General features: G+C 43.9%; 1 protein-coding gene, 1 long non-coding RNA gene and 1 pseudogene across 2 annotated transcripts; all 3 read left to right on the top strand.

The window, feature by feature from the left end:
- The first annotated feature begins 11,087 nt into the window (after positions 1 to 11,087).
- LOC139764007 (uncharacterized) lies at positions 11,088 to 15,279 on the top strand. Its single transcript, XR_011716293.1, has 3 exons — positions 11,088 to 11,129; positions 11,338 to 11,396; positions 15,029 to 15,279. It is a non-coding gene; the product is annotated as an uncharacterized lncRNA (long non-coding RNA).
- Positions 15,280 to 20,854: 5,575 nt separating this feature from the next.
- LOC139764107 (innexin inx1-like) lies at positions 20,855 to 34,511 on the top strand. The gene is made up of 7 exons (XM_071690601.1): positions 20,855 to 20,941; positions 23,435 to 23,498; positions 24,255 to 24,465; positions 26,970 to 27,197; positions 27,925 to 28,152; positions 30,731 to 30,912; positions 33,478 to 34,511. Exons 2-7 carry the CDS (start codon positions 23,452 to 23,454, stop codon positions 33,656 to 33,658), a joined length of 1,077 nt encoding a protein of 358 aa, XP_071546702.1. The 5' UTR covers positions 20,855 to 20,941; positions 23,435 to 23,451; the 3' UTR covers positions 33,659 to 34,511.
- Positions 34,512 to 39,299: 4,788 nt separating this feature from the next.
- On the top strand, positions 39,300 to 61,778 carry LOC139764106 (probable serine hydrolase; annotated as a pseudogene).
- Positions 61,779 to 72,089: the final 10,311 nt, after the last annotated feature.

Genomic DNA, 72,089 nt, shown 5'->3' with positions numbered 1-72,089 from the left:
CAAGTCACCAGAGACCAAAGAAAAACTAAGTCATCAGACACCCAGGAAAAACTAAGTCATCAGACACCCAGGAAAAACTAAGTCACCAGAGACCCAGGAAAAACCAAGTCACCAGAGACAGAGGAAAACCTAAGTCACCAGAGACCCGGGAAAAACCAAGTCACCAGAGACGCAGGAAAAACTAAGTCATCAGACACCCAGGAAAAACTAAGTCACAAGAGACCCAGGAAAAACTAAGTCACAAGAGACCCAGGAAAAACTAAGTCACAAGAGACCCAGGAAAAACTAAGTCACCAGAGACCCAGGAAAAACCAAGTCACCAGAGACCCAGGAAAAACTAAGTCACCAGAGACCCAGGAAAAACCAAGTCACCAGAGACCCAGGAAAAACCTAAGTCACCAGAGACCCAGGAAAAACCAAGTCACCAGAGACCCGGGAATACACTGTATGGTTATACGACAGTGACGTGGGTGAAGGCTTTGACGTAGTGTGTGGGACGAGCGACCTAGAGTTAAGCTGGAAAGAGGCAGGCATGTCAGGAGTGCCGAGGCCCTGCCACTGGCAGCTGTGTCCTTACTTCTGACCTGGAAGGTTGTCCACCTGGTTCTTCCCTCCCTGGATGGTAGTAACCTCAGTTCTCCCTAATAGGAAAGTTGCCTCCCTAGCTCTTCCGGCCTGGAAGGTTGTTCCCCTTGCCTCTCCCTCCCTGGAAGGTTCTTCCCTTGCCTCTCCCTCCTTGGAAGGTTGTTCCCCTGGCTCTCCCTCCCTGGAAGGTTGTTCCCCTGGCCCTCCCTCCCTGGAAGGTTGTTCCCCTTGCCTCTCCCTCCCTGGAAGGTTGTTCCCCTTGCTCTCCCTCCCTGGAAGGTTGTTCCCCTGGCTCCTCCTCCCTGGAAGGTTGTTCCCCTGGCTCTCCCTCCCTGGAAGGTTGTTCCCCTGGCTCTCCCTCCCTGGAAGGTTGTTCCCTTGCCTCTCCCTCCCTGGAAGGTTGTTCCCCTGGCTCTCCCTCCCTGGAAGGTTGTTCCCCTGGCTCTCCCTCCCTGGAAGGTTGTTCCCCTGGCTCTCCCTCCCTGGAAGGTTGTTCCCCTGGCTCTCCCTCCCTGGAAGGTTGTTCCCTTGCCTCTCCCTCCCTGGAAGGTTGTTCCCCTGGCTCTCCCTCCCTGGAAGGTTGTTCCCCTGGCTCTCCCTCCCTGGAAGGTTGTTCCCCTGGCTCTCCCTCCCTGGAAGGTTGTTCCCCTGGCTCTCCCTCCCTGGAAGGTTGTTCCCTTGCCTCTCCCTCCCTGGAAGGTTGTTCCCCTTGCCTCTCCCTCCCTGGAAGGTTCTTCCCTTGCCTCTCCCTCCTTGGAAGGTTGTTCCCCTGACCCTCCCTCTCTGGAAGGTTGTTCCCCTGACCCCTCTCTCCCTGGAAGGTTGTTCCCCTGGCTCTCCCTCCCTGGAAGGTTGTTCCCCTGGCTCTCCCTCCCTGGAAGGTTGTTCCCCTTGCCTCTCCCTCCCTGGAAGGTTGTTCCCCTGGCTCTCCCTCCATGGAAGGTTGTTCCCCTGGCTCTCCCTCCATGGAAGGTCTTCCCATCTGGTTCTCCCGGCCTGAGAGATCTTCTTTCGGCCTGGAAGGTTATCTCACTTGTTCTCTCAGCTGGAAGGTGGCATCCCTGGTTCTCTTAAACATTGGCCTGGAGGGCTGTCTCCCAGCCTGTATGGTTGTTCTCCTTGTTCTCTCGACCTGGAAGGTTGTCTTCCTGGTTCTCCGACTGAGAGGGTTGTCTCCCGACCTGGAAGATTGGCCCCCCGACCTGGAAGATTGGCCTCCCGACCTGGAAGGTTGTCTTCCTGGTTCTCCGACTGAGAGGGTTGTCTCCCGACCTGGAAGATTGGCCCCCCGACCTGGAAGGTTGTCTCCCTGGTTCTCCGACTGAGAGGGTTGTCTCCCGACCTGGAAGATTGGCCTCCCGACCTGGAAGGTTGTCTTCCTGGTTCTCCGACTGAGAGGGTTGTCTCCCGACCTGGAAGATTGGCCTCCCGACCTGGAAGATTGGCCCCCCGACCTGGAAGGTCGTCTCCCTGGTTCTCCGACTGAGAGGGTTGTCTCCCGACCTGGAAGATTGGCCTCCCGACCTGGAAGGTTGTCTCCCTGGTTCTGCAGGACTGGAAGGTTGCCTTGCCGTGGTTCTCATGATCCTGGACCTTAACTCTTTCGATGTTAAGTGTACCACTTCCCTCAGGTTGCCTCCTGGGGAAACATCTTCCTTAACTAATTAGTTGACGGGGTTTGGCTAGTGCCTGCGTTGAGTGAGTCACCAGTGTGGAAATGTCTCTATGGTCCTGCCGTGCTGAGAGATCCCACCCCAGGCTCAGCCCGGACCACCGTCCACTTTAGACCAGTTCCATTCGTCTTGCCTCCGCTGGAGAACAGTGTCAGCTGGAGCAGCACCTTCCAAAAATAATCCTCACAGTAAATCTTATCTATATATAATTCCCTCAAGGCTGCCAGCGCACCGACCCCTCTCCCATGGCAACCAGCCCTCTCACATGGCCACCAGCCCTCTCCCATGGCCACCAGCCCTCTCCCATGGCCACCAGCCCTCTCCCATGGCCATCAATCCTCTCCCATGGCCTTCAGCCCTCTCTCACGGCCATCAGTCCTCTCCCATGGCCACCAGTCTTCTCCCACGGCCACCAGCCCTCTCCCATGGCCACCAGCCCTCTCCCATGGCCATCAATCCTCTCCCATGGCCATCAGTCCTCTCCCACGGCCATCACTCCTCTCCCATGGCCATCAATCCTCTCCCATGGCCTTCAGCCCTCTCTCACGGCCATCAGTCCTCTCCCATGGCCACCAGTCTTCTCCCACGGCCACCAGCCCTCTCCCATGGCCATCAATCCTCTCCCATGGCCATCAGTCCTCTCCCACGGCCATCACTCCTCTCCCATGGCCACCAGCTCTCTCCAATGGCCACCAGTCCTCTCCCATGGCCATCAGCCCTCTCCCACGGCCACCAGTCCTCTCCCATGGCCATCAGCCCTCTCCCACGGCCACCAGTCCTCTCCCATGGCCATCAGCCCTCTCCCACGGCCACCAGTCCTCTCCCATGGCCACCAGCCCTTTCCCATGGCCACCAGCTCTCTCCAATGGCCACCAGCCCTCTCCCATGGTCATCAGCCCTTTCCCATGGCCTTCAGCCCTCTCCCACGGCCACCAGTCCTCTCCCACCGCCACCAGTCTTTCCGCCACCACTTCTAAACCACGGCTCTACCCTCCACCAGCCCTTAAGGGTCAGCTCTAGGGTCGTACCATCACACTGAAGGGTCGTATGATCGTGCTCTATGGGGCAGCTCTAGGGTCGTACCATCACACTGAAGGGCCGTATGATCGTGCTCTATGGGACAGCTCTAGGGTCGTACCATCACACTGAAGGGCCGTATGATCGTGCTCTACGGGGCAGCTCTAGGGGTCTGAGGCGTATGATCGTGCTTGGACAGCTCTAGGGTCGTACCTTGAAGGGCCGTATGATCGTGCTTCTATGGGACAGCTCTAGGGTCGTACCATCACACTGACGAAGGTCGTATGATCGTGCTCTATGGGACAGCTCTAGGTCGTACCATCACATGAAGGGTCGTATGATCGTGCTCTATGGGCAGCTCTAGGGTCGTACCATCACACTGAAGGGCCGTATGATCGTGCTCTATGGGACAGCTCTAGGGTCGTACCATCACACTGAAGGGTCGTATGATCGTGCTCTATTAGTCAGCTCTAGGGTCGTACCATCACACTGAAGGGCCGTATGATCGTGCTCTATGGGGCAGCTCTAGGGTCGTACCATCACACTGAAGGGCCGTATGATCGTGCTCTATGGGCAGCTCTAGGGTCGTACCATCACACTGAAGGGCCGTATGATCGTGCTCTATGGGACAGCTCTAGGGTCGTACCATCACACTGAAGGGTCGTATGATCGTGCTCTATGGGGCAGCTCTAGGGTCGTACCATCACACTGAAGGGTCGTATGATCGTGCTCTATGGGACAGCTCTAGGGTCGTACCATCACAATGAAGGGTCGTATGATCGTTTTCTCGTGATTCATTAAGAGGGCATTTGGTAGTGGGGGAATACGAGAGTTGAAGCAAAACCAATTACCATTCGGAGCTCAGCTTTCCCTGGGTTTCTACGAACAATGAGGAATGCGTTCTTGGAAATGTGTGAAAACCAGAGGATCGAACTCCACGTGCCTTGCGCGTCGACTGTGGCTAAATCCTATAAACAATTCCCGTTTTCTCTCTTTTTTTATTCTCAATTCAACCACTTGTCTACCTTCCTGCATCTCTCTCTCTCTCTCTCTCTCTCTCTCTCTCTCTCTCTCTCTCTCTCTCTCTCTCTCTCTCTCTCTCTCTCTCTCTCTCTCTCTCTATTTCTCTTATCGGTTGAAATGAAAGCAAGGAACTGGGCATCAGAGTGGAGAGAGAGAGAGAGAGAGAGAGAGAGAGAGAGAGAGAGAGAGAGAGAGAGAGAGAGAGAGAGAGAGAGAGAGAAGGACCGGTGGTTGAGAGTGAGGAGCTGGGATACGGCAGATGAAAGTAAGAAAGAGGTGGTGAGAGTAAGCAATAAAGGGGCAGCTGGTGGTTGTGAAGACCTGGAGGAGTATAAGTAAAGAAGACGTTAAACAGGGACGGTACAGGAGTGACTTTCCGCCGCTTCTTGCAGAACTTAATGACAAAAAAAGCAATTTCAAGTTGGGATACTCTATTACGCGCGCGCGCAAACCCCCCCCCCCCCCCCCCACACACACACGAGATTAATGAAGCATGAAGTTGATAGACGTGCATGACCGAAGATTTTTAGACGGGAAGTCCATATTTCAGGAAAAAGAGGAAAGGTTGGAAAGGGACAAAATACCGACTTTAAAACTTCAAGATGCTTCCTTTCCATGCTTACTGAATTCGCTAACAAGGCTTAGCTTGCTGCCTTTATCCACCACTCTCGCAATATCAAACTTTTCTTTGATCTTTGCTGCTGTTGTGGCTTTCCTCCTCCTGTTCCCTCCATGATCGATCCTCGCCTTTTTCGACAAGGAGAGAGATCTGTTAGTCTCGCCATGTAGGATGACCCCACTGGTTATGCGCAGTCTCGCCATGGTTATGCACACCCCGAATGTAGCGTAATAGTACCTGCTGTGAATAGCAGGCTGAGCTGCTTCTTGCTCTTCACGACAATCACGGCACTGACAAGCAGTTTACCTCTAACAATTTTTGCCGCACTGTGATACCTTAGTGACTGGCTAGGTGGTACTATGTCAGTTTTACCGAGTCTTCCACATGTAGACATGCGATTCACCTTCTGTAAAAATGGTTGTCATGACTTCATCTCATACCATTGTGCCCCAATCATCTTCAATGCTTGTCATTTGATCAGCCATGGATCGAATTTGGTCTATAAGACAGTCGCGGTCCTGAACGCTCTTCACTTCCCTTATTAAACTTGGGCATCATCCACATTCGTATTCACGCAGGAATTGAGTCCCTTTTGAAAGCTCTTGTAAAAGATACTCCTCGAGAAGCTTCCACTGCCAAACCCGGAGTAACTCCCTAAACTCCAGAGCGATCGATTGGACCAGTTTCCAAGAAAAATCACTAATTGTTAGTAGCGATCCAGTCTGGAAGTCTCACTCACAAAAATAGGGCTGGTAATTTCAGGGGTTTGAGGCTAGCCTCAGACCATACATTCCTACCTTCCTGTCTTCACGGGATACATACGAAGAGAAACCGTGGTTTTCTGTACTGATTCATTCATCAATTTTAACGATAAAAAGCCACGGCAACGACTCTTCGTCTCACCGTCTGAGCAGATGGCTAACAAGCGTAACAAAAGCTAGGCAAGAACTTGACGAACTTACCAGAAGCAACACTCGGTTCTTGAAAGACTCAGTAAGTCAGGTTCAGCAAAGCTTGAACTGAGACACTTAAGTGTACAGTTAAGACCTTGATTTTCCATCCAGACAGAATGAGTCATTGTAAGCTGACGGAACCAATAGCCATAAAAATCTATAATAATTTCAATACTTATAACCCAACTAACAAGCGGGTTGCAAGTAGCAAGAGCGTCTTCAAACGCTCCCACAACCTTCGCTCCCTCCTCCACCCTGTGCCTCATTTCCGCTTCCATGGTTCCATACGACGCTAAATCCACTACCAGATATCTAAAACACCTCATTTCCTCCAGTTTTTCTCCGTTCGAACTTACCTTTTGTCTGTATTCCCTATATCAAAACGTATAATACTAATCATAGAATAGCGTCCCAAGAACTTAAAAACTGTAGCAACAGTAAATTGCCCTCTTCCTAAGCATTCCTACCTTACAGTTGACGATACGATCTTTGTATTCGTTTAAACCCGCCCTATGTGTATCTCCATGTATTCCCCAAATCAATCATAACGTGCAGTACCATCACCATCGTCCACCATGGAAGTCCTTTATTTCATAGAAATGATGTTTCCAAGCCTATCCTGCGTCCTCTTGCAGTGACGACCCACAGTATATCACATTGAGAGAGATAGAGCGTCTTGCCCTTATAGATAATTCCATATTTCATTCATAACACCATTAATGAATAATGACCTTTCTAGAATTCTATGACTGATTTTCAGCAAACTTTTCACAGTTTTATAGGAATGATGGCGTCAAAAGGAAATCAATCTGAAAATCAGTTCGAGCGATAAATCCGTCAGCCACAAGAGGCTAGCTATCGTAATGGCTAACCGCTGAACTAAATCTTATGCTGTACCCAAAGTTTAATCTAAAATTCTTGGTGAAAGTTAAGCATTTGTGAACCATAGTATATTTTAGATTACTTCTATGTAGTCTATATAACGCTCTAAATCCTATATGCATTTTACTTATTATCTTTCAGAATTCGGTACGTTACTTCATACTTAACCTTCCTTAGGACGAAGTTATAAAAGTCATAATATAACCACTTGCCTCACTTTAGATAAAAAAAAAATTCAAATAGGTTATTCAACCTTATGGTATGAAGAAAAAAAAAAGCGGCCCTGAATTATATATTGTCTGCTTCTAATTATAGTGCAGCCTCGAAGCTGCAAGGGCCCCATCAAAGGTGTCCTGGGGTTAAATGTAATTTATTGCGTTGACCCACGCAAGATTATTTCCTAGCCTGGCCCTCTAGCGACGAAACGCTGATGGAATACTTGTATAGACTTGCAAGTTTATTTTTCAAGTTTCGTTCTTTATTATTTAGATCTATAGAAAAATAGTATTGCGGCTAAAGAAACCAGCACGGAAAATTATATTGCTACTATGGAAAACATTTTTCCTTGATTTGCTTATCAAATGGTCATGTAATGTTAACATTCCAGGAACTGGTGGTGATCCCTCGATATGCATACGTTACCCTCCCGTATATCATCAGTGTCTTAAAAAAAATACGTCTCTGACAAATTTCCATTTTTCACAGCTGAGGACTTGAATCATCCGTCAGGGTTCGTAATCATATAGACCATGAAACATGGAGTGGTAACAACATGGGACTTAACAAGTGAACTACCTTAACGATTATTAATCGCCCTCCCCACTTGTATCTACGGTAGGCGACTGGTCGTGTAATCTGGCGATGTTTTTCACAGTTTCTTGGTATTGTGTGGCTTGTACCGAGTCACTTTGATATCACAAGGACACTATCGACTGAGCCGGGAACCAGACACCTGAGAAACCATTGCAGTTGATATCGTTAAATCTCGTTTGTACAATATCATGTGAATTTGCAGTCCCCTTCCTACAATAGTATAAGCGTGTATGTAGGCTCAGCTTCAAGAACATCTCGAATATCAGAAAGAATTAATTTGATCAATGATATATATATATATATATATATATATATATATATATATATATATATATATAATATATATATATATATATATATATATATATTATTTTTTTATTTTTTTATTATACTTTGTCGCTGTCTCCCGCGTTTGCGAGGTAGCGCAAGGAAACAGACGAAAGAAATGGCCCAACCCCCCCCCCCCCATACGCATGTATATACATACGTCCACACACGTAAATATACATACCTACACAGCTTTCCATGGTTTACCCCAGACGCTTCACATGCCTTGATTCAATCCACTGACAGCACGTCAACCCCGGTATACCACATCGCTCCAATTCACTCTATTCCTTGCCCTCCTTTCACCCTCCTGCATGTTCAGGCCCCGATCACACAAAATCTTTTTCACTCCATTTTTCCACCTCCAATTTGGTCTCCCTCTTCTCGTTCCCTCCACCTCCGACACATATATCCTCTTGGTCAATCTTTCCTCACTCATTCTCTCCATGTGCCCAAACCACTTCAGAACACCCTCTTCTGCTCTCTCAACCACGCTCTTTTTATTTCCACACATCTCTCTTACCCTTACGTTACTCACTCGATCAAACCACCTCACACCACACATTGTCCTCAAACATCTCATTTCCAGCACATCCATCCTCCTGCGCACAACTCTATCCATAGCCCACGCCTCGCAACCATACAACATTGTTGGAACCACTATTCCTTCAAACATACCCATTTTTGCTTTCCGAGATAATGTTCTCGACTTCCACACATTCTTCAAGGCCCCCAGAATTTTCGCCCCCTCCCCCACCCTATGATCCACTTCCGCTTCCATGGTTCCATCCGCTGCCAGATCCACTCCCAGATATCTAAAACACTTCACTTCCTCCAGTTTTTCTCCATTCAAACTCACCTCCCAATTGACTTGACCCTCAACCCTACTGTACCTAATAACCTTGCTCTTATTCACATTTACTCTTAACTTTCTTCTTCCACACACTTTACCAAACTCAGTCACCAGCTTCTGCAGTTTCTCACATGAATCAGCCACCAGCGCTGTATCATCAGCGAACAACAACTGATTCACTTCCCAAGCTCTCTCATCCCCAACAGACTTCATACTTGCCCCTCTTTCCAAAACTCTTGCATTTACCTCCCTAACAACCCCATCCATAAACAAATTAAACAACCATGGAGACATCACACACCCCTGCCGCAAACCTACATTCACTGAGAACCAATCACTTTCCTCTCTTCCTACACGTACACATGCCTTACATCCTCGATATATTTTGCTTTGTCGCTGTCTCCCGCGTTTGCGAGGTAGCGCAAGGAAACAGACGAAAGAAATGGCCCAACCCACCCCCATACACATGTATATACATACACGACCACACACGCAAATATACATACCTATACATCTCAATGTATAGATATGTATAGGTTCAGTGGGATATATATAATATATATATATATATATATATATATATATATATATATATATATATATATATATATTTATATTTATATATATATATATATATATATATATATATATATATATATATATATATATATATATATATATAAATATATATATATATATATATATATATATATATATATATATATATATATATATATATATATATATATATATTATCCCTGGGGATAGGGGAGAAAGAATACTTCCCACGTATTCCCTGCGTGTCGTAGAAGGCGACTAAAAGGGAAGGGAGCGGAGGGCTGGAAATCCTCCCCTCTCGTTTTTTTTTTTTTTTTTAATTTTCCAAAAGAAGGAACAGAGAAGGGGGCCAGGTGAGAATATTCCCTCAAAGGCCCAGTCCTCTGTTCTTAACGCTACCTCGCTATCGCGGGAAATGGCGAATAGTATGAAAAAAAAAAAAAATATATATATATATATATATATATATATATATATATATATATATATATATATATGGATGGAATAAAGTTAATTTCGGGATCCTGATTTATCGTGCCATGGCTAATTGTGTAAAGCTTCGATCATAATATGGTCCAGTGATGTGTTGTGTTCTGTCCGTCACTGTCATGTGTCATGGAGACCTTTGATAGATCGTGACGAGTCTTGGACCACTGCCCTGAGCTGTGCGGAGGAGAGGCCTTGTAACACGATCCAATAGTGATGTCTCGACGCAAACTTCGAAACTTAATCATGTGTCAAGAGGAACTCTAAACCATTATCACAATGATTGGAAGTGAGACTTCGAAACTTAAACATGTATCAAGAGGAACTCTAAACCATTATCACAATGACTGGAAGTGAGACTTCGAAACTTAAACATGTACCAAGAGGAACTCTAAACCATTATCACAATGACTGGAAGTGAGTCTTGCCGGGGTCTTATATATCATTTGGCCGAGTCTCTCAACCCACTGGCGAAAGATGTGCGGTGGAGTCTACCAGGAACCATATCCGAGAAACCTCGGACCAATATCTCATGCTTCCTTGTGATCCTCGAACCACGGTCTCGAACTGTGTCTCTACAATCCTGTAATGTCATGAGATGACTTTAACCACCATGCCATGGTGTATACTGGGGTGCCTCGAACCAAAAGCGTGTGGTTTGTCGTAAAAAAAAAAGTGTTTAAATTTCCTATGATGTCAAGGGAGTTTTATATCACCAGTGTTTTGCAATTTGTTGGGATGAGCTTAGAACCAGCGTAAAACTGTTACGAGCGGCTTCGAACCAACAGATGGGCCCCAAGGGTAAAGAACTCCCTCCACTTATTGTACACAGTCAATTGCAAATAGGTCATCACGCTTCCATGTAAGTACTTCCAGTCACATAGAACTCAACCCACACAACTATATAGAAACATCTTGCGATTTGTAGAGAACAGTTACACAATTCCTTATGTTATATTTCAAATCATTATCTTCCCCTCAGAAGCAGAGATCATAACACACATAGTTAGAAGGGTGTCTGGCTGAGTTCTGGGATATGACCACAATCTAAAACAATCTAATTGTTCCACTCTAGTGTGTGTGTGTGTGTGTGTGCCTCTTCCTGCAACCTATAGGGGCGTGTTTGGTCTTGACAGCCGTTGTGATTGTATGCGCGTGTGCCAACAGACGCATGAATGAGTGAGTGTACGAGTTTGAGCTTAAGTATGTGTATGCTTGCCCCTCCAACCTCAAGGTTAAGCTGCCCAGTCTGACACATAAATATCCGGGCGAGGTGGCCCCAGTTTCAGTCAGCCATACTAAGCCAAGATGTACAACCACAGCAGCCTCGCTCTCCTACTGTAAGTGCTTACGGTAATCAACCTTCGCTATATGGCATAACCATATTCCATTGTACCTGCAGAATGATAACAGAATGACATACTTATCTCTCCTCTCGTTGACTCGTACAGTGTTTGATATATGGGATTGTGTAATGCCATTCCCCTGCTCCACACTCGCAAAACAGCTTTCACTCGTTATGTCCTTCCCTGGTCACCTTCTCTACAGCATCCTGTCGCTACTGCTGGTGTTCCTGACGACGGCCCTCGATTACAAGCAGAGACTGGGTGAGTAATCTCTCTCCAACTAGATCTCTCTCTCTCTCTCTCTCTCTCTCTCTCTCTCTCTCTCTCTCTCTCTCTCTCTCTCTCTCTCTCTCTCTCTCTCTCTCTCTATCTATCTATCTATAGATGGAGTGAGTATTTTGAAGGTTTGTTGAATGTGTTTGATGATAGAGTGGCAGATATAGGGTGTTTTGGTCGAGGTGGTGTGCAAAGTGAGAGGGTTAGGGAAAATGATTTGGTAAACAGAGAAGAGGTAGTAAAAGCTTTGCGGAAGATGAAAGCCGGCAAGGCAGCAGGTTTGGATGGTATTGCAGTGGAATTTATCAAAAAAAGGGGTGACTGTATTATTGACTGGTTGGTAAGGTTATTGAATGTATGAATGACTCATGGTGAGGTGCCTGAGGATTGGCGGAATGCGTGCATAGTGCCATTGTACAAAGGCAAAGGGGATAAGAGTGAGTGCTCAAATTACAGAGGTATAAGTTTGTCGAGTATTCCTGGTAAATTATATGGGAGGGTATTGATTGAGAGGGTGAAGGCATGTACAGAGCATCAGATTGGGGAAGAGCAGTGTGGTTTCAGAAGTGGTGGAGGATGTGTGGATCAGGTGTTTGCTTTGAAGAATGTATGTGAGAAATACTTAGAAAAGCAAATGGATTTGTATGTAGCATTTATGGATCTGGAGAAGGCATATGATAGAGTTGATAGAGATGCTCTGTGGAAGGTATTAAGAATATATGGTGTGGGAGGCAAGTTGTTAGCAGCAGTGAAAAGTTTTTATCGAGGATGTAAGACATGTGTACGTGTAGGAAGAGAGGAAAGTGATTGGTTCTCAGTGAATGTAGGTTTGCGGCAGAGGTGTGTGATGTCTCCATGGTTGTTTAATTTGTTTATATGGGGTTGTTAGGGAGGTGAATGCAAGAGTTTTGGAAAGAGGGGCAAGTATGAAGTCTGTTGGGGATGAGAGAGCTTGGGAAGTGAGTCAGTTGTTGTTCGCTGATGATACAGCGCTGGTGGCTGATTCATGTGAGAAACTGCAGAAGCTGGTGACTGAGTTTGGTAAAGTGTGTGAAAGAAGAAAGTTAAGAGTAAATGTGAATAAGAGCAAGGTTATTAGGTACAGTGGGGTTGAGGGTCAAGTCAATTGGGAGGTGAGTTTGAATGGAGAAAAACTGGAGGAAGTGAAGTGTTTTAGATATCTGGGAGTGGATCTGGCAGCGGATGGAACCATGGAAGCGGAAGTGAATCATAGGGTGGGGGAGGGGGCGAAAATTCTGGGAGCCTTGAAGAATGTGTGGAAGTCGAGAACATTATCTCGGAAAGCAAAAATGGGTATGTTTGAAGGAATAGTGGTTCCAACAATGTTGTATGGTTGCGAGGCGTGGGCTATGGATAGAGTTGTGCGCAGGAGGATGGATGTGCTGGAAATGAGATGTTTGAGGACAATGTGTGGTGTGAGGTGGTTTGATCGAGTAAGTAACGTAAGGGTAAGAGAGATGTGTGGAAATAAAAAGAGCGTGGTTGAGAGAGCAGAAGAGGGTGTTTTGAAATGGTTTGGGCACATGGAGAGAATGAGTGAGGAAAGATTGACCAAGAGGATATATGTGTCGGAGGTGGAGGGAACGAGGAGAAGAGGGAGACCAAATTGGAGGTGGAAAGATGGAGTGAAAAAGATTTTGTGTGATCGGGGCCTGAACATGCAGGAGGGTGAAAGGAGGGCAAGGAATAGAGTGAATTGGAGCGATGTGGTATACCGGGGTTGACGTGCTGTCAGTGGATTGAATCAAGGCATGTGAAGCATCTGGGGTAAACCATGGAAAGCTGTGTAGGTATGTATATTTGCGTGTGTGGACGTATGTATATACATGTGTATGGGGGTAGGTTGGGCCATTTCTTTCGTCTGTTTCCTTGCGCTACCTCGCAAACGCGGGAGACAGCGACAAAGCAAAAAAAAAAAAAAAAAAGAATATATATATATATATATATATATATATATATATATATATATATATATATATATATATATATATATATATATATATATATATATATATATATATATTCATACTTGCTGCCTTCATCCATTCCTGTCGCCACCCCTCCACAAATGAAATGGCACCCCTTCCCCCCGCGCGCGCGCAAAGTAGTGCTAGGAAAAGACAACAAAGGCCACATTTGTTCTCACTCAGTCTCTAGCTGACATGTGAAATGAACCGAAACCACAGCTCCCTTTCCACATCCAGGCCCCACACAACTTTCCATGGCTTACCCAAGACGCTTCACATGCCCTGGTTCAATCTATTTACAGCACATCGACCCCGGTATACCATATCATTCCAATTCATTCTATTCCTTGCACGCCTTTCACCCTCCTGTATGTTCAGGCCCCGATCGTTCAAAATCTTTTTCACTCCATTCTTCCACCTCCAATTTGGTCTCCCACTTCTCGTTCCCTCTACCTCTGACACATATATCCTCTTTGTCAATCTTTCCTCACTCATTCTCTCCATGTGGCCAAACCATCTCAATACACCCTATTCCGCTCTCTCAACCACACTGTTTTTATTACTACACATCTCTCTTACCCTTTTATTACTTACTCTATCAAACCACCTGACACCACATGTTGTCCACAAGCATTTCGTTTCCAACACATCCACCCTCCTCCTCACAACCCTATCTATAGCCAGTGCTTCGCAACCATATAACATTGTTGGAACCACTATTCCTTCATACATACCCATTTTTACTCTCCAAGATAACGTTCTCACTTTCCACATATTCTTCAACGCTCCCAGAAACTTCTCCCCCACCCTGTAACTTACGTCTGCTTCCATGGTTCCATCCGCTGCTAAATCCACTCCCTGATATCTAAAACACTTCACTTCCTCCAGTTTTTCTCCATTCAAACTTACCTCTCAATTAACTTGTCCCTCAACCCTACTAAACCGAATAACCTTGCTCTTATTCACATTTACTCGCACCTTTCTTATTTCACACACTTTACCAAACTCAGTCACCAACTTCTGCAGTTTCTCACCTGAATCAGCCACCAGCAATGTACCATCAGCGAACAACAACTGACTCACTTCCCAAGCCCTCTCATCCACAACAGACTGCATACTTGCCCCTCTCTCCAAAACTCTTGTGTTCAACTCCCTAACAACTCCATCCATAAACAACTCAAACAACCATGGAGACATCACACACCCCTGCCGCAAACCTACGTTCACTAGGAACCAATCACTTTCCCCTCTTCCTACTCGCAAAAAATGCCTTACATCCTCGATAAAAACTTTTCATTGCTTCTAGCATCTTACCTCCCACACCATATACTCCTAATACCTTCCACAGAACATCAGTGTATGGAGAATAAAACAGGTGCTTGAAGAATGCCGGGACGAGAGACCAAATCTTATTTTCCTAATAGTTAGGATGGCTTTGCAAGTACAGTGGCGACTTGTCTTTTATGTCTGTTTCACCTTCGGTACCTGAACCACCATTATACTGGATGAAAAAGAAATGGCCACATCCCTCGATACTTACGCTGGTTGATATCGCCTGAGGTAACTCTGCAGACCTGACACATACCCACTGATCATAGTGTACTGGTTGATTCACCGTCGTTTTTTCAGCGTCGTGCAACTGCGAAAACTTGATGATGTGCCACTGCCATGAAAACAATGAGTGCCACTGTATGGACCAAAAGGAAGAGAATTATACCAGTCCCATAGTGTGGACACACGCGTGACACCAGATCCCGGGAGGTTGATGCTGCCGCTTCTATCGGATGGAACACTCCACGACCCACTTCTCATCCCTACAGCCACACACTGCATCACTGCATGATCAATACCGAGAATACTACTGACGCAGAATAAATAGATCAAACTGTAAATGTTGTTTATGTATCACAAATTATTCCTACGTTTCTAGGGGTAAGGTGCCGTGCGGGTCGCGTCTTGGATAAGCCATGCCCTCTGCTGTTCGTTGTGGACCTGACCGGCCTCACGAAACCTGAATGCATCAAATCGAAGACCATCATGTCTTGCAGTGACACAGGGTACTCCTGAGACCCTCCATACACGACACAACCAAAAAGCGAAATCCATACATAGTCCATATTTCCCAACCTGTGGTAAACGTCTGACGATTAACAACACCAGAGCACAAAAATAAGAGCTGATGATACAGCGCTGGTGGCGGATTCATGTGAGAAACTGCAGAAGCTGGTGACGGAGTTTGGTAAAGTGTGTGGAAGAAGAAAGTTAAGAGTAAATGTGAATAAGAGCAAGGTTATTAGGTACAGTAGGGTTGAGGGTCAAGTCAATTGGGAGGTGAGTTTGAATGGAGAAAAACTGGAGGAAGTGAAGTGTTTTAGATATCTGGGAGTGGATCTGTCAGCGGATGGAACCATGGAAGCGGAAGTGGATCATAGGGTGGGGGAGGGGGCGAAAATTTTGGGAGCCTTGAAAAATGTGTGGAAGTCGAGAACATTATCCCGGAAAGCAAAAATGGGTATGTTTGAAGGAATAGTAGTTCCAACAATGTTGTATGGTTGCGAGGCGTGGGCTATGGATAGAGTTGTGCGCAGGAGGATGGATGTGCTGGAAATGAGATGTTTGAGGACAATGTGTGGTGTGAGGTGGTTTGATCGAGTAAGTAACGTAAGGGTAAGAGAGATGTGTGGAAATAAAAAGAGCGTGGTTGAGAGAGCAGAAGAGGGTGTTTTGAAATGGTTTGGGCACATGGAGAGAATGAGTGAGGAAAGATTGACCAAGAGGATATATGTGTCGGAGGTGGAGGGAACGAGGAGAAGAGGGAGACCAAATTGGAGGTGGAAAGATGGAGTGAAAAGGATTTTGTGTGATCGGGGCCTGAACATGCAGGAGGGTGAAAGGAGGGCAAGGAATAGAGTGAATTGGAGCGATGTGGTATACAGGGGTTGACGTGCTGTCAGTGGATTGAATCAAGGCATGTGAAGCGTCCGGGGTAAACCATGGAAAGCTGTGTAGGTATGTATATTTGCGTGTGTGGACGTGTGTATATACATGTGTATGGGGGTGGGTTGGGCCATTTCTTTTCGTCTGTTTCCTTGCGCTACCTCGCAAACGCGGGAGACAGCGACAAAGTATAAAAAAAAAAAAAAAAAAAAAAACATTTTATCAAGAGCGCCTCGGCTGAGCCCAGACCTGGAGCCTTCAACACAGAGGATAAAAAACAAAAACTATTGCCTCATTTGTCATCTTTACTTCAACACCAGCACTACCCAGGTCTCCCCTGCTGCTACACACTTGTTCCCTGACATCGAAGCCCAGACACAAGGATACTCTGGTAAACCTTCACCCACAGTACAGCACACTGACCTCCACTGCTGTGGGGGGTTAGCCATCCTTCCTTACCCACTCTCTCTCTCTCTCTCTCTCTCTCTCTCTCTCTCTCTCTCTCTCTCTCTCTCTCTCTCTCTCTCTCTCTCTCTCTCCCCGTCTTCATTGTCTTTTTTTTTTTTGTCTTCTCTCATTCTCCCTTCACCTTTAGCTCAGTGTCTTTCCTCTCCCACCACCCTTCACCCTCCCTGGTCCTCTGCTCTCCTTCAGTCTCCCTTCGTCCCTCCGCCTCCCTACCTCCGTCTGACCACTGGCCACCTCGCATGATGACCGAAGGGAACCGCTCTTCCTCGCTCTGTCTCCCTCGCCACGTTCGAACCCCCCGTGACTTGTGAGATCATATTAGTGAGGCCTACCTTACTCCTCGTCTCTCCTGCCCAACTCCCCCATCAGAATCTCTCCTGCCCCCTCGCCCCAGATGGATCGTTTCTCCCCAGGAAGGATCGTCTCTTCTGTCCCCTCCCCCAGAAGAATCGTCTCATCTGCCCCTTCCCCCATCAGGATCTCTCTTACTCCCTACCCCAGCAGGATCTCTCCTACCCCCTACCCTAGAAGGGTCGAGTCTTCTGTCCCCTCCCCCAGTAGGATCTCTCTTACTCCCTCCCCCAGAAGGATCGTCTCATCTGCCCCCTCCCCAAGCAGGATCTCTCTTACCCCCTACCCCAGCAGGATCTCTCCTACCTCCTCCCCCAGAAGAATTGTCTTCTCTATCCCCCTTTCCCCAAGAAGAATTTCTCCTACCCCATCCCCCAGCAGGACCGCCCACACAGGCAATAACCAACGCCCCACCGACGGAAATCATTATAAAGTGACGCCACACAAAGTCGCAGGCTCCCGAAAACTTTATGTAAGACCAGATTATCTTGTCAGCCTGATAAGATAGACGAGCTGTGAGTCAAATTGTCCCAAGCACTTCCTGACAGTGAGGCAAATTACTTGTCTCACTTGCTTCACTCGTCTGTCTCACTTGCCTCATCTACTCGCCCACCTGTCTCATCCTTCTCTTACCCCCCCCCCCCCTTCCCTCACTTGCCTCATCTACTCACTCGTCTCACCTGCTTCACCTCACAAAAAAATCTTCACTTTCCTCACGTATCTACATGACAAATGCACCTAGTTTTCCATGACTATTGCTTCCTCAGTAATCTGAAAGAACTAGAGGGATACAGAGTGCGGTGAGTCTCATCCGTTCCGACCAGTAAACACTGGTTAGACTCGGATAAATGAGCCAAGCTGAAGAGTTGTTAGACGAAAGCGTAGAGCAGAATGTTTTCTGAAGCACCTACTGACGGACGCGACCGCTAACTACGGTGGACGCTGACGATGGCGAACGCTGACGACGAGAGACACCGACGATGACGCCCGCTGGTTGGCTGATAGGCTATTTGGCCCTTAGACCTAACGACTGCTGAGGTTATCAAGGCCGTCGTCTTTCAAGATGTAATCCCCAACTCAAATAAATCAGAACATTCGAATGATATACAAGTGTTCAAGACCACAAACGATGTTTGCAGACTGGGGCGTCTCCTTGACTCCGACGCATCCTTATATAAGCCATCTAACTTCTAAGTTACTGACGAAAACACAATGTGGCATGAGAGAATGTTCATTGTGATACCTGGGTCGCATTTCTTGCCAATATTGTACCACAAAGAGTGAGCTAATACTCTCACATTCCGATACGTAAGATGTGTCACTCATAAAACCCACAGAATCATAAGCCTGAGATACGAGGTCTTATCAGACGTTCCCAGATAAGGCAGTCGGTCCAGTAACTGTACCATAAGGTTTATCATGATGTTCTTTATCACCTCTTCCTCCTTCTGCCCATTGTTCTTGCTTACTTTTTATCATATAAAGATATTAGTAAGAGTTCTCAGAAGAAATATAAATTGGCAACATTTTCTGTTGGTCATACGATGGTAACTTTAGAAAACGGAAGTAATCGGGTCGTCTCGATCATGTGCATCATCTCACTTGAGAACGAATGACCAACTGACTGATTCATTAGTTGTGACCGTCGGTATGACGTAGGTTATACGAACCTAACGTACTCCGTCGGAATAACGTAGGTTGTACGTACCTAACGCTCACCGTCGGAGACGTAGGTTGAACGTACCTAACGCACACCGTCGGAGACGTAGGTTGTACGTACCTAACGCACACCGTCAGAATAACGTAGGTTGTCCGTACCTAACGTACTCCATCGGAATAACGTAAGTTGTCCGTACCTAACGTACTCCGTCGGAATAACGTAAGTTGTACGTACCTAACTTACACCGTCGGAATAACGTAGTTGTACGTACCTAACGTACACAGTCGGAATAACGTAGGCTGTACGTACCTAACGTACAAAGTCGAAGACGTAGGTTGTACGTACCTAACGTACACCGTCGGAGACGTAGGTTGTACGTACTTAACGTACACCGTCGGAGACGTAGGTTGTACGTACCTAACGTACAAAGTCGAAGAAGTAGGTTGTACGTACCTAACGTACACCGTCGGAGACGTAGGTTGTACGTACCTAACGTACACCGTCAGAGACGTAGGTTGTACGTATCTAACTGACAACGTCGGAAAGACATAGGTTGTACGTACCTAACTTACACCGTCGGAAAGACGTAGGTTGTACGTACCTAACGTACAGCGTCGGAGACGTAGGTTGTACGTACCTAACGTACAAAGTCGAAGAAGTAGGTTGTACGTACCTAACGTACACCGTGGGAGACGTAGGTTGTACCTACCTAACGTACATCGTCGGAGACGTAGGTTGTACGGACCTAACGTACACCGTCAGAGACGTAGGTTGTACGTACCTAACGTACACCGTCGGAGAGACGTAGGTTGTACGTACCTAACGTACACCGTCGAAAAGGCGTAGGTTGTACGTACCTAACGTACACCGTCGAAAAGGCGTAGGTTGTACGTACCTAAGGTACACCGTCGAAGAGACGTAGGTTGTACGTACCTAACGTACACCGTCGAAAAGGCGTAGGTTGTACGTACCTAACGTACACCGTCGAAAAGACGTAGGTTGTACGTACCTAACGTACACCGTCGAAAAGACGTAGGTTGTACGTACCTAACGTACACCGTCGAAAAGACGTAGGTTGTACGTACCTAACGTACACCGTCGGAATAACGTAGGTTGTACGTACCTAACGTACACCGTCGGAAAGACGTAGGTTGTACGTACCTAACGTACACCGTCGGAATAACGTAGGTTGTACGTACCTAACGTACACCGTCGGAATAACGTAGGTTGTACGTACCTAACGTACACCGTCGGAATAACGTAGGTTGTACGTACCTAACGTACACCGTCGGAGACGTAGGTTGTACGTACCTAACGTACACCGTCGGAATAACGTAGGTTGTACGTACCTAACGTACATCGTCGGAATAACGTAGGTTGTACGCACCTAACGTACACCGTCGGAATAACGTAGGTTGTACGTACCTAACGTACATCGTCGGAATAACGTAGGTTGTACGTACCTAACGTACATCGTCGGAATAACGTAGGTTGTACGTACCTAACGTACACCGTCGGAAATGTAGGTTGTACGTACCTGATAACGTCAGGTTTAACTATCATTCTATGATAAGTTCTACTGATGGATAACTTGTACCTAAGGTATTGTACCTGTCACTGTACCCCCATTACTGGTCAACTTGTACCTAAGGTATTGTACCTCTCACTGTACCCCATTACTAGTCAACTTGTACCTAAGGTACTGTACCTGTCACCGTGCCCACATTACTGGTCAACTTGTACCTAAGGTACTGTACCTGTCACTGTACCCCTATTACTGGTCAACTTGTACCTAAGGTACTGTACCTCTCACTGTACCCCATTACTGGTCAACTTGTACCCGAGACACTGTACCTGTTACTGTACCCTCCACCACTGGTCGTTAACTTGTACCTTAATCGCTGTATCCATCCCCCCCCCCCCCACAACTACCGGTCGTTAGCTCATACTAGACGCACTGTAACGCTGGTGGTGTCAGATAAAGTCTTTGTATGGCGGTAGAGAGAAGTGTAATCAGGCAACACAATGCTATCTGATAACCCCCCCGTGTGTGGCAGCGCACATTCATCTCACAGTCATACCGAGGCGTCCGAGGTGACCACTACGATCCGTGTCTCTCCCGTAAGGTCAGTTCATCTTCAGGTTGGGCGCACAAGGGACTACCATGCTACTAGGATCATGGCCAGTTGATGTTACCAGTTCGTCTACATCTGCTCTTGCTTGACGGAACCGCTCGAGAACCTCGCCTCGTAGATGGAAATATAAAGAGTTAACTGATAACCTCACAGACCTTCAGTTGATTTTCTTCGCCCTTAGAAGAACTTTGACGATATATATAAGCAACATTATCTTCCCCAAATCTGTTTGCTTGGCGTCATATTGTATGAAGTATATACAAGGGGGGAGAATTCTTGGCATACTGATATTCAATGACGTGTTTAGATACGCTCAGCTTACGTGTCGCTGAGCGAATACTATAGAGCAGTGAGGCTGTGAGACACTACCTCACTAACAACACACACACACACACACACACACACACACACACACACACAACGCATGGGCCTTCCTCCCGTATTTGAAAAAAAAAAAAGATATAGTAGAGAAACTTATTTGTTCCCTGCCAGTCATATGCTTCCTTTTCAACGGTTCCACACACACAAAAAAAAGAGGTGGACTGCTGAATGTGAAGCATGAGGGACCAACGTTGGACCTCGCTGAAGTAAAACAATCTTACCAACTCTGGACCACCAACCACCACCGGCCCTCAATGAAGCTAAGTAATATTGCCAACGCTGGGCTTACGTCAAGCTACGTGAGATGATAGTTTCACTGTGTGGTATAACTGGATGTGAGGTACATGGTGTACCTGCTGCATGTGAGGCTCCCGGCGCACCTACATGTGAGGTACCTGGTATAGCTACTAGTGAAGTACCTGGTATAGCTACATGTGAGGTACCTGGTATAGCTATATGTGAGGTACCTGGTATAGCTACATATGAGGTACCTGGTATAGCTATGTGAGGTACCTGGTATAGCTACATGTGAGGTACCTGGTATAGCTACATGTGAGGTACCTGGTATAGCTACATGTGAGGTACCTGGTATAGCTACATATGAGGTACCTGGTATAGCTATATGTGAGGTACCTGGTATAGCTACATGTGAGGTACCTGGTATAGCTACATGTGAGGTACCTGGTATAGCTACATGCGAGGTACCTGATATAACTATATGTGAGGTACCTGGTATAGCTATGTGAGGTGCCTGGCATGGCCACATGTGAGGTACCTGGTATAGTTACATGTGAGGCTTCCGGTGCAGCCACATGTGAGGTACCTTGTATAGCTATATGTGAGGTACCTGGTATAGCTTCATGTGAGGTACCTGGTATAGTTATATGTGACAAACCTGGTATAGCTACATGTGAGGTACCTGGTACAGCTACATATGAGATACCTGGTATAGCTATGTGAGGTACCTGGCATAGCTACATGTAAGGTTCCTGGTACAACTACATGTGAGGTACTTGGTATACCTTCATGTGAGGTACATGGTATAGCTATATGTGAGGTACCTGATATAGTTACATGTGAGGCTTCCGGTGCAGCCACATGTGAGGTACCTGGTATAGCATTGTGAGGTACCTGATATAGCTACATGCGAGGTATCTGGTATCGCTACTTGTGAAGTACCAGGTACCGCTATGTATGAATTACCTGGTGGGTACAACGCTCACAGACGAACAAACTCGCACATGCACTATGTCGATATTGCCATAAACTTTGTATTCATGAAACAGAAATATAGAAACAGAATATAGAAATGAATCAGGATTCCACAGGTGTACAAAGTGGACATTTCTATGACCTTTTATAGGGTTTTAGGAAGAGGGAAAGACGAAAGAAGGAAGAAAAATGCCATATTTTAGCTATTCAAGGGAAGGAGGAAGGTATCATACTGGTCTATCCTCGAGTGGCCGGTCTGGACACAGAAACTACGGGAAGCAGCAACGGCCGTGAGGGAACGGACACACGCACAAACCTCGCGAGAACAATGGCCAAAATAACGCAAAGATGTTCATATTTCACAGACTCGGGCGTTAATCATGGATTCATGTGCTTATGAAATTGTATAAACTGATTTCCCCCGAAGTAGAAATTCGGGTTGGTGGAACTACATAAGAACCGTACGGAACCTACCTGGGCTTCTCTTTATGATAATATCATATGGCCAAACCTTTGATAGGTTCGAATGCCATCGAGATAATTCTGAACACATACGATGGACAAGACGACGCAAAAAAACGTCTGAGTTCCTCAGAAATGTTCTAGCAGCATCCAGATGGCAGCACCTTTGATCCTGAACCAATCAAAACAACAAAACCTCGAACCCGCTTGGCCGGAGGTAGGAACCAAACATCTCCTGACTGAGCTTGTACGTACGTGATTCGTTGTTATCTTAGCGCCTCTCAACCTGCAAGATTAGATGTTGTCTTCACTAGAGCAGAGCTTTGTTTACTGACCACCAACCCTCCAGCTACGTGAGTATTTATTTCTTGTATCATAATATGAACTGAACTTTCTCAGCGCAACAGTGACGCCTTTTCTTGTCTCCAGATCATCCAGACATCACGATGTTTGAGGTGTTTGACGGCCTGAAGAAGCACATACACACATCTGGGTGAGTTAAAACCAGTCTTTGTATCAAGAGTTAACTATCATTGTACCCGTATATTTTCTTAGGCACTCTTACCGTATCTATTGCTACTGTTACACGTTCACAACCAGGTCAGCTGCTTTCATCATCATCACTGGATTCAGTGGTCACAAGAATCTTAATAACTGTCGTAATTTGTCTGTTCCCATCACAAGGACAAAAAAGAATCTGAAACACTATTTCTCTATAGATTTCCATTATGCATGATCATATATCCTTCTTTGCCATCTTTATTCTAATTCTTCAGGGTTCCTCAGTGGACCATTTGCCCCATATGAATCTGTGCAAGAGTTCTCGGTAATCTATGTGATCATTCACATCATTTTATCATACTCTTCATGTAGTCTACCTTCCGTATGTCACTCTACTCATTCCTCGCCTTTTTGTATGTTTAACACCGGCTGGCTGTTGTACCCACCATATCTATTTCAACAATATTTACCCACAATGTCGCAAGTTACGCTCCAGGTTTATGTTTACGAGATTCTTTGATGACACGACTTGCAACATCAGGAACCTTTTGTCCCACAAGATGACTCAGAAATCCGGACTTATATTCAATATTCAAACTCCTTGCCATGGACTTACATATACACACCCGTGCCATGAGTGAATGGTGACTTTCTCCTACGAGTCCAGAGTTTGGAGACGCTCAATATATACGTATCACCACAGTACATGTGAACTCGATTTCTTAACCTCGAATATTTTCCTGACCAGGGCGACCAAACCCAAAGTGTCCTCCCTGCTGTTCTCCTCGGCCAAGCTGTGTATGCTGATCACCCTCCTGGCCTGCGTGCTGGTCACCGCCAAGAACTACATCGGAGACAACATCAAATGCATCACAGGCTTCGAGAAGCAAGAGCACAAAGCTATAGAGACCTACTGTTTCATCGCCTCGACCTTCACCCTAGTCGACCTGAACGCTGAGGTCAGTGGTTAGCTCCGAGTATGACACCTCTTGTTTTCAGACCTTAAGTTATGATTCTGATCACAGGCTGTTGTGTGTGTGTGTGTGCGTGTGTGTGTATCTTGAATTATACAGTGTATATCTGTGAAAGCTGCTGCATCTCGAACAGAGCTGTATATCACTACGGTGAACAAGAAAGTAGACCTGCAGTAACAGGAGAAAACGCAGGGAAAGCTCCTCTGCTGATTTTACATAAACGCCTTAGTAGTGGCGCTTGTGGCATTCAGCGAGAGAGAGAGAATACGAGGATTCCCCAGTCAGAGAAGCCGGTGCATGATGAGGAGGCACCAGCCGGACCCTGACAGCACGAAAGGCCGTTCACTTGCTGGAGACGTCAGCAGTGTGGGAGGATCTAGCGACACAGGAGGCAGTGCCCAAAGGACCTCTCCAGGCGCTACATGAAGGGGATGATGCCAGTGTTCGTTGGAGTGCAGGTCTGGCCCTCCTTATAGTGCCATGTGAGCCTTGTGCCACACCACTGGCCTTGTGGGTCTTCATAGAGAAACCTACACAAGCAGACTGCAGCAATCCTACATCGAAAGATACTTAAAGAAGTAGAAGTGACTTCCCCCATCACCCCCTGCCGTCAAGAACTTCCGTAATGAGACGTGACACTGACGTACAGTATTGTGAGTTACGACACCCACGTACTGCATTGTGAGACGTGATGCTCACGAGGATTACTGCGAGACGTGACGCTCACGTGGAGTACTGCGAGACGTGACGCTTACGTGGAGTATTGGGAGACGTGACTCTTACGTGGAGTATTGCGAGACGTGACGCTGACGTGGAGTATTGTTAGACGTGACACACGGACAGTATTGTGAAACATGATGCTCAGTACGATACTGAAAATACATATGATAATGTCAGATGGATTTATCCTTATTAACTTCAATATTCCGTAGATATCCAACGTCCTTTCACGGAATTCCATGATTTCATTTATCGACACAAGGACTCTGTGTGTCTCTGTAATACAGAACAATTTAAACGTCTTTATAATCGTTTACAGGATGCAATACTACAGGATCGTTCCTTCTTCTAAAACAGTTTCTATGATAAGTTCATATATGTATATCGAGACTAAAAGTCCTTGATAGTCTTCATAAAAGAATGTTGGAACTCGAAGCGTAGATTCAAACACTCACAGAGAGACCTTCAGAGAATAAATACAGTGAAGGTATCCAGGCCGGCGAGATAAGATAGGAAGAGAGTGTCTGTTGATACACCACACCTTAGCCCGCCTGACAATGTCTGGTGATAGCCCCAGTCTAGTCCACCTGATATTGTCTAGTGTTAGCCACAGCTTAGCCTATCTACTGGTGATAGCCACAACTGAACGACTACAGCTTAGCAAGTCTAACAATGTCTGATGATAGCCACAGCCTAGTATGCCAGCTAATGACTGATGACGCACAGTTTATTTCCAAACTGTTGTCATAAACGGTCTCTGATGTTTCGTGCTTTGAGTTGGGTTGAAGAATGGACATTTTGTTGCATTAGTGTGTCATAAATCCTCCCCCTTGTCCGTGTTGTCTGCATTGTCCTTGGGCTGTGTAATTACAGAAAGGAAAATGGAAGGAACTGGGCGCAAGTTTAGGGTCTTCGATTGAGGAATGGCTGAGTACTTGTGCGTGCTTGTTTCCTAAGCCATTGCTGCATGTCCATAGTTATATGCGTGTGATATATATATATATATATATATATATATATATATATATATATATATATATATATATATATATATATATATATATATATATTATCCCTGGGGATAGGGGAGAAAGAATACTTCCCACGTATTCCCTGCGTGCCGTAGAAGGCGACTAAAAGGGGAGGGAGCGGGGGGCTGGAAATCCTCCCCTCTCAATTTTTTTTAATTTTCCAAAAGAAGGAACAGAGAAGGGGGCCAGGTGAGGATATTTCCTCAATGGCCCAGTCCTCTGTTCTTAACGCTACCTCGCTAATGCGGGAAATGGCGAATAGTTTGAAAAAAAAAAAAAAAAAATATATATATATATATATATATATATATATATATATATATATATATATATATATATATATATATATATATATGGCGTCCTAGCTTCGTCTCTTCGATGCGTATCAACTGACTGTTATATTTCTCTCTTGTGTGTCCCCTGATGATGTGATTATTATACGAAAGTGCACTTGGGAACTTATCGTGTTTCATTTTCCCCGTGGACTCATAGGAATATATATATATATATATATATATATATATATATATATATATATATATATATATATATATAGATAGATAGATAGATAGATAGATAGATAGATAGATAGAGAGAGAGAGAGAGAGAGAGAGAGAGAGAGAGAGAGAGAGAGAGAGAGAGAGAGAGAGAGAGAGAGAGAGTTGAGTGGAAGAAAAAAAAATTACCGAAAGAGCAGTACGGAGTTATGACTGAACCAAGCCGCCTCCCTCCCTGCAGACGCCGCACCCTGGCGTAGGACCCAACACTAAGATGACTGAGGAGGGAGTCATAGAGGAGGCGGAGAACAGGAGGCACGCCTACTACCAGTGGGTGCCCATGGTGCTCGTCCTCCAGGCCGTTATCTACTACTTCCCCATCTGGATCTGGCACAGGATTGACAAGGGCTTCTTCGAGGCGACCATCTGCCACCTGGACAAGGTCCACATCGGTGACATCTCCAAGAATGTGAGTATATCAACAAACACAATGTGTTTACTGAGGCCGTTTGAACCACGAGACAGTTGATCCTTATATAGCAACTCTCTTAATGGGATGTTCTAGTGAGGGACTGGGTGTTGTCCGTATCTACAACTCCTTTTCACTCGCACACTCGTGATTTGTGTCTTACAGGATGATATTCATCATTATAATAGACCCACACTCTCACCGCCTCACCTTCGGTACGTTGCATTTGTCGTATCAGATTTCACCGACAGTGTAACCGGGCGAAGCTGGGGTCTTGTCTGTGGATCATAACAGTTCTGAGCACCTCGTGTTTCTCTCAAGATCAGCATCATAATAGATACATTCAAGCGTTATTATCATAATTCTTATGCTGCAGTAATTTGGTGTAGGTTTCCTACCTGACAACTTTGTATGTGAATTGTGGTAGACTTGTGATACCTCAGGTCATCTTAGTACGTTGTGTTATGATCTGCAGCAACTGTCCTCACTTCACATGTTTTCATCCACGATCCTTTTGCACACATTTCTTTTTTTCGCACCATGAATATGTATTATGGTCAAATTTTTGTAAAAAAAAAAAAAAATTGTCAAGAACAGACAGATTTTCCATCTTCCTTTTCTACGCCAGTTACCTCGTCGTCATAACCGTCCACGTGGAGAATTCTCAGCCTGATAAGTTCTCATTCACCTTGTACTCAATAGCACGTTCATATGTCCTCCTCTGCAGATCGAGAGTTCGTCACAATACTTCGCCAGTTCGCTCACCACCCACAGGAGCTACGGATTAGGCTTCCTGCTGTGTGAGTGTCTAACTTGCGCGATATCAATGGGCAATCTCTTTTTCACCAACACCTTCCTGGGCGGAGAGTTCTTCCAGTTTGGTCCTGCGGCCCTCAAGTACCTGGGCAGCGACGCTACAGACCCTAACAATCCACTCAACGAGATCTTCCCAAAGGTAAGCTTCTACCCACCCACACACCTCTGTCCATGCCTTTACCTACCCACCCAAACACCTCTGTCCATGCCTTTACCTACCCACCCACACACCTCTGTCCATGCCTTTACCTACCCACCCACACACCTCTGTCCATGCCCTTGCCTACCCACCCACACACCTCTGTCCATGCCTTTACCTACCCACCCACACACCTCTGTCCATGCCTTTACCTACCCACCCACACACCTTTGTCCATGCCTTTACCTACCCACCAACACACCTCTGTCCATGCCTTTACCTACCCACCAACACACCTCTGTCCATGCCTTTACCTACCCACCAACACACCTCTGTCCATGCCTTTACCTACCCACCAACACACCTCTGTCCATGCCCTTACCTACCCACCCACACACCTCTGTCCATGCCCTTACCTAACCACCCACACACCTCTGTCCATGCCATTACCTACCCACCCACACACTTCTGTCCATGCCCTTAACTACCCACCCAAACACTTCTGTCCATGCCCTTACCTACCCACCCACACACCTCTGTCCATGCCCTTACCTACCACCCACCTCACCCTTTCATCTAAGCCCGCACTTGTCTGTACCTGTATCCAGCTATGACACTCCTACCAAGCGCATGCTCATGGACCCCCAAGACCTCACCTGACCTCATCATTCACGTGACTGCTAACACTCATAACCACCCACGACTTTACCAACACTCACAACCATCCACGTCCTCACCAACACTCACAACCATCCACGTCCTCACCAACACTCATAACCACCCATGACCTTACCAACACTCACAACCATCCACGTCCTCACCAACACTCACAACCATCCACGTCCTCACCAACACTCATAACCACCCACGACCTTACCAACACTCACAACCATCCACTTCCTCACCAACACTCACAACCATCCACGTCCTCACCAACACTCATAACCACCCACGACCTTACCAACACTCACAACCATCCACTTCCTCACCAACACTCACAACCATCCACGTCCTCACCAACACTCATAACCACCCACGACCTTACCAACACTCACAACCATCCACTTCCTCACCAACACTCATAACCACCCACGACCTTACCAACACTCACAACCATCCACTTCCTCACCAACACTCATAACCACCCACGACCTTACCAACACTCATAACCACCCTCGACCTTACCAACACTCACAACCATCCACTTCCTCACCAACACTCATAACCACCCACGACCTTACCAACACTCATAACCACCCACGACCTTACCAACACTTATAACCACCCACGACCTTACCAACACTCACAACCATCCACTTCCTCACCAACACTCATAACCACCCACGACCTTACCAACACTCACAACCATCCACTTCCTCACCAATACTCACAACCATCCACTTCCTCACCAACACTCACAGCCATCCACGTCCTCACCAACACTCACAGCCACCCACGTCCTCACCAACACTCACAACCATCCACGTCTTTATCAACAGTCACAACCATCCACGTCCTTACCAACACTCACAACCATCCACGTCCTTACCAACACTCACAACCATCCACGTCCTTACCAACACTCACAGCCACCCACGTCCTCACCAACACTCACAACCATCCATGTCCTTACCAACACTCACAACCATCCACGTCCTCACCAACACTCACAGCCACCCACGTCCTCACCAACACTCACAACCATCCACGTCCTCACCAACACTCACAGCCACCCACGTCCTCACCAACACTCACAACCATCCGCGTCCTCACCAACACTCACAACCACCCACGTCCTCACCAACACTCACAACCATCCATGTCCTCACCAACACTCACAACCATCCACGTCCTCACCAACACTCACAACCATCCGCGTCCTCACCAACACTCACAACCACCCACGTCCTCACCAACACTCACAACCATCCACGTCCTCACCAACACTCACAACCATCCGCGTCCTCACCAACACTCACAACCATCCACGTCCTCACCAACACTCACAACCATCCGCGTCCTCACCAACACTCACAACCATCCACGTCCTCACCAACACTCACAACCATCCACGTCCTCACCAACACTCACAGCCACCCACGTCCTCACCAACACTCACAACCATCCACGTCCTCACCAACACTCACAACCATCCACGTCCTTACCAACACTCACAGCCACCCACGTCCTCACCAACACTCACAACCATCCACTTCCTCACCAACACTCACAACCACCCACGTCCTCACCAACACTCACAACCATCCACGTCCTTACCAACACTCACAACTACACACGTCCTCACTAACACTCACAACCATCCACGTCCTCACCAACACACAACCATCCACGTCCTTGCCAACACACGTCCTCACTAACACTCACAACCATCCACGTCCTCACCTACACACAACCGGTAATTCACGTCCTAAGCTTCCTATAGTTACTCTAACGAATAACTATTCTGTTCTTGTTGAATGTATGTGCTATATTTAGCGTACGTAGTGTAGGCAGTAACACACAGAGCATTAAGCCTGCCGCAGCCAGCAGCTAAGGCCTGACCTGACCTCGTCCACAGGTGGCCAAATGTACGTGGCACAAGTTCGGTGCGTCCGGCACCATCCAGAAGTTCGATTCGATGTGTGTGTTGCCGCTGAACATCGTCAACGAGAAGACGTACATCTTCCTGTGGGTGGTGTACATCATCACCGCCGCCATCTGTGGCTTCGTCCTCCTCCTCCACATCCTCCTCTTCCTCTTGTGAGTCTCCTTTTCCTTCTGCGAATGCCGACGGTAGTGAAGGAGTGCACTGTGGCTGCTGTGGGCGTGATAGTGAGGAAGTGTGCTGTGGGCGTGATAGTAAGGGAGTGCACTGTGGCTGTTGTGGGCGTGATAGTAAGGGAGTGCACTGTGGCTGTTGTGGGCGTGATAGTAAGGGAGTGCGCTGTGGCTGCTGTGGGCGTGATAGTAAGGGAGTGCGCTGTGGCTGCTGTGGGCGTGATAGTAAGGGAGTGCACTGTGGCTGCTGTGGGCGTGATAGTAAGGGAGTGCACTGTGGCTGCTGTGGGCGTGATAGTAAGGGAGTGCACTGTGGCTGCTGTGGGCGTGATAGTAAGGGAGTGCACTGTGGCTGCTGTGGGCGTGATAGTAAGGGAGTGCACTGTGGCTGCTGTGGGCGTCCTGCTCCCGCGAGCAGTGTGACCAAAAGTCATGTGGGGCTCTGCCGTCAGATGGCGCCAGTCGCCCCAGTCCTCCACTGTCGGGAAACACGGGTCATATTTTCATCTTCGTCTCTGAAACCACCGAGCCAGTCTGAGCCACACCTGGTGGGGATGACCCCGAGATACGTCCACGTCCAGACGTGTGACCAGTTACCCTGACGGAACACCCTAAGATAACCTCTCATACCGATCTAGTCCAGCAGAAGGTGCAAGCTCCTGTGAGCCACTAAGTTATAGGTACCCTCTCTCCCTCCTGTGAGAGGGATCATCTCCCTCCCTTCCTTCTGTGAGTATAATCCTCATATGAGTATTTCCCTCCTGGTGTAGGTGTTGTGTTCATGTGAGATATGCTGGGTTGTCACTGAGAGCCCACTGCTGGCCCGAACAACCTGTTGAAACACAGTTACCACTGGTTGTGTTCCACTTGAGCGTGGGATTTGATGTAACAATTGCACGCATGTTTCAGGTCACATCAGCTGAATGTCGGCAGAAGTATTACTGAACTGTACTGAAGTTTAGATCTGGGGGAAACATTTTCAGTAATAACAGTACTAGTATTACATTTATGTAGCTCCATTAGATTGATAACAGTATTAGTAAAACATTCATATAATTCCATTAGATTAATAACATTTATAGTGTTACATTTACATAATTCCATTAAGACAAATGATAGCACTAGTACGACATTTATATAATTCCATAAATAACACGACTATCATTACATTCATGCAATTCCATTAGACTGATAAAAGTATAAGTGTAACATTCATATAATATTCCATTACATTAAAAAGAACTAATATCATATGTACATAATCCCAGCACGTTAACATAACTCAAAATTCGGAACAGATAAGGTTTGAAACTACACAAGGTAGGATCCATGACAGAATCTGTTCTGAGGCCTAGAACAAAATACGCTTAAACCCAGAAGCTTGACGAGGGGAGGAGGTGGTGTGGGTTCGATCGATTCTCCTCCTCCAAAAGCGAAGTCGGCCTGGACCCACCGAGGCCCAAGTCATGCAGTTAATGCATGGGATGAGATGAGGACTGGCGTAATATCAATACTGTCATCATTATGTGAACACTGTGGTCAATGTGTAAGAATTCTAGTCAGTGTGAACACTGTACCGTTCTTCAGTACGACGGTACGACCCTTGAGCACGACGGCACGACCCTTGAACACGACGGTACGACTCTTGAGCATGACGGTACGACCCTTGAGCACGACGGCACGACCCTTGAACACGACGGTACTACCCTTTGAGCACGACGGTACGACCCTTGAACACGACGGTACGACCCTTGAACACGACGGTACTACCCTTTGAGCACGACGGCACGACCCTTGAACACGACGGTACGACCCTTTGAGCACGACGATACGACCCTGGAACACGACGGTCTGACCCTTGACCACGACGGTACGACCTTTGAGCACGACGGTACGACCCTGGAACACGACGGTCTGACCCTTGACCACGACGGTACGACCTTTGAGCACGACGGTACGACCTTTGAGCACGACGGCACGACCCTTGAGCACGACGGTACAATCTCTCAGCACGACTAACATCCTCCAAGTTGGACGGTTACGACACTTGGGTCCACACCATCTTCATTACCACACTGACTAGTTTTGTTTTCAAAAATAAACCACTTTTGTTTGGAGATCAACAAAATACTGTGTTAACCACAGAATATGGTGACATGCTTATGTCTTTTATGAGTTTGACGCTAGTGAAAGCGTACTCAAGTCTGTGGCCATTTCGTATACTTCCCTTGACAAATTAGTGTAATCATTTACACTGATTCGTTTCGCATTAGCAGTTTAGGCCACACATGGCAGGCTGATAATGTTATAAAATCATGTTCTATGTCTATATGATCAGCTAGTCCTATCCTGCTAAATAGATATACCATTTCTTTCTCCTCAGCTAAACACAGACGATGTATCAATCATCTCTCATCAGTACACACCCGTTGTGTTTGACTTACCTTCTTCACACACACACACACACACACACACACACACACACACACTTCTCTGTCTCTTCCCTGTTGAGATAATGCTATATATACCACCCGATGTTTGCCACAGGCCCAGCGTCCGCAACACCTTCCTGGTGTACCTGGCACACAAACAGATGACCAAGGTGGAGCTGCAGCACGTCCTGCCCAAGTGCAACTACGGCGACTGGTTCCTCATGTACCACTTCAAGAGCAACATGGCCTACTTCGCCAAGTGGGTCTCCGCAGTCAGGGTGGAGTTGAGCAAGTAGGCCAGGGTGACAATCCTGCCTCCTCCTCCTCCTCCATCCTCACCCGGGTCTGCTGTTCCCAACAACAAACAACAATGCGTGTCCTCTGACGTCATGTGAGGCTGGAAGCTCCTCCCACATCACTCCCTAGTGACTTGTGTGGCTAGGTACCTCCTCCCAGATCACTCCTTAGTGAGCTGTGTGGCTGGCAGCTCCTCCCAGATCACTCCTTAGTGAGCTGTGTGGCTGGCAGCCCCTCCCAGATCACTCCCTAGTGAGCTGTGTGGCTGGCAACTCCTCCCGGATCACTTCCTAGTGAGCTGTGTTGGTGATGTAGCCGCAGATATTATATCGGTCGCAGGGGAACACCAAACCCCTGCTCAGCCCTTCCTCTGTCTCTGCAGGTTACCATGATAATCTACTTTTCCTCTGTGGTCTTCCAGTGTAGACGCACATCACGAATTCATGATACTTAAGATAGCTTGTATATGCATATAGGTTCTTGGGTGAGTTCCAAGACTGTGATAGTATAGGAACAGTTTGTTCATAGCAGCTTCCAGGAAAGGCTTTGCTTAAGCTACGAAACTAGGAATCATCATTCAAACCATTAAGACCCACTTTTCCCTTTGACGTCCTTCAATGAAATAAGATAGAAGTCGTGATGTGTATGTTGTAAGTACGTTGTAAGTTATAAGTCATCATTAGAAAATAAGCTTAGATTAAACTGGTTTGCTGAACCAATGTCTTCAGGGATCAGTCAAACTGTTAGTTTATTATATTGAAAAAAATAACTGCATTTGTACCTGCAGATCGTTAGTAGCCTAATTATTATGTAAGAATAATGAATAAAACCGTGCAACGTTTTTATTAAAAAGTATTTCATTGCTCACGTCGATACAATTGATATGTCTTTTCCAGCATACTTTTATTACTAACTGTGAAGGTGTGTTGATGAGGGCGAGAGAGTTCGTGGGAAGAAGACGATAAAAGTGAGACACGTCTAAAGTAAGTGCGAATACCATAGAAACTGTTATAGAAAACGGAAACCTCCTGGATTCTGCCTGATTCTGATGCTAATGAGAGGGATAACTCAGACACGAGCAGTCCCCACCTGTCCCGCAAGACTAGCCCTTCCAACAGACGATTCCCTCCCTCCCTCCCTACTATTTCACCACCATTCATGCTCCTTCTATACCTTTCCTTCTAGTTTGTGTTGACTGCCACTTTGCAAATGCCTCTTATTACAGCTTACGTTTCTGGAAGAGGCAACTGCTTGGTGGTTTCTAGTGTCTCTTCACATGTCTCGTATTTCACCCCAGGATTCTGTTTGAGGGGAGGAGCTTGTGCTTTGTCTAACCCCAACACGCCTGTTGCGCACCATGTTCGTCATGTATCTCCAGTCTTCGACGCCACCTGACTGGAGATGATCTTTCCCGTATATACAAATACTTTTCCCTGCAGTTCACCAAACTTTTAATACCTTACGACAAACTGTGACTTTCTGAATGTCTGCCATTCTATTCAAGGTGCAGTTTATTACGGAACAGCCTTCCAGTTACACCACAAAAATTGGCTAAGTCTTCCTCCATATATATATATATATATATATATATATATATATATATATATATATATATATATATATATATATATATATATATATATATATTTCTTTCTTTTCTTTTAAACTATTTGCCATTTCCCGGGTTTGCAAGAACAGAGGACTGGGCCTTTTTTGGAATATCCTCACCTGGCCCCCTCTGTTCCTTCTTTTGGAAAATTAAATATATATATATATATATATATATATATATATATATATATATATATATATATATATATATATATATATATATATATATATATATATATATTATCATTATTATAGTCGCTGCCCCCCGCGTCAGCGAGGTAGCGCAAGGAAACAGACGAAAAAATGGCCCAACCCACCCACATACACATGTATATACATAAACGCCCACACACGCACATACACATACCTATACTTTTCAACGTATACATACATATATACAAACAGACATATACATATATACACATGTACATATTCATACTTGCTGCCTTCATCCATTCTCGTCACCACCTCGCCCCACATGAAATAGCACCCCATAACCCCGTGCGCGAGCGAGGTATACGCTAGGAAAAGACAACGAAGGCCAGATTCGTTCACACTCAGTCTCTAGCTGCCATGTGTAATGCACCCAAACCACAGCTCCCTTTCCACATCCTGGCCCCACAAAACTTTCCACGGTTTACCCCAGACGCTTCACATGCCCTGGTTCAATCCATTGACAGCACGTCGACTCTGGTACACCACATCGTTCCAATTCACTCTATTCCTTGAACGCCTTTCATTCTCCTGTATGTTCAGGCCCCGATCGCTTAAAATCTTTTTCACTACATTCTTCCACCTCCAATTTGGTCTCCCACTTCTCCTCGTTCCCTCCACCTCCGACACATATATCCTCTTGTCAATCTTTCCTCACTTATTCTCTCATTGTGAACAAACCTTTTCAATATACCGTCTTCTGCTCTCTCAACCACACTCTTTATCACCACACATCTCTCTTACCCCTCCATTATTTACTTGATCAAACCGCCTCACACCACACATTATCCTCAAACATTTCAATTCCAATACATCCACCCTCCTCTGCACAACCCTATCTATAGCCCATGCCTCGCAACCATATAACATTGTTGGAACCACTACTCCTTCAAACACCCATTTTTGCTCTCCGAGATAACGTTCTCGCCTTCTACACATTCTTCAACGCTCCCAGAACCTTCGCCCCCTCCCCCACCCTGTGACTCACCTCCGCTTCCATGGTTCCATCCGCGGCTAAATCCACTCCCATAATATCTAAAACATTTAATTTCCTCCAGTTTTTTATTATTTCCTCATTCAAACTTACCTCCCTAGTTACTTGTCCTTGCTCTTATTCATATTTACTCTCAGTTTTCTTCTTTCGCGTACTTTAACCGAACTCAGTACCAACTTCTGCAGTTTCTCACTTGAATCAGCTACCAGCGATGTATCATCAGCAAACAACAACTGACTCACTTCTCAAGCTCTCATCCACAACAGACTGCACACTTGCCCCTCTCACCAAAACTCTTGCATTCACCTCCCTAACAACCCCAACCATAAACTTATATACAAAATTAAGAGACGGGACAACGTGTGTATAACTCCCCTTAACACACATAATAAACACAATTATATCTAAGAAAGGGGACAGGAAGGATACACTGAATTACGAACCAGATTCTGTGACGAGCTTAGTCTGTGAAGAACTGGAAAAGACAGTCAAAATGCAAATGGATGACTTCTTTGATAGGAGAAACTACTTATTTGACCGACAACAAGGTTTCAGGGAAAGAGTGTGAATTTAATCTCTAATATTTCGATGGAAAAGTGAACTTCGGTTGTGGACGAAAGAGAAGGGTGGGTGGATTGTTTGTATCTGGGCTCCCTAAAAAGAAACTGACACTATACCACCTAAAAGACTGATAAAGAAGCTGATCCTTCAAACAGGGATAAGGGGTGACTACTTGGATGAATAATGGAAGGGAATAAAGAACGCATGTCAGGAGAGCCATCACGAAATGGGCTGACACCTTTTAAACATGCCTTTTATAGACCATATACAAATGACAACACACGAGTTGTTTTTGATAACGCCGTCAAATTGGCGATGATGGTTGTACTGGAAAGTCTAGGACTGAGAACTGACTAGAGAAAATATCTACTTCATATTTTCGCCCGGGGCATGTTATCATGGATTCTGGTGCCTTGAATCTCTCAGAGTTCGCTAAAGGTCTTGATGATGTTGAAAACAAACGTCACTGAGATCGAATGGCGTGGCAACCAGTACTAAAGAATTGAATGAAAGCAGTTTCTGAGTGCGGGGCCAAACGACCCTTCAATGTTAAGTGTCATGACGTGTACCATTATCTGATTACCTCGCTCAGTTACACTGGAGAGTCCCTGAAAGCTTACAAAAGTCGACAAGCATACAAATATTTTAGGTTTGTGTGAGACAGACACTTGCTTTTGTGTTTTCGAAAAGACCACTTCGCCGTAACTTCGAAAGTATGTATCGATTTTATACCTTTTAATAGTCTACTGAAAAATCTATTGTTACCTGGATTATTCTTTTCCTTTTACTTCTCCTTTGATGTGAAGTCTTCGATGTCTCGCTCAGTTTTGAATTTGAAAATCTTTGCAATGTAGTCCGGTGGTAGTGGATCAGTGAATATTTACTCAACCTGCAAAAAAATTGAACATGAAAACTATTTCCAGAGATGCTATGTTATGGTACAATGGCCAATTATAGGCAGTAATCATGATTTTTGCTGCAGAGATTAAAGCACTGACTTAAAGAGCCTTTTTCTCAAGCTACTACATCTAAAGGTAAGCTGCATAATTGCAAAATTGCAAAATTTCAGCCTAGGATCAGGCCAAACTTACCTATCATGAAAAGTGCACTGCATAATCTGGAGTAGCTGGATGGTCGCCAAAATTCTCTTCTCATCAGAGCTAACCAAGCCTGGCAACTTTCTTTATTTAGGGGGAAACTGATACGCGGACAGACCAGCCTCTCCAGCTCTAATCAAACGGTCCCCAAACGTGCACCGTGCTATTCTATCGTTAAAAAAGATTAGCTAAATGGTTTTATGTCGGTGGTACACACACTCCACCATCACCCACCACAATATAGGTGACCTCCAACATGGCGGATGTTTGAAATGCGCGCGCGACTTGTGACGTCACAAAGTTTTCAATGTCTGTGTTATTTAAGCGACAACACATTCAAGTTATCTATCATACTATCACACATGGAACCAATGCTTTTTAAGATGAAACCATGATATTTACTCGTTTTTTCTTGCCTTAGGCAAAAATACCGGTATGAGGAAAGACGTGGCGTTAATTACCACAGAACCTATGAAAACCTCACCTAAACCCCTTCAGCATCTTTCTAATTGAAATTGGTTTTTGTTACTCCTGATATACCTCCAATCTCTGAAAGAAATGCTCACCTGCTTTATAGTACCTAAAAATCCCCATATTCAGTAAAGCATAAACTTGTGAAAAGTGATTTAGAAATACACCCTTAATGAAGTATTACCGAAAATGTAACTTTAAAATCTGGTGATTTTGTAAGCAGTCACAGATAAAGCCTTTGTCTCTCTAGTGATACGCTGAGGTATAAGAACCAATCGTTTTGCCATGGCAATCCTAATATCATGTTATATTCCCAAAAAGCAAAATATGCAATATCAAGCATGACGTAATGTTATGGATGATAAGTCATGCCTCCTCGTTACCTTTCCCAAACAATTAAGCATCGGCTGTTGAAAGGAAAATTACCTGCATCCTCTGTCTCCCTCTGAAATAGTGTCACCAAGTGAAGTTTTGTGTATTGATATTATTTGATGGTGAGGTAATATCACACAAACACACACACACGTCTCTACCATAACCTCGACCGGGGAGCAAATCTTACGTCCATTACAACCTTCCACGTCCGCCTTTAGGTAAATTTCCCATAACAATTTACAATGACAATCCTTTTCATGTGGGGAGAAATAATATCACTTTCATTTTCAGATAAAGTGCAGTGAGCTGTGGCTCCGTTACCCACTTCCTTACCCCTTTAGCCTTGCTTAGTCTAGCCTAGGATGATTTTCGAGTAGATGTCCCAGTGTGATTACGCAATTCAAGGATCTGTAAGTCTATCATTAAATAGTCATATTGACTTTGTGAAATCTTTGAATAACTTAATTAACCTTACACTGGGTGATTGTCCAATTACCCAGCACCATACATAGCTAAGTTAATCAGATTTAATAGGAAAATTTTATGGTTTTCTAGTACCTGCTCTAATTTAAAAAAGATTGAGATAATTATGTGTTTGGTTAGGTTTACTGGGCGAGTTTTAGACAGTAAAGACTAACTAAACCAAGTCTATGTTGCATGGAAAAAGTACCGGCAGTGGTTATTATGCCGACAAGATATGACCAGTGGATCAAAAAGTATTTTGCTCACTAACTTTCCTCCACTTCTTTAATGGAATTTTTTTTAACTTTTCTTGTAGACGAAGAGTTTTTGCAAGTACTGAGAAACATACATAAATTAGTTACAATGAATCAAAAGATTAAGGCAATTTATCACTGTAGGTTCATTTTGAAAATATCTTTGCAGAATGTCTATTTTTTTTGTTTTATATGTTTATTGTGATTATAGAAATACCTGCAGAGGAGTGATTTATGTTATATTTCCTGCTGAATGATATTGTATTAGGCGATTATAATACATCAGGGAAATCGTGGGATCAGTCTAAAAATAGGTGATACACCTATGTAAATTTAACACAACCTAAAATCTCAACCTTTTTGCAATCATCATTTATCATAATGTTCTGTATTCTAGTCACACTAAAAGAAAATGCACCAACAACATGAAGCCAGATTTAAATAAACTTCACAATCCTTAGCAGATGAAGACAATGAAGGTATATTTCTACCATCATTTCCTACTTAAACATAGATTAGCCCAAGATTTTCTGACATACGTAACTGTTGTCCTTTTAATTCCATTCGGAATTATATAGTGCCCCAAATAATTATCTGCAATCATTTAATACTCGCAACACTACATACATATTATGAAACACATTTGCTGTGTTAACATCTATTTATGATGCAGAACTAAACTGATAGATTATTAAGTTCAATTTAACTGCACTAAATTCAGTAGGGCTGCAAGAGAGTCTAATAAAACCCCATTTAGACTAATTGGGAGAGATGGTCCATAGAAGACAAATGGTCCATACAAGCCAAGTCCCAAACTTTTCCAAGGAATTTTAAGTAAATTAAAAGTTTGATGGAAACTAAAGTTATTTTTTTGCTGATTTATGTTGTAGGTCACCCTTTAGAGGTTGAAGGTGTTTCAGAGAGTAACAAAAATTACTTTGAATCAGAAGGATGTCTTTCTCCATACCAGTATGAATACTTTTCCCCTTTATTTGTCTATCTATCTATCTGTCTATATCTTTAATGCTCATTCTCTCCAGGAACTCCAATTTAGGGAGTAGCCATGGCAAATAAGTCTCCATTTATCCCTGTCCTTACATTCTTCTTCTCTGTTATCCAGTGTTACTGATGATCTCTGTCTCTTACCAGGATAAAACCTGATGCTCCAAATTATGGTACCCCAATCTCATTTTGCTCCATATACAACATACTTTCATAGGGAAATTAAATTATTTATATTGCTGAGTTTTGCATGTTATACCCTTGAACTTTATCACTATGCCCTAAATACACTTTCATCAAAAGATGTTTAGTAAACATGTAGTCTATTACATCAAATCTAACTTCAAAATGTTGGTGATTTTGTTTGGCATTATAATGTAATGCTTAGAAATTCAGATAAGAGCAAAAGCTTGCAGATTGGCAAAAGGGCAGTGACTGTAATACTTGAAACTAAAAAAAATTGTAGAACATGTGAAATGAAGTCCAGTTCTTGATAGGTACAGCTAAACTAAAGTACAAATGTTTAAAAGAAATCATGTGGGTATATATATGGAGTGAGTATTTTGAAGGTTTGTTGAATGTGTTTGATGATAGAGTGGCAGATATAGGGTGTTTTGGTTGAAGTGGTGTGCAAAGTGAGAGTTTAGGGAGAATGATTTGGTAAACCAGAGAGGAGGTAATAAATGCTTTGCGGAAGATGAAAGCCTGCAAGGCAGCGGGTTTGGATGGTATTGCAGTGGAATTTATTAAAAAAAGGGGGTGACTGTATTGGTGACTGGTTGGTAAGGATATTTAATGGATGTTTGACTCATGGTGAGGTGCCTGAGGATTGGCGGAATGCTTGCATAGTGCCATTGTATAAAGGCAAAGAGGATAAAGGTGAGTGCTCAGATTACAGAGGTATAAGTTTGTTGAGTATTCCTGGGAAATTATGTGGGAGGGTATTGATTGAGAGAGTGAAGTCATGTCCAGAGCATCAGATTGGGGAAGAGCAGTGTGGCTTCAGAAGTGGTAGAGGATGTGTGGATCAGGTGTTTGCTTTGAAGAATGTATGTGAGAAATACTTAGAAAAGCAAATGGATTTGTATGTAGCTTTTATGGGTCTGGAGAATGCATATGATAGAGTTGATAGAGATGCTCTTTGGAAGGTATTAAGAAAATATGGTGTGGGAGGCAAGTTGTTAGAAGCAGTAAAAAGTTTTTATCGAGGATGTAAGGCATGTGTACGAGTAGGAAGAGAGGAAAGTGATTAGTTTTCAGTGAACATAATTCATACTGGCTGTCCTTTATTCATTCCCATCGCTACCCCGCCACACATGAAATGACACACCCCTCCCCTGCACATGAGCAAAGTAGTGCTGGGAAAAGACAGCAAAGGCCACATTCGTTCACACTCAGTCTCTAACTGTCATGTATAATGTACCGAAACCACAGCTCCCTTTCCACATCCAGGCCTCACAAAACTTTCCATGGTTTACCCCAGATGCTTCACATGCCCTGGTTCAATCCATTGACAGCATGTCAACCCCAGTATAACACATCGTTCCAATTCACTCTATTCCTTGCACACCTTTCACCCTCCTGCATGTTCAGGCCCCGATCGCTCAAAATCTTTTTCACTCCATCCTTCCACCTCCAATTTGGTCTCCCACTTCTCGTTCCCTCTACCTCTGACACATATATCCTCTTTGTCAATCTTTCCTCACTCATTCTCTCCATGGGACCAAACCATTTCAATACACCCTCTTCTGCTCTCTCAGCCACTCTTTTTATTTCCTCATCTCTCTTACCCTTACATTACTTACTCAATCAAACCACCTCACACCACATACTGTCCTCAAATATCTCATTTCCAACACATCCACCCTCCTCCATACAATCCTATCTATAGCCCATGCCTCACAACCTTATAACATTGTTGGAATCACTATTCCTTCAAGCATACCCATTTTTGCTCCCTAAGATAGTGTTCTTGCCTTCCACACATTCTTCAGTGCTCCCAAAACCTTCACACCCTCCCTCACTCCATGACTCGCTTCCCCTTCCATGGTTCCATCCACTGCTAAGTCCACTCCCAGATATCTAAAACACTTCACTTCCTCCAGTTTTTCTCCATTCAAACTTACCTCTCAATTAACTTGCCTCTCAGCCCTACTGAACCTAATAACCTTGTTCTTATTCACATTTACTCTCAACTTTCTTCTTTCACACACTTTACCAAACTCAGTCACCAGCTTCTGCAGTTTCTCACCCGAATCAGCCACCAGCACTGTATCATCAGTGAACAACAGCTGACTCTTCCCAAGCCCTCTCATCCACAACAGACCGCATACTTGCCCCTCTCTCTAAAACTCTTGCATTCACCTCCTTAACCACCGCATCCATAAACAAATTAACCATGGAGACATCATGCACCCCTGCTGCAAATTGATATTTTCTCTCTTCCTGCTTGTACACATGCCTTACATCCTTGATAAAAACTTTTCACTGCTTCTAGCAACTTACCTCCCACACCATATACTCTTAAAACCGTCCACAAAGCATCTCTATCAACCATATGATGTGCCTTCTCCTGATTCTTAAATTCTACATACAAATCCATCTGTTTTTCTAAGTATTTCACACATACATTCTTCAAAGTGAACACCTGATCCACACATATATTATCCCTGGGGTAGGGGAGAAAGAACACATCCCATGTATTCCCTATGTTTTGCAGAAGGTGACTAAAAGGGGACTGGAAATCTTCCCTTCCTGATTTACTTTTCTAAGAGAAGTAACAGAGAAGTGGACCAAGTGAGGATTTTTCCCTCTAATGCAGTTAGTATGAAAATGAGAGTGACAGGAAAGTTTTAATGGCTGTTTAACAGGAGTTAAGGGGTTTAAGCCTCAGGTGTGTTGGGCTTCCTCCTTATAGGTGCAGTTAGGTTTTACAGATGATACTTATCCTTACATCGCAGATTTTCTGTTGTTGAAACTTCCGTCAGGGATGAATCACTAAGGTATCTTTGTGATGGTCTATGCTTTTTATGTAGAACCTGTGCAGAGAGCCACCACACCCTCCCTTACCACTACTATGCTGTCCAACCCTGGCCACCACACCCTAACCTCACCAACGGTATTCTTTGCAATACTTGGTGATCTAAGAAATTTACATGGAGTGACTACAGAAATTCCAAAAGAAGATTCAATTCTTTATTGAAGATAGTATTGGATGAAGCTAGAATGGAATAGCTGGTCTACTGCTGCTGAAAAAATGATGCCATACGATAGATAAGACAAGTGATGGGGCAAGGAGAAATGAATGGGTGAACTATCATTCCTCAACATGTAAGTCAAAAGTGGTGTGAGCTAGCTCTGCCATCAAGGCAAAATCTCATCATAGGTACTCATAGATAGGTACTCCTTGGTTACCATACCCTCCCTTACTATTGCCATCCTATTCTTCCCAGGCCACCACACACTCCTTTACCACCACCACCCTATTCCTCCCAGTCTTTTGTTACTCACCTCTCTGACCACCACATCCTGGACAGTGGATGGCATTGTTCAGTGCTGTAGGCATTTGTGTGTAGGGAGTAGTTATTAGGCATTCAGTAACTTCCTTACCATGTCTACAGATCTGGGATGGACAGACAGGAGTGCCTTTTGTATAATGAAGATTAGTACAAATTCGTTGATTGAATATGCTCTACCATTAACCATTTTGTGATTGTCTGTTTTGTTGTGAAACTATGCACTGCAGTACTCGTATGAAATGAATTCTGCTGTATAGTATATATGCAGGATCCTTACCTGATGTTTGTAGCATATCTCTTGTTCATGAAGGGTGTTCATTACAGTAAAGTGGAATGCCAGCATCTCCAGAAGACACAAATGAAAGGAAAGATGAGGAGTTGCAAGATCTTAGTAAAAGAGAAATTGATAATGATGTGGCCTCAAGCCCTGTTAAACATCAAAGAAGAATGACAAATGAAGCTTTGGAATGGGAACAAATAGAAATTAACATAGGATGGGGGACCCTCCGAGGAAAAGCAAGAGGCTCAGGTCCACGGCTGATATTAGGTGTGAATTTTCATGCTTTTTTTTTCGTCAAGGAATATCCCTTTGAATATGTGTCATCATGTTGTTATTATGAAGACAGACATATATACTGAAGGGTATTCAGTATTATACAGACCACATTATAAAACATACATGATTTTGATTTATTCTCTACCAAAGGCACAGTGATAGCTGATAGAGTGACATCTCACAATAGCAACACTTGAGAAGTAGATTACATACTCTTAACATTAAGGGCTAGCAGTAGACACACTTAAGAGAAAAGTTTATTTACCCTTTCATATATTGTTTTACATTAATAATGAATTATTTAAGATTTTATAAGGTTTTCAGTTACAATGTCTTTTATGATGTCAAAGCTAAATAATAAGATTATATATTTTTTATTTATTTTATTTTGCTTTGTCGCTGTCTCCCGCGTTTGCGAGGTAGCACAAGGAAACAGACGAAAGAAATGGCCAAACCCACCCCCATACACATGTATATACACACACGTCCACACACGCAAATATACATACCTATACATCTCAATGTACACATATATATACACACACAGACACATGCATATATACCCATGCACACAATTCACACTGTCTGCCTTTATTCATTCCCATCGCCACCTCGCCACACATAGAATACCATCCCCCTCCCCCGTCACGTGTGTGGGGTAGCGCTAGGAAAAGACAACAAAGGCCTCATTCGTTCACACTGTCTCTAGCTGTCATGCAATAATGCCCGAAACCACAGCTCCCTTTCCATATCCAGGCCCCACACAGCTTTCCATGGTTTACCCCAGACGCTTCACATGCCCTGATTCAATCCACTGACAGCACGTCAACCCCGGTATACCACATCGATCCAATTCACTCTATTCCTTGCCCGCCTTTCACCCTCCTGCATGTTCAGGCCCCGATCACTCAAAATCTTTTTCACTCCATCTTTCCACCTCCAATTTGGTCTCCCACTTCTCCTCGTTCCCTCCACCTCCAACACATATATCCTCTTGGTCAATCTTTCCTCACTCATTCTCTCCATGTGCCCAAACCATTTCAAAACACCCTCTTCTGCTCTCTCAAACACACTCTTTTTATTTCCACACGTCTCTCTTACCCTTACTTTACTTACTTGATCAAACCACCTCACACCACACATTGTCCTCAAACATCTCATTTCCAGCACATCCACCCTCCTGCGCACAACTCTATCCATAGCCCATGCCTTGCAACCATACAACATTGTTGGAACTACTATTCCTTCAAACATACCCATTTTTGCTTTCCGAGATAATGTTCTCGACTTCCACACATTCTTCAAGGCTCCCAGGATTTTCGCCCCCTCCCCCACCCTATGATTCACTTCCGCTTCCATGGTTTCATCCACTGCCAGATCCACTCCCAGATATCTAAAGCACTTAATTCCTCCAGTTTTTCTCCATTCAAACTTACCTCCCAATTGACTTGACCCTCGACCCTACTGTACCTAATAACCTTGCTCTTATTCACATTTACTCTTAACTTTCTTCTTTCACACACTTTACCAAACTCAGTCACTAGCTTCTGCAGTTTCTCACATGAATCAGCCACCAGCGCTGTATCATCAGCGAACAACAACTGACTCACTTCCCAAGCTCTCTCATCCACAACAGACTGCATACTTGCCCCTCTTTCCAAAACTCTTGCATTCACCTCCCTAACAACCCCATCCATAAACAAATTAAACAACCATGGAGACATCTCACACCCCTGCCGCAAACCTACATTCACTGAGAACCAGTCACTTTCCTCTCTTCCTACACGTACACATGCCTTACATCCTCGATAAAAACTTTTCACTGCTTCTAACAACTTGCCACCCACACCATACATTCTTAATACCTTCCACAGAGCATCTCTATCAACTCTATCATATGCCTTCTCCAGATCCATAAATGCTACATACAAATCCAAAAGCTTGTAGATTTATGTGCTGAAAAATGACTGGTGATTGGGAATACCTGGTTTAAAAAGCGAGATATACATAAGTATACGTATGTAAGTAGGAGAGATGGCCAGAGAGCGTTATTGGATTACGTGTTAATTGACAGGCGCGCGAAAGAGAGACTTTTGGATGTAAATGTGCTGAGAGGTGCAACTGGAGGGATGTCTGATCATTATCTTGTGGAGGCTAAGGTGAAGATTTGTATGGGTTTTCAGAAAAGAAGAGTGAATGTTGGGGTGAAGAGGGTGGTGAGAGTAAGTGAGCTTGGGAAGGAGACTTGTGTTAGGAAGTACCAGGAGAGACTGAGTACAGAATGGAAAAAGGTGAGAACAATGGAAGTAAGGGGAGTGGGGGAGGAATGGGATGTATTTAGGGAATCAGTGATGGATTGCGCAAAAGATGCTTGTGGCATGAGAAGCATGGGAGGTGGGTTGATTAGAATGGGTAGTGAGTGGTGGGATGAAGAAGTAAGATTATTAGTGAAAGAGAAGAGAGAGGCATTTGGATGATTTTTGCAGGAAAAAATGCAAATGAGTGGGAGATGTATAAAAGAAAGAGACAGGAGGTCAAGAGAAAGGTTCAAGAGGTGAAAAAGAGGGCAAATGAGAGTTGGGGTGAGAGAGTATCATTAAATTTTAGGGAGAATAAAAAGATGTTCTGGAAGGAGGTAAATAAAGTGCGTAAGACAAGGGAGCAAATGGGAACTTCAATGAATGGGGAGGTGATAACAAGTAGTGGTGATGTGAATAAAGGCAGACAGTGGTGATGTGAGAAGGAGACGGAGTGAGTATTTTGAAGGTTTGTTGAATGTGTTTGATGATAGAGTGGCAGATATAGGGTGTCTTGGTCGAGGTGGTGTGCAAAGTGAGAGGGTTGGGGAAAATGATTTGGTAAACAGAGAAGAGGTAGTAAAAGCTTTGCGGAAGATGAAAGCCGGCAAGGCAGCAGGTTTGGATGGTATTGCAGTGGAATTTATTAAAAAAGGGGGTGACTGTATTGTTGACTGTTTGGTAAGGTTATTTAATGTATGTATGACTCATGGTGAGGTGCCTGAGGATTGGCGGAATGCGTGCATGGTGCCATTGTACAAAGGCAAAGGGGATAAGAGTGAGTGCTTAAATTACAGAGGTATAAGTTTGTTGAGTATTCCTGGTAAATTATATGGGAGGGTATTGATTGAGAGGGTGAAGGCATGTACAGAGCATCAGATTGGGGAAGAGCAGTGTGGTTTCAGAAGTGGTAGAGGATGTGTGGATCAGGTGTTTGCTTTGAAGAATGTATGTGAGAAATACTTAGAAAAGATTATATATTCAGTGTTATATGTAAGAAAAAGTCCATGACCATGACACTAGATATTTCTGTGGTGTCATTAGAATAGAACTTTACCAGTGAAAATCCTTGTTGGTAAAGGAAAAAGATACTATGTAAACAGCTAATCCCTGGCTTAAGTATGAAAGTTAAAGCATTGACAGAATTTTGTTGAATCATATTGCAGATGCCGATGGTCATATAGAATTGAACACTATATTCTTACTGTGCACTACCCAGCTACTTTGGGAGAATGGATGAAGGCAAGCAAGTATGAATATATTTATTTATTTATTTTGCTTTGTCGCTGTCTCCTGCGTTAGCGAGGTAACGCAAGGAAACAGGTGAAAGAATGGCCCAACCCACCCACATACACATGTATATACAAACACGTCCATACACGCAAATATACATACCTATACATCTCAACGTATACATATATATACACACACAGACATATACATATATACACATGTACATAATTCATACTGTCTGCCTTTATTCATATATATATTATATTATAATTATTATTTTGCTTTGTCGCTGTCTCCCGCATTTGCGAGGTAGCACAAGGAAACAGACGAAAGAAATTGCCCAACCCACCCCCATACACATGTATATACATACACGTCCCCACACACAAATGTGCATACCCATACATCTCAATGTACACATATATATACACACACTGACATATACATATATACACATGCACACAATTCACACTGTCTGCCTTTATTCATTCCCATCGCCACCTCGCCACACATGGAATAACATCCCCCTCCCCCCTCATGTGTGCGAGGTAGCGCTAGGTAAAGACAACAAAGGCCCCATTCATTTACACTCAGTCTCTAGCTGTCATGCAATAATGCCCGAAACCACAGCTCCCTTTCCACATCCAGGCCCCACAGAACTTTCCATGGTTTATCCCAGATGCTTCACATGCCCTGATTCAATCCATTGACAGCATGTCGACCCCGGTATACCACATCGATCCAATTCACTCTATTCCTTGCCTGCCTTTCACCCTCCTGCATGTTCAGGCCCTGATCACTCAATATCCTTTTCACTCCATCTTTCCACCTCCAATTTGATCTCCCACTCCTCCTCGTTCCCTCCACCTCCGACACATATATCCTCTTGGTCAGTCTTTCCTTACTCATTCTCTCCATGTGCCCAAACCATTTCAAAACACCCTCCTCTGCTCTCTCAACCACGCTCTTTTTATTTCCACACATCTCTCTTACCCTTACGTTACTTACTCGATCAAACCACCTCACACGCTCACATTGTCCTCAAACATCTCATTTCCAGCACATCCATCCTCCTGCGCACAACTCTATCCATAGCCCACGCCTCGCAACCATACAACATTGTTGGAACCACTATTCCTTCAAACATACCCATTTTTGCTTTCCGAGATAATGTTCTCGACTTCCACACATTCTTCAAGGCTCCCAGAATTTTCGCCCCCTCCCTCACCCTATGATCCACTTCCGCTTCCATGGTTCCATCCGCTGCCAGATCCACTCCCAGATATCTAAAACACTTTACTTCCTCCAGTTTTTCTCCATTCAAACTTACCTCCCAATTGACTTGACCCTCAACCCTACTGTACCTAATAACCTTGCTCTTATTCACAGTTACTCTTAACTTTCTTCTTTCACACACTTTACCAAACTCAGTCACTAGCTTCTGCAGTTTCTCACATGAATCAGCCACCAGCGCTGTATCATCAGCGAACAACAACTGACTCACTTCCCAAGCTCTCTCATCCACAACAGACTTCATTTTTGCCCCTCTTTCCAAAACTCTTGCATTTACCTCCCTAACAACCCCATCCATAAACAAATTAAACAACCATGGAGACATCACACACCCCTGCCGCAAACCTACATTCACTGAGAACCAATCACTTTCCTCTCTTCCTACACATACACATGCCTTACATCCTCGATAAAATCTTTTCACTGCTTCTAACAACTTGCCACCCACACCATATATTCTAAATACCTTCCACAGAGCATCTCTATCAACTGTATCATATGCCCTCTCCAGATCCATAAATGCTACATACAAATCCATTTGCTTTTCTAAGTATTTCTCACATACATTCTTCAAAGGAAACACCTGATCCACACATCCTCTACCACTTCTGAAACCACACTGCTCTTCCCCAATCTGATGCTCTGTACATGCCTTCACCCTCTCAATCAATACCCTCCCATATAATTTACCAGGAATACTCAACAAACTTATACCTCTGTAATTTGAGCACTCACTCTTATCCCCTTTGCCTTTGTACAATGGCACTATGCACGCATTCCTCCAATCCTCAGGCACCTCACCATGAGTCATACATACATTAAATAACCTTACCAACCAGTCAACAATACAGTCACCCCCTTTTTTAATAAATTCCACTGCAATACCATCCAAACCTGCTGCCTTTGCCGGCTTTCATCTTCCGCAAAGCTTTTACTACCTCTTCTCTGTTTATATATATATATCCTTGCGCTACCTCGCAAACGTAGGAGACAGTGACAAAGTATAATAATAAATATAAAAAAATATATATATATATATATATATATATATATATATCCCTGGGGCTAGGGCAGAAAGAATACTTCCCACGTATTCCCTGCGTGTTGTAGAGGGCGACTAAGAGGGGAGGGAGTGGGAGGCTGGCAATCCTCCCCTCTTGTTTTTTTTTAATTTTCCAAAAGAAGGAACAGAGAAGGGGGCCAGGTGAGGATATTCCCTCAGAGGCCCAGTCCTCTGTTCTTAATGCTACCTTGCTAATGCGGGAAATGGCTAATAGTTTGAAAGAATATATATAGATTTTTTTTTCTTTCATACTATTCGCCATTTCCCGCATTAGCAAGGTAGCGTTAGGAACAGAGGACTGGGCCTTTGAGGGAATATCCTCACCTGGCCCCCTTCTCTGTTCCTTCTTTTGGAAAATTAAAAAGAAACGAGAGGGGAGGATTGTATATAAATATATATACATATATATAGTGAGATGACAAGAGCAAGGGAAGGAGTAGCACTACTCTTGGAACAGTTGTGGGAGTATGTGATAGAATGTAAGAAAGTAAATTCTAGATTAATATGGGTAAAACTGAGAGAGAGATGGGTGATTATTGGTGCATATGCACCTGGGCATGAGAAGAAAGATCATGAGAGGCAAGTGTTTTGGGAGCAGCTGAATGAGTGTGTAAGTGGTTTTGATGCACAAAACCGGGTTATAGTGATGGGTGATTTGAATGCAAAGGTGAGTAATGTGGCAGTTGAGGGAATAATTGGTATACATGGGGTGGTCAGTGTTGTAAATGGAAATGGTGAAGAGCTTGTAGATTTATGTGCTGAAAAAGGACTGGTGATTGGGAATACCTGGTTTAAAAAGCGAGATATACATAAGTATACGTATGTAAGTAGGAGAGATGGCCAGAGAGCGTTATTGGATTACGTGCTAATTGACAGGCGCGCGAGAGAGACTTTTGGATGTCAGTGTGCTGAGAGGTGCAACTGGAGGGATGTCTGATCATTATCTTGTGGAGGCGAAGGTGAAGATTTGTATGGGTTTTCAGAAAAGAAGAGATAATGTTGGGGTGAAGAGGGTGGTGACAGTAAGTGAGCTTGGGAAGGAGACTTGTGTGAGGAAGTACCAGGAGAGACTGAGTACAGAATGGAAAAAGGTGAGAACAAAGGACGTAAGGGGAGTGGGGGAGGAATGGGATGTATTTAGGGAAGCAGTGATGGCTTGCGCAAAAGATGCTTGTGGCATGAGAAGCGTGGGAGGTGGGTTGATTAGAAAGGGTAGTAAGTGGTGGGATGAAGAAGTAAGATTATTAGTGAAAGAGAAGAGAGAGGCATTTGGACGATTTTTGCAGGGAAAAAATGCAAATGAGTGGGAGATGTATAAAAGAAAGAAACAGGAGGTCAAGAGAAAGGTGCAAGAGGTGAAAAAGAGGGCAAATGAGAGTTGGGGTGAGAGAGTATCATTAAATATTAGGGAGAATAAAAAGATGTTCTGGAAGGAGGTAAATAAAGTGCGTAAGACAAGGGAGCAAATGGGAACTTCAGTGAAGGGGCTAATGGGGAGGTGATAACAAGTAGTGGTGATGTGAGAAGGAGATGGAGTGAGTATTTTGAAGGTTTGTTGAATGTGTTTGATGGTAGAGTGGCAGATATAGGGTGTTTTGGTCGAGGTGGTGTGCAAAGTGAGAGGGTTAGGGAAAATAATTTGGTAAACAGAGAAGAGGTAGTAAAAGCTTTGTGGAAGATGAAAGCTGGCAAGGCAGCAAGTTTGGATGGTATTGCAGTGGAATTTTTTAAAAAAAGGGGGTGACTGTATTATTGACTGGTTGGTAAGGTTATTTAATGTATGTATGAATCATGGTGAGGTACCTGAGGATTGGCGGAATGCTTGCATAGTGCCATTGTACAAAGGCAAAGGGGATAAGAGTAAGTGCTCAAATTACAGAGGTATAAGTTTGTTGAGTATTCCTGGTAAATGATATGGGAGGGTATTGATTGAGAGGGTGAAGTCATGTACAGAGCATCAGATTGGGGAAGAGCAGTGTGGTTTCAGAAGTGGTAGAGGATGTGTGGATCAGGTGTTTGCTTTGAAGAATGTATGTGAGAAATACTTAGGAAAGCAAATGGATTTGTATGTAGCATTTATGGATCTGGAAAAGGCATATGATAGAGTTGATAGAGATGCTCTGTGGAGGGTACTAAGAATGTATGGTGTGGGAGGCAAGTTGTTAGAAGCAGTGAAAAGTTTTTATCGTGTCGGAGGTGGAGGGAACGAGGAGAAGTGGGAGACCAAATTGGAGTAGGAAAGATGGAATGAAAAAGATTTTGAGTGATTGGGGCCTGAACATGCAGGAGGGTGAAAGGCGGGCAAGGAATAGAGTGAATTGGATCGATGTGGTATACCGGGGTCGACGTGCTGTCACTGGATTGAATCAGGGCATGTGAAGCATCAGGGGTAAACCATGGAAAGTTGTGTGGGGCCTGGATGTGGAAAGGGAGCTGTGGTTTCATTGCATTATTACATGACAGCTAGAGACTGAGTGTGAACGAATGGGGGCTTTGTTGTCTTTTCCTAGCGCTACCTTGCACACATGAGGGGGGAGGGGGTTGTTATTCCATGTGTGGCGGAGTGGCGATGGGAATAAATAAAGGCAGACATTATGAATTATGTACATGTGTATATATGTATGTGTCTGTGTGTGTATATATATGTGTACATTGAGATGTATAGGTATGTATATTTACGTGTGTGGACGTGTATGTATATACATGTGTATGTGGGTGGGTTGGGCCATTCTTTCATCTATTTCCTTGCGCTACCTCGCTAACGTGGCAGACAGCGACAAAGCAAAATAAAATAAAATAAAATAAGTATTTCTTTCATACATAATTACCATGTAACATAACCCTTTTAAGGATTTTATCTTTACATGAAAAAACGATGTCATACTGTGTTAATTATATGGTAAGAATTTTCTTGACAGGACTTCATGGTTGGCTCGACAATGCCAACACATTTGATCTCATCGCCCCTCTCCTTCCTAAGAATGTGAGATTCCTTTCCCTTGACCTCCCAGGACATGGCCTCTCAGATCATTTCCCTCCAGGATTTATCTATGATCCAAGAGGATATGTTGGTGCTGTGAAAAAGGCAATGACTGCTATTGACTGGAAAAAATTTATACTCCTTGGACACAGCATGGGAGCAGCCATTGGAATATTATATACATCAATTTTTCAGGAAGATGTAGAAGCCTTTATTTCTATAGACATAATAAAACCTTTGGTCAAGTGCACCTGATAAATATGCTTCTCAGTTAAAAAAGTATTTTTTTCAGTACTTTGACAATGAAAAGAATGCTGCTCTACCAGCATTAATATATCAATATGAAGAACTTGTTAAGAAAACAATTGAAGGAAGTAAATCCTTAGATGATAGAGGCGCTAGAATCCTACTTCAGAGAGGTGCTAGAAGGACAGAAAATGGTGAAGGATTTATTCTTACACGGGACCTACGAGCAAAAGCGTACTTTATTGGATTCATCAGTCTTGAGGCATGGTTGGAGCTGGCTAAGTCAATTATATGTCCTCTTCTGTTTATCAAGGTAAGAGTTTTTTAAGAATGTTACATATTTGAATAAATGCTCATACTTCAGTATAGATGTATTTAGTTGTTAATTGACAACTTTTCTCCTTATTGGTGCTACTGACACCTCATACAAATCAAAAGGGTAACTGATAAGATGATATAAATCTTATTGTATTTCATGCAAGAGTTTTGGAAAGAGGGGCAAGTATGAAGTCTGTTGGGGATGAGAGAGCTTGGAAAGTGAGTCAGTTGTTGTTCGCTGATGATACAGCGCTGGTGGCTGATTCATGTGAGAAACTGCAGAAGCTGGTGACTGAGTTTGGTAAAGTGTGTGAAAGAAGAAAGTTAAGAGTAAATGTGAATAAGAGCAAGGTTATTAGGTACAGTAGGGTTGAGGGTCAAGTCAATTGGGAGGTGAGTTTGAATGGAGAAAAACTGGAGGAAGTGAAGTGTTTTAGATATCTGGGAGTGGATCTGGCAGCGGATGGAACCATGGAAGCGGAAGTGGATCATAGGGTGGGGGAGGGGGCCAAATACTGGGAGCCTTGAAGAATGTGTGGAAGTCGAGAACATTATCTCGGAAAGCAAAAATGGGTATGTTTGAAGGAACAGTGGTTCCAACAATGTTGTATGGTTGCGAGGCGTGGGCTATGGATAGAATTGTGCGCAGGAGGATGGATGTGCTGGAAATGAGATGTTTGAGGACAATGTGTGGTGTGAGGTGGTTTGATCGAGTAAGTAACGTAAGGGTAAGAGAGATGTGTGGAAATAAAAAGAGCTTGGTTGAGAGAGCAGAAGAGGGTGTTTTGAAATGGTTTGGGCACATGGAGAGAATGAGTGAGGAAAGATTGGCCAAGAGGATATATGTGTCGGAGGTGGAGGGAACGAGGAGAAGTGGGAGACCAAATTAGAGGTGGAAAGATGGAGTGAAAAAGATTTTGTGTGATCGGGGCCTGAACATGCAGGAGGGTAAAAGGAGGGCAAGAAATAGAGTGAATTGGATCGATGTGGTATACCGGGGTTGACGTGCTGTCAGTGGATTGAATCAGGGCATGTGAAGCGTCTGGGGTAAACCATGGAAAGCTGTGTAGGTATGTATATTTGCGTGTGTGGACGTATGTATATACATGTGTATGGGGGTGGGTTGGGCCATTTCTTTCATCTGTTTCCTTGCGCTACCTCGCAAACGCAGGAGACAGCGGAAAAAAAAAAAAAATTTATTTCATATAACTGAATGGCAAACAGTGCAAAGCATTATAATCTCATTTATCTGAACCTCATGGGAGATAAATTAGGAAGCTATAGTGTAGAGGGAGAGGATATTTAGATTAATGGTGAAGATTATTGTCATTTGTATATGTTTAATTTTGCAGGATTAGATAGAGCATATGATTATTTAGTATAACAGAGGAAAATGTCACTTCAGCTAGATTTTATGACTTTGTACAGTCAGCTTTGAGTAGATGCCTTGTGCTAAAGTAGTTTGGTTCCTCTTTCAAGCTATACTCACTGTCAGAGTCTTACAGCTGTTGCATAAGACAGGAACATCAGCACCTTTAAGACACATCCGAGTCCTGCACACACGTCATTGCCACATACATTGATAAAGAACCCAGGCATTGAAATGGAAATCAACACACATACTGAGCTTTGTGTTATACCTACTTGTGTTGTGGATCACATCATCACATTGTTGCAGCATTATCATGAAAGTCAGTGATACTGATTTTTTTCCATCTTTGCACCAAATATGAACCATCTCATAATCCAACTCCCTATTCATGCAAGTACTAAATTTAGATTGTAGAAGTGACAACATAATTGTGTCATACTCTAGAGATAACTAAATAGAAAGTAGTTGATTTCCCATGTCAAGTACTAAATTTAGATTGTAGAAGTGACATCATAATTGTGTCATACTCTAGAGATAACTAAATAGAAATTAGTTGATTTCCCATGTCATTGGACACAGCTGAAAATGTACAAGTCCAAGTATATATCAGGCTTAGTAATCTTTGCAGTCATTCCTTGACGTCATAAGTTTGGTAAAGTGTTTGAAAGAAGAGAGTTGAGAGTAAATGTGAATAATAGCAAGGTTATTAGGTTCAGTAGGGTTGAGGGCCAAGTTAATTGAGAGGTAAGTTTGAATGATGAAAAACTGGAGGAAGTGAAGTATTTTAGATATCTGGGAGTGGACTTAGCAGCGGACGGAACCATGGAAGCAGAAGTGAGTCACAGGGTGGGGGAGTGGTTGAAGGTTCTGGGAGCGTTGAAGAATGTGTGGAAGGTGAGAACATTATCTCAGAGAGCAAAAATGGGTGTGTTTGAAGGAATAGTGGTTCCAACAATGCTATATGGTTGCAAGGCTTGGGCTGTAGATAGGGTTGTATGGAGGAGCGTGGATGTTTTGGAAATGAAATGTTTGAGGACAATATGTGGTGTGGGGTGGTTTGATCAAGTAATGAAGTGGTAAGATAAATGTGTGGTAATAAAAAGTGTGGTTAAGAGAGCAGAGGAGGGTGTGTTGAAATGGTTTGGAGAGAATGAGTGAGGAAACATTGACATAGAGGATATATGTCAGAGGTGGAGGGAAGAAGGAGAAGCGGGAGACCAAATTGGAGGTGGAAGGATGGAGTGAAAAAGATTTTGAGCAATCGAGGCTTCAACATACAGGAGGGTGAAAGGCATGTAAGGAATAGAGTGAATTGGAACGATGTGCTATACCCAGGGTCGATGTACTGTCAATGGATTGAACCAGAGCATGCGAAGCATCTGGGGTAAACCATGGAAAAGTCTGTGGGGCCTGGGTGTGGAAAGGGAGCAGTGGTTTCGGTACATTACATGTGACAGCTAGAGACTGAGTGTAAACAAAGATGGCCTTTTTGTCTGTTCCTGGTGCTGCCTCGCTGGAGGGGTGTGTGGCAGGGTGGCGACAGGAATGGATGAAGGCAGCAGGTATGGATATGTACATGTGTATATATGTGTATGTCTGTGTAAGTATATGTATGTTTACAGTGAAATGTATATGCACATGTTTGGGCATGTATGTGTATACATGTGTTTGTGGGTGGGTTGGGCCATTCCTCATATGTTTCCTTGCACTGCCTCACTAACACAGGAGATGGCAGTTAAGTATGTGATAGAGTGTAAGAAAGTAAACTCAAGATTGATATGGGTAAAAGTGAAAGTGGATGGAGAGAGATGGGTGATTATTGGTGCATATGCACCTGGGCATGAGAAGAAAGATCATGAGAGGCAAGTGTTTTGGGAGCAGCTGCGTGAGTGTGTTAGTAGTTTTGATGCACAAGACCAGGTTATAGTGATGGGTGATTTGAATGCAAAGGTGAGTAATAGGGCAGTTGAGGGAATAATTGGTGTACATGGGGTGTTCAGTGTTGTAAATGGAAATGGTGAAGAGCTTGTAGATTTGTGCACTGAAAAAGGACTGGTGATTGGGAATATCTGGTTTAAAAAGAGAGATATACATAAGTATATGTATGTAAGTAGGAGAGATGGCCAGAGAGTGTTATTGGATTACGTGTTAATTGATAGACACGCGAAAGAGAGACTTTTGGATGTTAATGTGCTGAGAGGTGCAACTGGAGGGATGTCTGATCATTATCTTGAGGAAGCGAAGGTGAAGATTTGTTGAGGATATCAGAAAAGAAGAGAGAATGTTGGGGTAAAGAGAGTGGTGAGAGTAAGTGAGCTTGGGAAGGAGACTTGTGTGAGGAAGTACCAAGGAGAGACTGAGTACAGAATGGAAAAAGGTGAGAACAAAGGACGTAAGGGGAGTGGGGGAGGAATGGGATGTGTTTAGGGAAGCAGTGATGGCTTGTGCAAAAGATGCTCGTGGCATGAGAAGTGTGGGAGGTGGGCAGATTAGAAAGGGTAGTGAGTGGTGGGATGAAGAAGTAAGATTATTAGTGAAAGAGAAGAGAGAGGCATTTGGACAATTTTTGCAGGGAAATAATGCAAATGAGTGGGAGATGTATAAAAGAAAGAGGCAGGAGGTCAAGAGAAAGGTGCAAGAGATGAAAAAGAGGGCAAATGAGAGTTGGGGTGAGAGAGTATCATTAAATTTTAGGGAGGATAAAAAGATGCTTTGGAAGGAGGTAAATAAAGTGCGGAAGACAAGGGAACAAATGGGAACATCAGTAAATGGGGAGGTGATAGCAATTAGTGGTGATGTGAGAAGGAGATGGAGTGAGGATTTTGAAGGTTTGTTGAAGATGTTTGATGATAGAGTGGCAGATATAGGGTGTTTTGGTCGAGGTGGTGTGCAAAGTGAGAGAGTTAGGGAGAGTGATGTGGTAAACAGAGAAGCGGCAGTAAAAGCTTTGCATAAGATGAAAGCCGGCAAAGCAGCGGGTTTGGGTGGTATTGCTGTGGAATTTATTAAAAAAGGGGGTGACTGTGTTGTTGACTGGTTGGTAAGGTTATTTAATGTATGTATGACTCATAGTTATCCCTGGAGATAGGAGAGAAAGAAAACTTCCCCGTATACCGTGCGTGTCGTAGAAGGCAACTAAAAGAGGAGGAAGCGGGGGGCTGGAAATCCTCCCCTCTTGTTTTTGATTTTCCAAAAGAAGGAACAGAGAAGGGGACCCAGTGAGGATTTCCCCTGAAGGCTGTCCTCTGTTCTAAACACTACCTTGCTAACGCAGGAGATTGCAAATAGTATGGGGGAAAAAAAATGACTCATGGTGAGGTGCCTGAGGATTGGCGGAATGCTTGCATAGTGCCATTGTACAAAGGCAAATTGGATAAAGGTGAGTGCTCAAATTACAGAGGTATAAGTTTGTTGAGTATTCCTGGGAAATTATGTGGGAGGGTATTGATTGAGAGGGTGAAGGCATGTACAGAGCATCAGATTGGGGAAGAGCAGTGTGGTTTCAGAAGTGATAGAGGATGTGTGGATCAGGTGTTTTCTTTGAAGAATGTATGTGAGAAATACTTAGAAAAGCAAATGGATTTGTATGTAGCATGTATGGATCTGGAGAAGGCATATGATAGAATTGATAGAGATTCTCTGTTTAAGGTATTGAGAGTATATGGTGTGGGAGGCAAGTTGTTAGAAGCAGTGAAAGGTTTTTATCGAGGATGTAAGGCATGTGTACAAGAGGAAGAGAGGAAAGTGATTGGTTCTCAATGAATGTCGGTTTGTGATGGGTGCGTGATGTCTCCATGGTTGTTTAATTTGTTTATGGATGGGTTTGTTAGGGAGGTGAATACAAGAGTTTAGGAGAGAGGGGCAAGTATGCAGGCTGTTGTGGATGAGAGAGCTTGGGAAGTGAGTCAGTTGTTTCCCACTGATGATACAGCACTGGTGGCTGATTCGGGTGAGAAACTGCAGAAACTGGTGACTGAGTTTGGTAAAGTGTGTGAAAGAAGAAAGCTGAGAGTAAATCTGAATAAGTGCAAGGTTATTAGGTACAGTAGGGTTGAGGGACAAGTCAGTTAGGAGGTATGTTTGAATGGAGAAAAACTGGAGGAAGTGAAGTGTTTTAGATATCTTAGAGTGGATTGGCAGCGGATGGAACCATGGAAGCGGAAGTGAGTCATAGGGTGGGGGAGGGGGCGAAAGCTCTGGGAGCGTTGGAAAAATGTGTGAAAGGCGAGAACGTTATCTTGGAAAGCAAAAATGGGTATGTTTGAAGGAATAGTGGTTCCAGCAATGTTATATAGTTGTGAGGCATGGGCTATAGATAGGGTTATGCAGAGGAGGGGTGGATGTGTTAGAAATGAGATGTTTGAGGACAGTATGTGGTGTGAGGTGGTTTGATCGAGTAAGTAATGAAAGGGTGAGAAAGATGTGTGGTAATAAAAAGAGTGTGGTTGATAGAGCAGAAGAGGGTGTTTTGAAATGGTTTGTTCACATGGAGAGAATGAGTGAGGAAAGATTGACAAAGAGGATATGTGTCAGAGGTGGAGGGAATGAGAAGTGGGAGACCAAATTGGAGGTGGAAGGATGGAATGAAAAAGATTTTGAGCGATCGGGGCCTGAACATCGAGGGTGAAAGGCGTACAAGGAATAGAGTGAATTGGAACGATGTGGTATACCAGGGTCAATGTGCTGCCAATGGATTGAACCAGGGCATGTGAAGCATCTGGGGTAAACCATGGAAAGTTTTGTGGGGCATGGATGTGGAAAGGGAGCTGTGGTGTCAGTGCATTACACATACTAGCTAGAGACTGAGTGAACGAATATGGCCTTTTATCTTTTCCTAGCGCTACCTCATGGGGGGAGGGGGGATGCTATTTCATATGTGGCAGGGTAGCTATGGGAATAAATAAAGGCAGCGAGTATGAATTATGGGCATGTGTATATATGTATATGTCTGTGTATGTATTTATAGGTATTCGTTGAAATGTATAGGTATGTATATGTGCGTGTGTGGATGTGTATTTATATACATGTGTATGTGGGTAGGATGGGCCACTCTTTCGTCTGTTTCCTTGTGCTACCTCGCTAATGTGGAAGACAGCGACAAAGTATAATGAAAAATGAAATAGGAAATAACATACACGTTTATGTATACACGTGCATTTGGGTGTGTTGGGCCATTCTCTCGTCTGTTTCCTTGCGCTACCTCGCTAACGCAGGAGGCAGTGACAAAGTATGATAAATAATTAAATAAAATGTATATAATTTTTTTACTATACTTAATCACTGTCTCCTGCCTTAGCGAGGTAGCGCAAGGAAACAAACGAAAGAATGGCCCAACCCACCCACACACGCATGTATACATAAACGCCCACATACGCACATATACATAAATGCCCACATACGCACATATACATACCTATACATTTCAACGTATACATACAAATACATACATAGACATATACATATATACACATGTACATATTCATACTTGCTGCCTTCATCCATCCATCCATCCATTTTTGTCATGAAATTTCAGGCAAACTTCATATTCACCATACCCTTGCCAACACTATTGGAGTGATTATTCTTAGTTTCCTGGAAGAGTGCAAAGTAATGCATCCTAAGCTTTGAACTTGGGTGACATGGGATGCAAAAGCAAAGCATTACTTCTTTACCATTTTTTTTTTCACAAGACATTAAAATTGATATTAATGTTTTTTTCAGGCAAAGGAAGGGCACTACTATGAAACTTCTGATCTGTATGAAACTATGTTGAAAGCATTCAAACAAGACTGCAAGCATTGTTGTTATCATGAAATATCAGGCAAGCATCACATTCATCTTACCCATGCTGATACGGTTGGAGGATTTATTAAAACCTTCTTGGAGGAATGCAAAATAGAGCATCAAAATTGTACTACTAATAATGAGGTCTGATATATTGTATAGAAACGGTGAACCTTGAAAATTTTAGAGCATACTTATATAATATACTTGAGTAATCTAACATTATTCATCCTTTTGATTGTAGAAGAGTAATCTAACATTATTCACCCTTTTGGTTGTAGAAGAGTAATCTAACATTATTCACCCTTTTGATTGTAGTTTCTACCATTGCATTAGTATTTAACTCATTCCAGAGTTAGAAGGCTCATATATGTATCATGTACAACAAAATTATTCAAATATCTATAGCCGCATTCAAATGTGTCATTTTATTCCTTTCCCCAGCCCTGTGACTGCTGAATATCTTTGCAGCCTCAAATCTCAAAGACCCACTAGCTGTGCTGCCTATATAGCAGAGGTTATCTTTGCTGGGATTGGGTCAAACATTCGTTCCTCTACCAGATCTTTCCTCTGCTCAGCTGCCTGTTGCATCAGGGACACAGCACAGTAGACTTTGAAACCTTCACTTCCCCTGAATCTTACCATCTGAAATCACTGCAAATTGGATAAAATTAGAGGAAATGAAATGTTTTGGGTATCTTGGAATGGACTTAGCAGCAGATGTAACCATGGAAGTGTTAGCGAGTCATAGGGTGGGGAGGGGGCAAAGGTTCTGGGAGCTATGAAGAATGTGTGGAAAGAGAGAACATTATCTCAGAGAGCAAAAATGGGTGTGTTTAAAGGAATAGTAGTTTCAACAATATTATATGTTTGTGAAGCATGGGTTGTAGATAGGGTCATACAGAAGAAGGTGGATGTGTGGGAAATGATATGTTTGAGGACTATGTGGGTGAGGTGGATAGATTAAGTAATGAAATGGTGAGAGAGGTGTGTGGTAATAAAAAAGTGTGGTTGAGAGAGATGAGGGTGTGTTGAAATGGTTTGGAATTATGGAGAAAATGAGTTAGGAAAGGTTAACAAAGAAAATATATGTGTCAGAGGTGGAGGGAACAAGAAGTGAGAGTCCAAATTGGAGGTGAAAGGATGGAATGGAAAAGATTTTGAGGGATTGGGACCTGGACATACAGAAGGGTGAGAGGCGTGCAAGGAATAGAGTGAATTGGAACGTTGTGGTATACCGGGGTCGATATGCTGTCAATGGACTGAACTAGGGCATGTGAAGCATGTGGGGGTAACCCATGGAAAGGTCCATGGGGCCTGGATGTGGATAGGGAGCTGTGGTTTCGGTGCATTACACGTGACAGCTAGAGACTGAGTGGTGGAGGAGTGTGGCCTTTTTTGTCTTTGTCCTGGTGTTACCTCAATGAAGTGGGGGGTAGCAATGCTGCTGCCTGTGGGGTGGGATGGCAACAGGATTGAATGAAGGCAGCAAGTATGAATATGTACATGTGTATATATGTATGTGTCTGTGTATGTATATGTATGTATACGTCAATGGGTATAGATATATATATATATATATATATATGCGTGGAAGGGCATTTATATATTTATATGACATTATCTTGTAGAGGCGAAGGTGAAGATTTGTAGAGGTTTTCAGAAAAGAAGAATGTTGGGGAAGAGAGTGGTGAGAGTAAGTGAGCTTCGGAAGGAGACTTGTGTGAGGAAGTACCAGGAGAGACTGAGTACAGAATGGAAAAAGGTGAGAACAAAGGAGGTAAGGGGAGTGGGGGAGGAATGGGATGTATTTAGGGAAGTGGTGATGGCTTGGCGCAAAAGATGCTTGTGGCATAAGAAGCGTGGGAGGTGGGCAGATTAGAAAGGGTAGTGAATGGTGGGATGAAGAAGTAAGATTATTAGTGTAAGAGAAGAGAGAGGCATTTGGACGATTTTTGCAGGGAAATAATGCAAATTAGTGGGAGATGTATAAAAGAAAGAGGCAGGAGGTCAAAAGAAAGGTGCAAGAGGTGAAAAAGAGGGCAAATGAGAGTTGGGGTGAGAGAGTATCATTAAATTTTAGGGAGAATAAAAAGATGTTTTGGAAGAAAGTAAATAAAGTGCGTAAGACAAGGGAACAAATGGGAACTTCAGTGAAGGGGGCTAATGGGGAGGCGATAACAAGTAGTGGTGATGTCAGAAGGAGATGGAGTGACTATTTTGAAGGTTTGTTGGATATGTTTGATGATAGAGTGGTAGATATAGGGTGTTTTGGTCAAGGTGGTGTGCAAAGTGAGAGGGTTGGGGAAAATGATTTGGTAAACAGAGAAGAGGTAGTAAAAGCTTTGCGGAAGATGAAAGCCGGCAAGGCAGCAGGTTTGGATGGTATTGTAGTGGAATTTATTAAAAAAGGGGGTGACTGTATTGTTGACTGGTTGGTAAGGTTATTTAAGGTATGTATGATTCATGGTAAGGTGCGTGAGGATTGGCGGAATGCTTGCATAGTGCCATTGTACAAAGGTGAGGTCTCAAATTACAGAGGTATAAGTTTGTTGAGTATTCCCTGGAAATTATATGGGAGGGTATTGATTGAGAGGGTGAAGGCATGTACAGAGCATCAGATTGGGAAGAGCAGTGTGGTTTCAGAAGTGGTAGAGGATGTGTGGATCAGGTGTTTGCTTTGAAAAATTTATGTGAGAAATGCTTAGAAAAGCAAATGGATTTGTATGTAGCATTTATGGATCTGGAGAAGGCATATGATAGAGTTGATAGAGATGCTCTGTGGAAGGTATTAAGAATATATGGTGTGGGAGGCAAGTTGTTAGAAGCAGTGAAAAGTTTTTATCGAGGATGTAAGGCATGTGTACGTGTAAGAAGAGAGGAAAGTGATTGGTTCTCAGTGAATGTAGATTTGCGGCAGGGGTGTGTGATGTCTCCATGGTTGTTTAATTTGTTTATGGATGGGGTTGTTAGGGAGGTGAATGCAAGAGTTTTGGAAAGAGAGGCAAGTATGCAGTCTGTTGTGGATGAGAGAGCTTGGGAAGTGAGTCAGTTGTTGTTCACTGATGATACAGTGCTGGTGGCTGATTCATGTGAGAAACTGCAGAAGCTGGTGACTGAGTTTGGTAAAGTGTGTGAAAGAAGAAAGTTGAGAGTAAATGTGAATAAGAGTAAGGTTATTAGGTACAGTAGGGTTGAGGGTCAAGTCAATTGAGAGGTAAGTTTGAATGGAGAAAAACTGGAGGAAGTGAAGTGTTTGGATTTGGCAGCGGATGTAATCATGGAAGCAGAGGTGAATCATAGGCTGGGGGAGGGGGTGAAAATTCTGGGAGCCTTGAAGAATGTGTGGAAGTCAAGAACAATATCTCGGAAAGCAAAAATGGGCATGTTTGAAGGAATAGTGGTTCCAACAATGTTGTATGGTTGCGAGGCGTGGGCTATGGATAGAGTTGTGTGCAAGAGGGTGGATGTGCTGGAAATGAGATGTTTGAGGACAATATGTGGTGTGAGGTGGTTTGATCGAGTAAGTAATAATAGGGTAAGAGAGATGTGTGGTAATAAAAAGAGTGTGGTTGAGAGAGCAGAAGAGGGTGTTTTGAAATGGTTTGGTCACATGGAGAGAATGAGTGAGGGAAGATTGACAAAGAGGATATATGTGTCAGAGGTGGAGGGAACGAGAAGTGGGAGACCAATTTGGAGGTGGAAAGATGGAGTGAAAAAGATTTCGCGTGATCGGGGCCTGAACATGCAGGAAGGTGAAAGGCGTGCAAGGAATAGAGTGAATTGGAACGATGTGGTATACCGGTGTCGACGTGCTGTCAGTGGATTGAACCAGGACATGTGAAGCGTCTGGGGTAAACCATGATAAGTTCTGTGGGGCCTGGATGTGGAAAGGGAGCTGTGGTTTCGGTGCATTATTACATGACAGCTAGAGACTAAGTGTGAATGAAAGGGGCCTTTCTTGTCTTTTCCTAGCGCTACCTCGCTCACTTGAGGGGGGAGGGGGTTGTTATTTCATGTGTGGCGAGGTGGCGATGGGAATGAATAAAGGCAGACTATGAATTATGTACATGTGTATATATGCATATGTCTGTGTGTGTATATATATGTATACGTTGAGATGTATAGGTATGTATAATTGCGTGTGTGGATGTGTATGTATATACATGTGTATGTCGGTGGGTTGGGCCATTCTTTCGTCTGTTTCCTTGCGCTACCTCACTAACGCGCGAGACAGCGACAAAGCAAAATAATAAAAAAATGTGTATATGTCTGAGGATTGGTGAAATGCATGCATAGTGCCATTGTACAGAGGCAAAGGGGATAAAGGTAAGTGTTCAAATTTCAGAGGTATAAGTTTGTTGAGTATTCCCTGGAAATTATATGGGAGGGTATTGATTGAGAGGGTGAAGGCATGTACAGAGCATCAGATTGGGGAAGAGCAGTGACGTTTCAGAAGTGGTAGAGGATGTGTGGATCAGGTGTTTGCTTTGAAGAATGTATGTGATAAATACTTAGAAAAAAAATGGATTTGTATGTAGCATTTATAGATCTGGAGAAGGCATATGATAAGAGTTGATGGAGATGCTCTGTGGAAGGTATTAAAAATATATGGTTTGGGAGGCAAGTTGCTAGAAGCAGTGAAAAGTTTTTATCGAGAATGTAAGGCATGTGTATGAGTAGGAAGAGAAGAAAGTGATTGGTTCTCAGTGAATGTCAGTTTGCGGCAGGGGTGTGTGATGTCAAAATGGTTGTTTAAATTGTTTATGGATGGGGTTGTTAGGGAGGTGAATGCAAGAGTTTTGGAGAGAGGGGCAAGTATGCTGTCTGCTGTGGATAAGAGGGCTTGGGAAAGTGAGTCAGTTGTTGTTCGCTGATGATACAGCGCTGGTGGCTGATTCGGGTGAGAAACTGCAGAAACTGGTGACTGAGTTTAGTAAAGTGTTTGAAAGAAGATAGCTGAGTGTAAATGTGAATAAGAGCAAGGTTATTAGGTACAGTTGGGTTGAGGAACAAGTCAATTGGGAGGTACACTTGAATGGAGAAAAACTGAAGGAAGTGAAGTGTTTTAGATATCTGGGAGTGGATTTGGCAGCAGATGGAACCATAGAACTGGAAGTGAGTCACAGGGTGGGGGAGGAGGCAAAAGTTCTGGGAGCATTGAAAAATGTGTGGAAGGCGAGAATATTATCTCGGAAAGCAAAAATGGGTATGTTGGAAGGAATAGTGGTTCCAACAGTTATATGGTTGCGAGGCATGGGCTATAGATAGGGTTGTGCGGAGGAGGGTGGATGTGTTGGAAATGAGATGTTTAAGGACAATATGTGGTGTGAGGTGGTTTGATCAAGTAAGTAATGAAAGGGTAAGAGATGTGTGGTAAAAAAAAAGTGTGTGGTTGAGAGAGCATAAGAGGGTGTTTTGAAATGTTTTGGTCACATGGAGAGAATGAGTGTGGAAAGATTGACAAAGAGGATATATGTGTCAGAGGTGGTGGGAACGAGGAGGAGTGGGAGACCAAATTGGAGGTGGAAGGATGGAGTGAAAAAGATTTTGAGCGATCGGGGCCTGAACATGCAGGAGGGTGAAAGGCGTGCAAGGAATAGAGTGAATTGGAACAATGTTGTATACCGTGGTCAACATGCTGTCAATGGATTGAACCAGGGCATGTGAAGCGTCTGGGGTAAACCATGGAAAGTTTTGTCGGGCCTGGATGTGGAAAGAGAGCTGGTTTCGGTGCATTATTACATGACAGCTAGAGACTGAGTATGAAGGAATGTGGCCCTTGTTGTCTTTTCCTAGTGCTACCTCGTGCACGTGCGGGGTGAGGGGTTTGTCATTTCATGTGTGGTGGGATGGTGACGGGAATGAATAAAGGCAGCAAGTATGAATTTTGTACATGTGTATATATGTATATGTCTGTGTATGTATATATATGCATACATTGAAATGTATAGGTATGTATATGTGTGTGTGTGGACGTGTATGTATATGTGTGTGTGTGGACATGTATGTATATACATGTGTATGCAGGTTGATTGGGCCATTCTTTCTTCTGTTCCCTTGTGCTACCTGGCTAACGCGGGAGACAGAGACAAAATAAATATAAATGAGTATATGAATGGTTGGGCCATTTTTTCTCTGTTTCCTTGTGCTACCATACTGACGTGGGAAGCAGCGATCGAGTATAATAATAATAATTCATTTACTTATTTATTATACTTTGTCGTTGTCTCCCGTGTCAGCGAGGTAGCGCAAGGAAATGGATGGAAGAATGGACCAACCCACCCACATACAAATGTATGTACATAAATGCCACACACACGCACATATTTTTTTTTTTTTTTTTTTTTTGCTTTGTCACTGTCTCCCGCGTTTGCGAGGTAGCACAAGGAAACAGACGAAAGAAATGGCCCAACCCACCCCCATACACATGTATATACATACATCCACACACGCAAATATACATACCTACACAGCTTTCCATGGTTTACCCCAGATGCTTCACGTGCCCTGATTCAATCCACTGACAGCACGTCAACCCCGGTATACCACATCGATCCAATTCACTCTATTCCTTGCCCTCCTTTCACCCTCCTGCATGTTCAGGCCCCGATCACACAAAATCTTTTTCACTCCATCTTTCCACCTCCAATTTGGTCTCCCACTTCTCGTTCCCTCCACCTCCGACACATATATCCTCTTGGTCAATCTTTCCTCACTCATTCTCTCCATGTGCCCAAACCATTTCAAAACACCCTCTTCTGCTCTCTCAACCACGCTCTTTTTATTTCCACACATCTCTCTTACCCTTACGTTACTTACTCGATCAAACCACCTCACACCACACATTGTCCTCAAACATCTCATTTCCAGCACATCCATCCTCCTGCGCACAACTCTATCCATAGCCCACGCCTCGCAACCATACAACATTGTTGGAACCACTATTCCTTCAAACATACCCATTTTTGCTTTCCGAGATAATGTTCTCGACTTCCACACATTCTTCAAGGCTCCCAGAATTTTTGCCCCCTCCCCCACCCTATGATCCACTTCCACGGTTCCATCCGCTGCCAGATCCACTCCCAGATATCTAAAACACTTTACTTCCTCCAGTTTTTCTCCATTCAAACTTACCTCCCATTTGACTTGACCCTCAACCCTACTGTACCTAATTACCTTGCTCTTATTCACATTTACTCTTAACTTTCTTCTTTCACACACTTCACCAAACTCAGTCACCAGCTTCTGCAGTTTCTCACATGAATCAGCCACCAGCGCTGTATCATCAGCGAACAACAACTGACTCACTTCCCAAGCTCCCTCATCCCCAACAGACTTCATACTTGCCCCTCTTTCCAAAACTTGCATTCACCTCCCTAACAACCCTATCCATAAACAAATTAAATAACCATGGAGACATCACACACCCCTGCTGCAAACCTACATTCACTGAGAACCAATCACTTTCCTCTCTTCCTACACGTACACATGCCTTACATCCTCGATAAAAAGTTTTCACTGCTTCTAACAAGTGGCCTCCCACACCATATATTCTTAATACCTTCCACAGAGCATCTCTATCAACTCTATCATATGCCTTCTCCAGATACATAAATGCTACATACAAATCCATTTGCTTTTCTAAGTATTTCTCACATACATTCTTCAAAGCAAAGACCTGGTCCACACATCCTCTACCACTTCTGAAACCACACTGCTCTTCCCCAATCTGATGCTCTGTACATGCCTTCACCCTCTCAATCAATACCCTCCCATATAATTTCCCAGGAATACTCAACAAACTTATACCTCTGTAATTTGAGCACTCACTCTTATCCCCTTTGCCTTTGTACAATGGCACTATGCACGCATTCTGCCAATCCTCAGGCACCTCACCATGAGTCATACATACATTAAATAACCTTACCAACCAGTCAATAATACAGTCACCCCCTTTTTTAATAAATTCCACTGCAATACCATCCAAACCTGCTGCCTTGCCGGCTTTCATCTTTCACAAAGCTTTTACTACCTCTTCTCTGTTTACCAAATCATTTTCCCTAACCCTCTCACTTTGCACACCACCTCGACCAAAACACCCTATATCTGCCACTCTTATCATCAAACACATTCAACAAACCTTCAAAATACTCACTCCATCTCCTCACATCACCACTACTTGTTATCACCTCCCCATTTGCGCCCTTCACTGAAGTTCCCATTTGCTTCCTTGTCTTACGCACTTTATTTACCTCCTTCCAGAACATCTTTTTATTCTCCCTAAAATTTAATGATACTCTCTCACCCCAACTCTCATTTGCCCTCTTTTTCACCTTTTGCACCTTTCTCTTGACCTCCTGTCTCTTTCTTTTATACATCTCCCACTCAATTGCATTTTTTCCCTGCAAAAATCGTCCAAATGCCTCTCTCTTCTCTTTCACTAGTAATCTTACTTCTTCATCCCACCACTCACTACCCTTTCTAATCAACCCACCTCCCACTCTTCTCATGCCATAAGCATCTTTTGCGCAATCCATCACTGATTCCCTAAATACATCACATTCCTCCCCCACTCCCCTTACTTCCATTGTTCTCACCTTTTTCCATTCTGTACTCAGTCTCTCCTGGTACTTCCTCACACAAGTCTCCTTCCCAAGCTCACTTACTCTCACCACCCTCTTCACCCCAACATTCACTCTTCTTTTCTGAAAACCCATACAAATCTTCACCTTAGCCTCCACAAGATAATGATCAGACATCCCTCCAGTTGTACACATGTACATATTCATCCTTGCAGCCTTCATCCATTCCTGTTGCCACCCCACCACACATGAATTATATGAATATTTTTTATCATACTTAATCGCCGTCTCCTGTGTTAGCGAGGTAGCGCAAGGAAACAGACAAAAGAATGACCCAACCCACCCACATACATATGTATATACATAAATGCCCACACATGCACATATACATAACTATACATTTCAACATATACACATGTACATATTCATACTTACTGCCTTCATCCATTCCATTCACCACCCCGCCACACATGAAAGCATCCCCCCACCCCTGCACGAGGTAGCAATAGGAAAAGACAAAAAAGGCCACATTCATTCACACTCACTCTCTAGCTGTCATGTATAATGCACTGAAACCACAGCTCCCTTTCCACATCCAGGCCCCACAAAACTCTCCATGGTTTACCCCAGATGCTTCACATGCCGTGGTTCAACCCACTGACAGCACATCGACCCCGGTATACCAAATCGTTCCAATTCACTCTATTCCTTGCACGCCTTTCACCCTCCTGGTGTTCAGGCCCCAATTACTCAAAATCTTTTTCACTCCACCCTTCCACATCCAGTTTGGTTTCTTGCTTCTCATTCCCTCTACTTCTGACACATATATCCTTTGTCAATCATTCCTCACTCATTCTCTCCATATGACTAAACCATTTCAACACACCCTCTTCTGCTCTCTCAACCACACTCTTTTTTATTACCACACAACTCTCTTACCCTTTCATTACTTAGTCATACCACCTCACACCACATAATGTCCCCAAACATTTATTTCCAACACATCCACCCTCCTCTGCACAACCCTATGTATAGCCCATGCCTCACAACCATATAACATTTTTGGAACTACTATTCCTTCAAACATTCCCTATTTTGCTCTCCAAGATAATGTTCTCGCCTTCCACACATTCTTCAACGTTTCCAGAACCCCTCCCGTGACTCACTTCTGCTTCCATGGTTCCATCCGCTGCTAAATCCACTCCCAGATATCTAAAACACCTCACTTCCTCCAGTTTTTCTCCATTCAAACATATCTCCCAGTTAACTTGTCCCTCAACCCTACTGAACCTAATAAACCTTGCCCTTATTCACTCTCAACTTGTTTACTCTCAGCTTTCTTCCACTTACTTTACCAAACTCAGTCACCAGCTTCTGCAGTTTCTAACCCAAATCAGCTGCCAGGGCTGTATCATCGGTGAACAACAACTGACTCACTTCTCAAGCCTTCTCATCCTCAACAGACTGCATACTTGCCCCTCTCTACAAAACTCTTGCATTCACCTCCCTAACCACCCCATCCAGAAACAAACTGAACGACCATGGAGACATCACGCACCCCTGCTGCAAACCGACATTCACTGGGAACCAATCACTTTCCCCTCTTCCTACTTGTACACATGCCTTACATCCTTGTTAAAAACTTTTCACTTCTTCGAGCAACTTACCTCCCATGCCGTATACTCTGAAAATCTTCCACAAAGCATCTCTATCAACCCTATCATAAACCTCCAGATCCATAAATGTTACATACAAATCCATCTGTTTTTCAAAGTATTTCTCACATACATTCTTCAAAGCAAACACCTGATCCACACATCCTCTACCACTTCTGAAACCAGACTGCTCTTCCCCAAGCTGATGCTCTGTACATGCCTTTGCCCTTTCAGTCAATACCCTCCCATATAGTTTCCCAGGAATACTCAACAAACCTATGCCTCTGTGATTTGAACACTCACCTTTATCCCCTTTGCCTTTGTACAATGGCACTATGCATGCATTCTGCCAATCCTCTGGCACTTCATCATGATAAATACATACATTGAGTATCCTTACCAGCCAATCAACAACATATATATACATATACATAAATGCCCATACACACACATATACATATATACATATGTACATATTCAAACTTGCTTG

The sequence above is a fragment of the Panulirus ornatus genome, chromosome 48, assembly GCF_036320965.1.
Source record: "Panulirus ornatus isolate Po-2019 chromosome 48, ASM3632096v1, whole genome shotgun sequence".
Taxonomy (NCBI): Eukaryota; Metazoa; Arthropoda; class Malacostraca; order Decapoda; family Palinuridae; genus Panulirus; species Panulirus ornatus.
This window is presented reverse-complemented; position numbering and strand designations above follow the sequence as displayed.

Excerpts from the sequence above, each read along its gene's own strand:
- LOC139764107 (XM_071690601.1), top strand. The coding sequence starts at position 23,452 with ATGTTTGAGGTGTTTGACGGCCTGAAGAAGCACATACACACATCTGG. Across the intron at positions 27,198-27,924 it reads TCGGTGACATCTCCAAGAAT|ATCGAGAGTTCGTCACAATA; the intron begins GTGAGTATATCA and ends CCTCCTCTGCAG. Across the intron at positions 30,913-33,477 it reads CACATCCTCCTCTTCCTCTT|GCCCAGCGTCCGCAACACCT; the intron begins GTGAGTCTCCTT and ends TGTTTGCCACAG.